A 60797-nucleotide genomic window follows, 5' to 3' on the forward strand; every position below is an offset into this window, starting at 1 on the left:
AAGCATACCTTCATTATAATCATCTCCAGATGGTTCACAGGGTGTCATAACAAAGAAAACGACTAAAATGAATTAAAACAAAATGCACAAACAAGGTGAGAAAGCATCAAAGGGGATCAGAGCATATGTATGGAAATCTTTCTTTCTTTCATTCTTCCAGACATGTTCAGCTGCTGTTCTGTCCTTTGACCTTTGACCTTAACACAGCCTGATCTGTCGTCATGTACCTCCCGGAGGCTCAATGACATTTAACTCAGTATCCCCCAAGATCAGCTTACAGACCCACAACACACATACGTACACACACTGATCAATGTTAATGCGCCTTACACACTCCATAGAAGCCTTTGGCTACTTAACACAGTTCTACACCACACACGTGCAGTGCTCTCCGAGCAGACTTTCCTCAAGGCTATCTTTTCTTACAAACTTCGTTTGTACACTCTTGGTGAAAAAAGTTAAATCTAGAACCTTTAAAGATTTCTTCGGTTTATCCATTAGTCCCTCTGACAGTGTTATCCTATCAGAGATGGTTCCTAGTAGAACCCTAGTCTATATATATTCATACTTACATTTTACACTTTGTTACTTCTTTATGTGTATATATATATTATGCTTCACTATATTACTCTCATGTTCTATATATACTACATGCCATGTTGTTTCTTTCTGTGCACCTATACATTTTCTGCCTCCCACCTATATCTTCAGTCTTGGGGAATGAGCATAGGTCATTGTCCTTGACTAGTGAATCACTCCCGGGCTTGGTGCAGTTGTGTGAATGACAGTGTGTATTAGGAGCAGGTACTTCAGCCTGGGCCCTGCGTCACTATTTATTGAGCAGCAGTTGTGTCTATCAAGTATAAAAAGATCTTGTGTGACACAGGCGGGCAACAGCTCAGCCCAATTGTCTTTTTTTGTGTTTACATTTCAGGGGTGACAAATGTGTTCTGACCCCTACTCCATACAACGTTCTTGAAATTCATACATGAGTGTGCAATATTGCTGGAATTAATTTGCCGTAAATAATTTGTGGAATTAATTTGCCGTAAATAATTTGTGGAATTAATTTGAGGTAAATAATGCTCCTTTTTGTGACAGAGTTTTCCTGTCTAAATAAGCTATCTACGCATTTTATTAATGCAATGCTACCAGGTCCACCTGCTATCACACTTGCAACTTACATAATTTCTACAAATAAATTGATCATTAAATGCATGAATTGTTTTTTACAATAAAACTTCGATTTTTACTATTAATGATCATTTTTCCTGGCACAATATTAAGCTTTTTGGATTGTTTTCTTGTTCTTCACTGTCACCTCTTTATAACCTTTAACCTGTTAACTTTTACACTTTTTCTGAACCTTGAGACCACAGATTGACCTCAAGTGTCCTTGCTCTCACATCGGTGTTATCCACCACTGTGCTTCAAAGAACCAGACCGAGGCTTTTCATGAAGGTCTTCACTCATTATGAGGCGAGTGTTTATGAACACTGGTTATAACCCTTAAACATAAGTCACACTTGAACTCATCTCCCCCACTTGGCCATCCATTTTTCTCAATTAAGTGTCCACCTCACTAATATTTCTCAGGTTATTTGATTTGAAGAATTTAACAATGCAGGAATAGCAACTTGCAAAATAATTTTTAAATCTATTTGTAAACAGCATTCAGGAATGTGTAGCTAAGTATGTGTTTATATATAGCCTTGTGTCTAAAAATATCTTTGGACAAGTTATTGTTAACCACATCTTGTAATCTGTAGTAAGATAATGGATAAACAAAACATTAAAATATAGGTGTTGTTCTAAAGTGCTGCCACCTCACGGCTCCTGGGTTCCTGTTTCAATTCCGTTTAATGTCTGTGTGGAGTTTTGCATGTTCTACCCATCTCCACTTCCTACTGGTTCTTCGGGTTCCTCAGATATGGCAACTCTGAGTGTGTGTGTGAGTGTGTGTGTGTCTGTGGGTCTGTGTGCATGTCTGCCATGGGCTGGTGTCCCATCCGGGGTGTATTCCCATCTCATGCCAAGTGTTCCTGGTATAGGCTCTGGATTGAATGCAATCCTGACTATGACAGTCTGGTTACTGAAAATGAACAAATGAACGAATTCATTCATTCACTCATTCATTTGTTCGATCGTTTGTTTGTTTGTTCATTCATTTATTCATTCATGTCCACTTCCTACCGGTTCTCCGGGTTTCTCCAATCCAACTCCAACTCTGAGTGTGTGAGTGTAGGAGTGTGTGTGTGTGTGTGTGTGAGTGAGTGTGTGTGTGTGTGTGTGTGTGTGTGTGCACACGTGGTTCCCTCCATGGTCTGCCATGGGCTGGCATCCCATCCTGGGTATATTCCCATCTCATGCCAATTGTTCCTATAGGGATAGGCTCTGGATTCAGTGCAATCCTGACCATGACAGCCTGGTTACTGAAAATGAATGAATGAATGAATTTTTTTTAATAGTTTTACACTGTTATGGATGTTTACATAGCAAATTGTGTTATATACTAAGTACTGGCTCAGCAAGCCATGGTCTATATGACTGGTTGATGAAATGTCTATACATTTAAGAGTTAAAAAGCAGGTGTATGCAGGAGTATTTGTACCACTATGAAGGGAGTTTGAGCCCTAGTTGTGCTCCATGTCGTATATGGCTGAGTCCACAAAGTCATGGCTTATCTCTCCTGTTAATGTTAGTGATATACCAGTGAGACTGCCATTGTGCAGTCTGAATAACAGCATGCGAACCTGAGACTCTTTATAATTTTAATATTTTAGTCAAGTCAATTGGAGTGGTTTTTATCATCATTCCTCTATATATCCCTTATACACTGAAACATAATGTCGTTTCTCCGAGACCAAAGTGCAACACATACAATACAGTAGCACAGTATACAGGACTACATAACGAGCAAATACAAGACAGTTTGAGACGAGTGCAAAAATATACAATAAATACACAGGACAATATCTAGACAGGACAATGGAACACTGTTGTATGGGAGAAACCAGTATAAACAAATGTCTGTAAATAGTTGTTGGCCTCAGCTTTCTTTGAAAGTGTGAGTATTTAGCACAGGGTAAAAGTGAGCCCTATTGAGAAGCACCCTGCTGAAAAACGGAAATGAATGAATAGAGAAATTGAGAGAGCAGTGACGCCAAGGCAGAAGAATAACTCAGAGGATGCTGATAATATGAGAGTGGGAATGAGAAAGCTGGTGATGAATAAAGTTAAAAGATGTGATGGGTAAATGAGATTGGGGAAATAGCAAGAGGCTAAGATAGGACATATGAAGCAATGGACACAACATGATGATGAGCTTTTGTCAGATTTGATAATGACTTTGTGGATATGATAGATATGTTCCTGATAAATGTCCACCAAGTTTTTAATGATTTCTCTTCTTACTTCATTTTCCACCTTTTTTCAGTGTTTGTTTCTCATAAGCACATATGCAGACACAGAAACTTAAGCACATACACTTGATACACACACATATGGATGATTGTTATACCATGTTTATGAGCACATCAGAATAATATTCACAATTTACAATATCCAAGCAAAAAATGAGTTAGTTGAAGTTATACCACTACTGAATTCTCGATTCTGATTGGTCAGAAGGTGTTGATTAATTTTGTATAACAGCAGCTCTGAAGGTAGAACTGGCTGTAATTAAATCACAGGTTTATATTAATGTGCTCATTCTAATAGGTTATTGCCTCTATAGTATCAGCTCATTCACAGGGACCTATTTCAGATGCTCCACATAAACACAAAAAATGTATAATTGTTAACTGGTAAGGTTTTCTCTGAGGAGATTTATTTGGCATTTTTGATAGGAGTCTCCTCAGGACAAAGGAGTTTATGCTTTTTTGGTTTCTTGGTAACATGACATTTTTGTCTTAATAACTTCAAGACAGTGGAACAATTGTTTGTAGCAGCTATAATGTAAGTGATAACAGGAAATAACCTGTTTCGTAGACATTCCACATTAAATATAACTGTAAACTGATAACAATATGACATGTCATGCTTTAATAAAAAAAAAAAGGTTAGTGTTAGCTAGCATGTCCTGCTGTGATTTATTCTTTACATAATCAACAAGCAAGTTGTTAATGAAAGAAATGGAAAAAATATAAAAATTATTTATTTTAATAAGGTCCTAAAAATGCTAGGAAAGTGTAAGTGGTACTAGAAAATCAAGACACAACTCTCACTTACGAAGAGTGACCGATATAATCAGGGGTAATTAACTAAACTAAAACAAACAAACAAAAGAAAACAGAACTGAAATAAACCGAAATGAAATTTTTAAAAATGTAACCAAACAAAAACTAAAAAAATGGTGTGTGCAAACATAAATGTCAGCCTGCGAGAAGAAAATGAATACCCATTTCAAAAACAATGTGCAGGGTGTATTTAGTGTGTATTCTTCTCTAAAAATAAGACAACTTTCAATGAGAAATATCTGTGACAATATAAATCTATCTATCTATCTATCTATCTATCTATCTATCTATCTATCTATCTATCCATCTATCTATAAACAAAAGTAATTTAATGACTCCAAACTGTAATAACGCTGGACATAACAGACTCTATTAAATGAACGCTGGCGTGAGAATGTCACTGGACATTACGTTACCATTCAGACACCATTGAGAGTATGGACATTTCATAATTCCACTGCTGTTGAAAGACAGAGGAGGATCAGATGGCACTGTGGAATGCAGGAGGGTTTAGAAGCGTGTGTGAGTGAGCTGATCAGGTGTTTGAGGAGGGAGGGAATGGACTGTTAGGAATAGACTGTAAGAGAGCATTTCTGATGGGACAGTTGCTAACACTAGTTAATTATAGTGAGGGATGTCCTTGGGTATTCTTAAAAGAGGAGAGGGCGGAGGATATCCAAAAGAAAGCACCATCCATCTCTCTCTCTCTCTCTCTCTCTCTCTCTCTCTCTCTCTCTGTCTCTCGCTTTGTGGGTTATTTTTAGTCAGGCTTGCTTTTCGACCCCTTGCTTTGCCAGAGTATCAGGCCTTACAAGGCCCCGTGTCTCTGTTGCCCAGCAACTCAATGTGTTTGCGTTGAAGCAGAAAGGGTTCATTAATCAACTTCGCTCAATGCAATAATTATTGTCTCATCACCATCCTGAGAGCATCATCACCACTCCGTGTCAAAAAAGTCATTCTTTTGGCACTGCACTATTCCAGCTCATTGTTTATCGTTTCTATTAGTCAGTTCATGAGAGTTTGTTTTGTTATTTTGTTTTAATTGCTGTGTACATATGAAAGAGAGAGAGCGTAAAAGGAGGAAGACAATGTGTTACAGAGGTCATAAAGAGGCTCAGTAAGAAGTAACAGCTGCAGGATTGGGGGGGTTGTTTACTGCAATCCCACTGAATATTAGATAACAGGAAACACAACCACATAAACACATCAATCACTGACATGAAAAAAATGCAGAACATCTTATCTCTGATCTGATTAATGCTTATCATCATCAGCAACTGTAGCACTGTGTAGTTGAGTGCTAACCCATGGCTGTTGAATGGAAAAAATTTAATAATGCATCTCTGATTTAGATGACTTTAGAAGGTTAATAATAAGATGTGGGTGTATCTTGCAACAACACTATAAAACATATTCTGATTTTTAACAAATCTATTAGATTAGATAGAAGATACAGGGATGCAAACTTGTCTTATTGCTATAAATACAATTTCTGGTCATGCTTACTTCATTTTGTCTTGAGGGTGTGTAAACCTTTGCACTCAACTATGCTTCAGAGCTCTGGTTTTCATACTGGGGTACAGGAAGCATAGCCGGGGCATCTGTGATTTTTTTTTAATTTATTTAAAGAGATGGAAATCACAAACTACCATTATCAAAGTTAATATATTTATTATTGAGTTTTTTTTAGTTATTAGCTTATTTGACTGCTCATGTGTTCTGTGAGTGGAAAGTTCAAGAATAAACCCCCCTATCTCCAGTTTATCCAGTATATCCAGAATATTACTGTACACATTTTAATAATGAGCTTAATAGGTGAATATGGATTTGGATTATGTCTATAAAATAAATCTGTACTTATGGGGTGTGTGAAATTTATTTCATAGTTATAGTTCCTGTATGCAAAAAGATTTGAGAGCCGCTTCATTAGAGTGCACACATAAATACGGCTTTATGTGATTGTGATATCATTTCATGTTCTTGCAGGTCCTGCTTAAAGTGTTTTGTTCAAATGTGTTGAGTAAAAGCCCAAACTAGGTTATTGTTTATGCTGATGTGCAAAGGATGAATATACACCTGTGCTCCACTTTGCTGTACATTGTTAAGATAACAGTGGATGAGATCCACAGCCCGGAGGGAACATTATGTGTTTGGGTATGCGTATACAATTACACCATGCATATATACATCCTAACTAATTTTCTAATAATAATTAGAGGCCAAAGCTTATGTATGCAAGTGTTTTTAGATATAGAAGGACCACCTGTTCAGAATGGATCATTTGTCCGTGTCATAAAGGCGTGCATGGATGAATACACTTTACTCCAGTCCTCAAGCTGGCAGGAGGTGCTAACAACTTCTATTGTTCTATGCACGAGCCCGAGTTTTGTTTTCACGGGCATGTTTTTTTGGGATTTTATTTCAGGGTTGGCATTCCAGGAGGAGAAGGCCACTCGTGTTAAAAACAACTTTAGACATGGGGAGAAATTTCTTAAGGGGGAAAATGAAGAGAGGACAGAGAGCATATACTTTACATTTCATACCTCACATACTTGCACAGAGCCAAGAGCTTCTTGTCGCAACATCTACATACCACGCAGACACCATAAAATTCCCTGGTGTCCCTTGTACACCTGATTCTTGAAGGGTCACTTACTGTAAATGATCAACAACTGGATTATTGTTAGTGTGCTCTCAAAAAGAAAGCAGATAATAATTCTTCCATATAAGGAGGCATAGTTAGTAGAGAACAGAGTTTTTTTTTTGTCTTGATTTTCAGTTAAAAATTTTAAATAGATTAAAAAAAATTAAATAATCTGTAAATCTTCAAAAATGTTATAGAACTTTCATACTCAAAAAGCCCCAAAATGTGTACTCTTTCATCAACACTAAGCTCTAACTTAGCTAGGAATGATGTGTTTTAGTGCCAAATAAAAAGGCCACTCACGATTAGCTGTCCTACATGGGGGACATTTTGTAAAACCTAATTTGATAAATCATGTCTTAAAATGACTTATCCCTCACTCTCTGACACTTGACCAGTCAGCTTAAAATGTTCATAAAGTAAAAAACAACAAAAAGATTTGTAATAGTCTGATATGACATTCAGTAGCAGTATGTCTTCAGTCCTTTGGCATTTGTATAAAACAGTTATTAATAAATGTCCCTCTCCAAGAAGAAGCCAACTGATTAGTATCAGTGGGCTCACATAATGTTTGGCTAAAGCTTGTGAGGATGATCTCACATCTCCCTTGTTTACAGACATGTGGAGTGTGCTAGCGAAAATCACATGCCAGAAAAGAATGAGGAGACCTTGGCAGCTGTTTAGAGACCCAAGACTCTGTATTCATTATTACACATAGTAGTTTAAAAAAAGAAGAAGACAAAAAAAAGCATTTAAAAAATTTTGCCCAGAACTACTGTCTGGGTTACCGTTTTTCTTACATTGCATGCCTATGTTAATGCAATTCATAGGTTTATATCAATGCGCTCATTATAATACGTTATCATTTGTATAGTACCGGCTCATTCCCAGGACTTGTGTGTTGGAAGCTCGACAAAATCTAAGCCTAATAATAAAAAATTAAACGTGTGTTGCTATATACAAAGAAAAACATAATTTTACATCTTTTTACAGAGTCTTTAAAAGAAGCTGGTGAGGGAATGACTGTTTATAGCTGCTATAACATAAAGTTACAGGATGTTTCACAATACTAAATTTAACAATAAATGGATATAAAAAAGTCTGATGTGTAATTCTTTAATTAATGAAAAATGTAATCATTAGCAAACTGCTGTTCTGTAATAGAAGTAAGAAAACACTCTAGGACATGCTGACAGCAACTTCACACCAACATGTTGATTATTTTCCTGTAACAGCTTGTAAGGAATACAATATGATGGACATGTTAGAGGTTTCAAGGGTTTCAGTAAAATGGTAGAGGTACATTGGTTAATGTTTACCTGCACTGCATTTTAACAAACACACCAACGGAGTCTGGGGAAATGAAAACCTAATCCAGTCTAACTAGACTCCAAAAGTTTTTGGACTTTTTCCCAATTCAGTCAAATCCTGACCTCTGCTGGTGAATGCTGTTCAGTATCTCCATTCTTTCATTATATGGTTTGTCTTCTAATATTCAGTGTATGAGATGTTCAAGGAAAAATATTAATGAAAAAAAAAATAGCTATCAATATATCAACAAATATTTAACTGATGCCATAGTATATCCAGACTAAAGAGAAAAAAATAAGACTTCTCATGTTAGGAAAACCTTTATTAAATCATAAATTGTATACAAAAATGTTCACATCAGTATTTACATTCGTTTAATACTTTTGTGAGCACTGATCTACAGTTACAACAGACTTCTCATGTGCAAAATAACAAAAGGTTCATCATGTTGCCTAAATGCTAAAAATATCATTGAATATTAGCAAACTGTTATCAAACAGCTAAATCTAAAAGTGTATAGAAAGACAAAAAGAATACTTCATCTATGAAGTTAATTTTTCATCCACTTCTTCAATAGTTGGTCCCTGGGTGTTGATTCCAGTGACACATTTGTTTTCAGATTATTTTAAATGTAGAACATATATCTGAGATGTCATGTTGAGGTTCTCTTTGGGAGTGACAAAGTTGGACAGGATTAGGAACAGAGGGACAGCTCATGTTGGACATTTGGGGGACAAAGTTAGGGAGGCCAGATTAAGATGGTTTGGACATGTTCAGAGGAGGGAGAGCGAGTATATTGGTAGGAGAATGTTGGATATGGAGCTGCCAGGCAGGTGGAAAAGAGGACGGCCAAAGAGGAGGTATATGGAGGTAATAAATGAGGATATGAAGCTAGTGGATGCAAGTGTTGAGGATGCAGAAGATAGGGATAGGTGGAGAGTGATGATTCGCTGTGGCGGGAAAAGCCGAAAGAAGAAGAAGAAGAAGCAAGAACATGTATTTGAGACTAGAATTAAGAGAACTGTTTCTATTATTTTTTTGCCTCTCATAAAATAAATGTATTCAGGATTGTGTGAAAAAAAACCTCAATGAATATTTAAAAAAAGACAAGCAAACTTTTCCCATGTAATATAAATTTTTATTAACATAAAATAAAAGTACATAAATAAAAGTGTATATACACACCAATATCTACAGCATAGATCTTTGTAGATCAAGGTTTAATTGGCCCAAAATTGGTACAGTATTAAATCTAATATGAGGTTCATACTAGCTGGGATTATCACCCAAACATTTTCCAGCGAATAGTTTAACTTTTAGTCATAAGTCCATTTATTAAGTCCATATAAGTTTTTTTTAATCCACTTCTTCAATAGTTGGTCCCTGGGTGTTTGCTCCTGAAGTGGATCGTGCCTGAGCTCCACAGCTTCCAGCTGGCATCCCTCCCTGGTACAGCTTAGTGATGATGGGGTTGCAGACTTTCTCCAGTTCCTTCAGCTCATGTTCGAACTCCTCCTTTTCAGCCAGCTGGTTGTTCTCCAGCCAGGTAATGGCCTGGTTACACCTCTCAATCACTTTCTTCTTGTCCTCTTCACTGATTTTGCCTTTCATGCTTTCATCTTCCACACTGTTTTTCATGTTAAAGGCATACGACTCCAGGGAGTTCTTGGCTGCAATCTTCTCTCGCTGATGGTCATCCTCTGCTTTGTACTTATCTGCTTCCTGCACCATCCTCTCAATCTCCTCCTTGCTCAGCCTGCCCTTGTCATTGGTGATGGTGATCTTGTTCTCTTTGCCGGTGCTTTTGTCCACAGCAGACACGTTCAGAATGCCGTTGGCGTCGATGTCAAAGGTCACTTCGATCTGAGGAACTCCACGTGGTGCAGGTGGGATGCCCGTCAGATCAAACTTCCCCAGTAGGTTGTTGTCTTTGGTCATGGCTCTCTCTCCCTCATACACCTGGATCAGAACCCCAGGCTGGTTGTCTGCGTACGTGCTGAAGACTTGCGTCTGCTTGGTGGGGATGGTGGTGTTGCGTTTGATGAGAGTGGTCATGACTCCTCCTGCTGTCTCAATGCCCAGCGACAGTGGAGCCACATCCAGCAGCAACAGGTCCTGGACATTTCCAGAGGTGTCGCCCATAAGGATGGCAGCCTGAACCGCAGCACCGTAAGCTACCGCCTCGTCTGGGTTGATGCTTTTGTTCAGTTCCCGTCCATTAAAGAAGTCCTGCAGAAGTTTTTGGATCTTGGGGATTCTTGTAGAACCTCCAACCAGGACAATTTCATGGATCTGGGACTTGTCCATCTTGGCATCTCTCAAGGCTTTCTCCACCGGCTCTAGTGTTCCTCTGAACAGGTCTGAACACAACTCTTCAAAGCGTGCTCTGGTGATAGAAGTGTAAAAGTCAGTGCCCTCATACAGCGAGTCGATTTCAATGCTGGCTTGAGAGCTGGAGGATAGGGTTCTCTTGGCTCTCTCACAGGCAGTACGCAGCCTCCTCAGGGCTCGCTTGTTCTGGCTGATGTCCTTCTTGTGCTTCCTCTTGAACTCCTCCACGAAGTGGTTGACCAGGCGGTTGTCAAAGTCCTCTCCACCCAAGTGAGTGTCTCCTGCTGTGGCTTTCACTTCAAAGATGCCATCTTCAATGGTCAGGATAGACACATCGAAGGTACCACCTCCAAGATCGAAGATCAGGACATTGCGCTCTCCTTTCTTGCCTTTGTCCAGGCCGTAGGCGATCGCCGCAGCTGTGGGCTCGTTGATGATCCTCAGGACGTTCAATCCAGCAATCACTCCAGCATCTTTAGTGGCTTGTCTCTGAGAGTCATTGAAGTAGGCAGGAACAGTAATAACAGCATTTGTTACCCTCTGTCCAAGATAGGCCTCTGCGATTTCCTTCATTTTCACCAGAACCATGGAGGAGATCTCTTCAGGGTAAAAGGACTTCTCCTCCCCTTTGTACTCGACTTGAACCTTCGGCTTGCCTCCATCGCTGGTCACTTGGAAAGGCCAATGCTTCATGTCGGACTGTACGACTGGGTCGTCAAACTTCCGGCCAATCAGCCTCTTGGCATCAAACACTGTGTTGCTGGGGTTCATGGCCACTTGGTTTTTCGCAGCATCTCCAATGAGCCTCTCTGTGTCTGTGAAGGCCACGTAGCTGGGTGTTGTTCTGTTTCCCTGGTCATTAGCAATGATCTCCACCTTTCCATGCTGAAACACCCCCACACAGGAGTAGGTGGTGCCCAGGTCAATCCCAATAGCAATTCCTTTAGCAGAGGACATCTTGCTTGTTTTGTCAGATGTCTATAAAAAACATACACAAAATAATGAAAAAGTTAGGTCATGTATATTTTAAAATTTGCATCTGCAGGATCAGTTTGAGCCAGTAAGCTATTAATTGAAAACTAATTACAAGAATACAAAAATACAGAAACACACATGCTTATCAAAGTTATTATTCAAGCTCCCCAATTTAATTTCAGTTATTACACATGTAATGATTTATTCTTCTGCTAGTAGTAAACTGCATGAAAGGTCGTTTTGTAAAGTTATTATAAGGTCTCAGATTACATTTCAATGTTATTCTCCTGTCCAGTTCCCTGATAACAATATGTGTCCTTAAAAGACATTATAAATGCTGTATATAACTACAGTCATAATGGAGATAAAAGATCGTACTTACAATTATTAGGCTGCTGAAATATATGAAGATTAAGTGTTATCTCTTATTAAATCTGCCTCGTTGCTGCAGCTCTCACTGCTCGTACACGGCTGTTTGTTACACACGCTTTCATTCTCGCTTTTATACTCAGCAGCGGACTCAGCCATTCTCTTCTCGCTCTTTCTAGGCGCTTCTCCAAAGCTCGTGCGAAACCGACCAATCAGAAGTTATCCAGCTGACTAGGCCCCGCCCACCTCTGATGAATGCACATTGAAATAGATAGATGATACCGAATAAAGTGATGAATAAAATATAAAATACAAAATAAAATAAGAGTTATGATTGTGTTTTGGTGGCTTAAGCTGTTACAGAAACGTGTATTTTGATTAGTGGTATAGTTTACTTACCCTAAAACACACATTACTGTGTCCAAGCAAAAAACAAAAATAAAAAACAAATACCATTCAAATTTACCTTTCAATAATGGTAATTCCACTGACGCATTAATACTCTATACAACATACTTTGTCAAACTAAATTCACTAATTTCACATACTCTCTTCATGTGGTCACGTTACTCACAAATATAAATATAAATGATGATGATGATGATGATGATATGGTATGGTATGCTTTCGGTACAGTCAGTGTTTCTATTTCATTAAAAAAGTGATTATATTTTATAGGAGCAAATGTAATCTGTTTCTGTATATGTTTCCAAATATCCTAATTCACTTTTCAATCTATTTCTTTTTTTTCCAAATTTTACCAATTTTAAAACAGCCTCACTTCACTACATTATGTCTTACAATTACAGCAGTGGATCATGTAGTAGAGGAAGAAAGAGAAATGATCCCGAACACTCTAGAAGTCGCTCCTCTGTTCTGGGCAGAATGGTATGTTCCTGAGTCAGAGGTGGGCGGGGCCTAGTCAGCTGGATAACTTCTCATTGGTCGGTTTCGCACGAGCTTTGGAGAAGCGCCTAGAAAGAGCGAGAAGAGAATGGCTGAGTCCGCTGCTGAGTATAAAAGCGAGAATGAAAGCGTGTGTAACAAACAGCCGTGTACGAGCAGTGAGAGCTGCAGCAACGAGGCAGATTTAATAAGAGATAACACTTAATCTTCATATATTTCAGCAGCCTAATAATTGTAAGTATGATCTTTTATCTCCATTATGACTGTAGTTATATACAGCATTTATAATGTCTTTTAAGGACACATATTGTTATCAGGGAACTGGACAGGAGAATAACATTCAAATGTAATCTGAGACCTTATAATAACTTTACAAAACGACCTTTCATGCAGTTTACTACTAGCAGAAGAATAAATCATTACATGTGTAATAACTGAAATTAAATTGGGGAGCTTGAATAATAACTTTGATAAGCATGTGTGTTTCTGTATTTTTGTATTCTTGTAATTACTTTTCAATTAATAGCTTACTGGCTCAAACTGATCCTGCAGATGCAAATTTTAAAATATACATGACCTAACTTTTTCATTATTTTGTGTATGTTTTTTATAGACATCTGACAAAACAAGCAAGATGTCCTCTGCTAAAGGAATTGCTATTGGGATTGACCTGGGCACCACCTACTCCTGTGTGGGGGTGTTTCAGCATGGAAAGGTGGAGATCATTGCTAATGACCAGGGAAACAGAACAACACCCAGCTACGTGGCCTTCACAGACACAGAGAGGCTCATTGGAGATGCTGCGAAAAACCAAGTGGCCATGAACCCCAGCAACACAGTGTTTGATGCCAAGAGGCTGATTGGCCGGAAGTTTGACGACCCAGTCGTACAGTCCGACATGAAGCATTGGCCTTTCCAAGTGACCAGCGATGGAGGCAAGCCGAAGGTTCAAGTCGAGTACAAAGGGGAGGAGAAGTCCTTTTACCCTGAAGAGATCTCCTCCATGGTTCTGGTGAAAATGAAGGAAATCGCAGAGGCCTATCTTGGACAGAGGGTAACAAATGCTGTTATTACTGTTCCTGCCTACTTCAATGACTCTCAGAGACAAGCCACTAAAGATGCTGGAGTGATTGCTGGACTGAACGTCCTGAGGATCATCAACGAGCCCACAGCTGCGGCGATCGCCTACGGCCTGGACAAAGGCAAGAAAGGAGAGCGCAATGTCCTGATCTTCGATCTGGGAGGTGGTACCTTCGATGTGTCTATCCTGACCATTGAAGATGGCATCTTTGAAGTGAAAGCCACAGCAGGAGACACTCACTTGGGTGGAGAGGACTTTGACAACCGCCTGGTCAACCACTTCGTGGAGGAGTTCAAGAGGAAGCACAAGAAGGACATCAGGCAGAACAAGCGAGCCCTGAGGAGGCTGCGTACTGCCTGCGAGAGAGCCAAGAGAACCCTATCCTCCAGCTCTCAAGCCAGCATTGAAATCGACTCCTTGTATGAGGGCACTGACTTTTACACTTCTATCACCAGAGCACGCTTTGAAGAGTTGTGTTCAGACCTGTTCAGAGGAACACTAGAGCCGGTGGAGAAAGCCTTGAGAGATGCCAAGATGGACAAGTCCCAGATCCATGAAATTGTCCTGGTTGGAGGTTCTACAAGAATCCCCAAGATCCAGAAACTTCTGCAGGACTTCTTTAATGGACGGGAACTGAACAAAAGCATCAACCCAGATGAGGCGGTAGCTTACGGTGCTGCGGTTCAGGCTGCCATCCTTATGGGCGACACCTCTGGAAACGTCCAGGACCTGTTGCTGCTGGATGTGGCTCCACTGTCCCTGGGCATTGAGACAGCAGGAGGAGTCATGACCACTCTCATCAAACGCAACACCACCATCCCCACCAAGCAGACGCAAGTCTTCAGCACGTACGCAGACAACCAGCCTGGGGTTCTGATCCAGGTGTATGAGGGAGAGAGAGCCATGACCAAAGACAACAACCTACTGGGGAAGTTTGATCTGACGGGCATCCCACCTGCGCCACGTGGAGTTCCTCAGATCGAAGTGACCTTTGACATCGACGCCAACGGCATTCTGAACGTGTCTGCTGTGGACAAAAGCACCGGCAAAGAGAACAAGATCACCATCACCAATGACAAGGGCAGGCTGAGCAAGGAGGAGATTGAGAGGATGGTGCAGGAAGCAGATAAGTACAAAGCAGAGGATGACCATCAGAGAGAGAAGATTGCAGCCAAGAACTCCCTGGAGTCGTATGCCTTTAACATGAAAAACAGTGTGGAAGATGAAAGCATGAAAGGCAAAATCAGTGAAGAGGACAAGAAGAAAGTGATTGAGAGGTGTAACCAGGCCATTACCTGGCTGGAGAACAACCAGCTGGCTGAAAAGGAGGAGTTCGAACATGAGCTGAAGGAACTGGAGAAAGTCTGCAACCCCATCATCACTAAGCTGTACCAGGGAGGGATGCCAGCTGGAAGCTGTGGAGCTCAGGCACGATCCGCTTCAGGAGCAAACACCCAGGGACCAACTATTGAAGAAGTGGATTAAAAAAAACTTATATGGACTTAATAAGTGGACTTATGAGATGTTAAGCTATTCACTGGAAAAGGTTTGGGTGATAATCCCAGCTAGTATGAACCTCATAAGTTTTAATACTGTACCAAATTTTGGGCCAATTAAACCTGGAGCTAAAAAGATTTATGCTGTAAATATTGGTGTTTATATATACTTTTATCTATGTATTTCTTGTTAATAAAATTTTATATTACATGGGAAAAGCTTGTCTTTTTTGTCTTGTTCATTACTGAAGATTTTTAAATACTATATTTAATACTGAACACATTTACTCTATGAGAGAGAAATGAAATAATAGAAACAAATGCTGACACTATTGATGTATAAAATTAGATTTAGATAAATGTATTTATCGTTAATAAAGTATATATAAATTTAGAAATGTTGTCTTGAATGCTGAAGATTTTTAATTGTAATCTGATGACAAAATAAGGAGACAATGTGCATCTTCTGAATTTTAGTCTCAGACACATCACTTTAACATTTTCTAGAACCTGGAATGTTTGAATAAGAGTGGATACTATATTTTGACAGCCATTTCTTACATTAGCATTTCCCTTTTTTCATTTTTTACAATAACATGGTATTGTTCAACTGTAACACTCTCCCCTTCACTTCTTTTCTCTAATTAAACCTTGGATAGTAATTAATAAGTACAATTAGTTAAAACTAAATCTAACACTAAACGTCTTGACCAGAATTTTTGAATCATTGTTCAAAATATTCAAGCGGTTGTTCAGTGACAAACTCTTTCAACTAAATGTGACTTTACACAGCAATATATTTGTGGTGCAACTCTCTCTAGAAGTCCAGTATACAAGTTTGGGAAATTGAGTAACAAGGACAATAAGTAATAAGAGTGGTTTTCAGTTTGGACAGCAGAGGTCAGTCTTAGACTATAGTCACTGAGTACATGGTGTAGTTTTTTTTTTTTTTTTTTTTTTCCCGCTTTAAGTCTGTTTGACTCTATTAACTCTATTAACTTAATTTAAATTATAAATGAACTGAACATTAGCTCAGAATTTAACTACCAAAGCTGTGAAATGTTTTGGTCCACAAGAACCTGTTGTGGAATTTTTTGTCCTGGTGTGAAACAATACAAATTAATGATACAGTAGTTATGTTCTGGTTCAACTTCCAGACTTTTTGTAAAACAGCTACAATGAAACAATAAGTTTATATGCAGCAGCAAACAAACAAACAAACAGTAAAACCCTTTTTTCTTAAATTTTGGTAAATATCACCATGATTCTTCTTGCAGCACATATATAAATTCATGCCTGTTTAATTCACTTTATATGAACAACCACTTCTTTATATGAACAACCGCTTTTCAACATAATCTCTAAATGAATCATGTGTACAATTGCAATCGACAGTTTTGGCACATTTCCTTATACTTTAAAAAGCACAAAACACCTGTTTTCTCAAAACATACTGTATAAAAGTCAGTGGTTAAATTCTATAAAAAATATTTGACTATACAATGAATAATCTAAACTACAACCATTACACTCTAAAAATAAAAATCTTAGAATGATAAAGAAATGATAGAAACTTTTTCCAAAGCTGTTCTCCTTTTTAATGTATTGCTCCAGCACACTTTCCTTAAGGTTTTCACCACAGTGTCTATTCACCACATCTGTAGCATTTGTATGATTACCCTCTGAAAAATTAGTCTCATTTGGGAAAGAATGAAGTACACAGATTTACACATCAATATACTAACAAGGTACTATATATATATATATATATATATATCTTTGCATAAATGTTTTTTGCCTCGAAATCTGTCCTCCAATTATAAATGGGTTTCAAGTAAACAGGCTTTCTGTTTCTGTTTAAATTCTGTCAATAAATGTTGAAAATACATGACTATGTGACACAAACTGAAAAGTACAACCATTACACTATACTGCATCCTCACTAAAGGATAATGTGTGAAATTTTTTGTCAGCGGTAATCACACAAATGCTACAGATGCAGCAGATGCAGTAGATTAGGTTGAAAAATACTTAAAGTATTACTTTAAAATTGTTTAGTTTAATTAATAGATATGAAAAGAGAACTATGGGAAAAGGAAATTTTTTCAATATGTATTTCCAGGAAAAATAAAGAAAACATATAATTGCATATATTGTGGATTTTGAACTGAAATCATCTGCAGTATTCATCTATCACAATGTCAGACCTTAAATGTGTGAAAATTCTGTGTGACCATGTGTGTCTGAGAGCATGCAGTCTGAGTGCACCTGTGTGGATATTTAGGCAGTGTGAATGTGAAACACAAAATGTTTGCTTTCAACTTGACCTTGTGATCGTAAGGAATCCTAAAACACCCTCCCAGTGGTTGGACATAAAAGACACAACACCAAGCAGCCGAGAAAAGCATCTCACCTCCCGCAAGAACATTACCAGAATTCCTGCGCTCATCCTCTGCCCAGTGGTACTCTCTCTCTTTTCCTTTCTCCAGCACTGTGGACTGACTTGGGCTTGGTTCTGATGGAGCAGAAAGTAGTTCTCATCACCGGCTGCTCGTCAGGAATCGGACTCAGTCTAGCCATCCATCTCGCATCAGATCCATCTAAAACATACAAAGGTAAATATTACACTGAATGAGTGATGTGCTGTACTTGGGTCTGATGATTTGTTTGCTGTGGGGTTTAATTGAACACAGTATGGATTGCACTTTGGTTTGTGGATGTTGTTCAGTGTATGCCACCATGCGTAATCTGGATAAGAAGCAGCGCTTGCTGGAGAGTGTCAGAGATCTGCACAACGACACCATGGCCATTCTGCAGATGGACATCACAGACCAGCAGTCCATAGGGACAGTCCAGAGAAGCATCACAGAGGGCCGAGTGGACATACTGGGTGAGAAAAAAAAAAAAAATAAGGCTCAGTAAAACCTGAACAAAACATAAGACTTCAATAAAATATACGCTGCATGTCAATTTCATTGGTTTTTAAATGTCCTGAAACACATCCTGAAAAAAGACAAAAATTACAGGAACATGCATTACAATATGTTTATAAACCATTAAGGAATTACAGTATTTTTTCAGACCTTATTATGAGTTTATAAGACTTGCAAAGCATTGTTACCAAATTATAAAGAAATTTCACAGGCTTCACAGACATAACCATATTAAATAACAGTATTTATTAAGTTTTGAAATCTGTCTGTACCTTATATTAGTTGATTTTAAAAATGGCTACACTGAAAACTATTTAAGATACAAATTCTGGTCTATCTGTTTGTTTACTTAATCTTCAAGGTCCCTCTGGGGGGATGCTTAAAAGATCTATACAGAACCTTTGAGTGTTTTTATCAGAGGATTGCAAGTAGAACTTATTAAGCAAGCTATGAAACCTTAACTATCCAAACATAGTTTTTTGAGCTAATAATAACTAATATAGTTATTAATATAGTAATTAGAGCTAATAATAACTGTCCAATGCCCTCTCTCTCTCTCTCTCTCTCTCTCTCTCTCTTGCGCTCACTCTCTCACTCTCTCAGTGTGTAATGCAGGTGTGGGGCTGATGGGCCCCCTGGAAGCACAATCAGAAGACAATATGAGAGGAATCTTAGAGGTGAATCTGCTGGGTACAATACGGACCATCCAGACCTTCCTACCCAACATGAAGAGAAGGAGACAAGGACGAATCCTGGTCACAGGCAGCATGGGAGGGCTACAAGGTGAGAGATTAAAAGAAAGGCTTTTGGGTGTTTTGGAGCGAAATCTCCTTTTATTTTGTGCACACAGTAGAACATCAGGAAATCACTCAAGGATGGAAATCAGCCACAGATACAAATAAATATCTAAAAAAAAACTGTAACTGCTGACAAGTGAGCTGGTGTCAAAACTGAGTTTGAAACATGACAAATAGGTGTGTAGAAAGTATACAAGGTGTACAGAAAGATGCTGACATCAAAAAGAGTACCAAACAGCATTTGTTGAAAATACCTGATGGACAAAAATCAGGGAGTCACCAATATGATAATGAATATCAGTGTCTGTGCCGATAGCACTGGATATGTTCTAGGTTGGATTTCACTTATTTTCCAATCAAATCTACTGTTTAATGCAGTGAATATGTGTAATCTTACATATAGAATAGAATAAAATTCATATAGAATATAGAATAAAACAATTCCAAGCTTGAAACAAGTTAAAAAGAATCTATGCATAGGCTTAATAAATATACGTTTGATTAAAAGTCTAATAAAGAGAAGTATTCGTTGAATTTGCCTATATTCAAGATATTTGTATATGATATGAGTTTTTGCAGTGCTGTCTCTTTTTGATGGCAGTACTATAGCTGTGTGTGTGTGTGTGTGTGTGTGTGTGTGTGTGTGTGTGTATCTCAGGTCTTCCCTTTAATGAGGTGTACTGTGCCAGCAAATTTGCAGTAGAAGGTGTCTGTGAGAGCCTGGCCATCCTGCTACAGCAGTTCAATATCCAGTGAGTCCTCTTCATGTATTTGAGAATATTACTGACAAATACAAACCTCTTTAAACTAGAACACCACAGACATAACACTAAATATTCACTTTAATGAGCAATTTCTAACAATTCATTTATCTCCTAAGCAGCAAGACATCATAGATGGTTCCACACATTCCATGCTCACTCTTATGGAATATTTGTGTAATGATCATACATTGTGGTTACTAATAGAGATGGGGTTAAATTGTGTATTAGGAGGTGCAAAAGCCCTACTTCTTTTATCCACATGTTATTTTATTAAGTTTCCAGTAGAACACATGAAGGATATTTCTATTTAGGGGTTAAGGGCTTAATTTAACTAATGAAACCCTGAGTGGATAGACCCTAAGTTTCTTTCAAGTATTTCTTGTTTCTTTGTTTTATTTGGCAGTAAAATAGAAGTGAAATATCTTTAAAAAAAAAAAAAAAATGACAAGATACATGAGCCAGTAAAGCCTTTAACCTAGGAAAAAACACTTTTTACTTTAATGGTCAGAAGTCCAGCTGGCTTGACTGAAGGAAATATTTTACAATTTTAACATTAAAGCATTTCTCTAATGAGAAAATGGCAAATGTATTGCATTATTATAAATATCATCACCATTATGCCAGGCTATAATCTAAACTTCTATTAAATTATAGTCTGGAACTCCACAATTAAATCATTGATAATAAGCCCCAGGGTTTGGAAAGAACAATGCATAGCTTATGACTGTATTTATTTTTTTTTTCATTAATGTGCCTTATCAAAAATTCATTGTTTAATCTTCTAATCTTTCATGTGCAAAACACTGAGCTGAGACATTGGACTCAGAATGCAAACATGCTATATACTTTAAAAAATGATAAAAATGTTACAAATTCAAATCTACTTTCCCATGATGCAGTGTGAGCCTGATAGAGTGTGGGCCAGTGAACACAGACTTCCTGAGGAACCTGAAGAAGACAGAGGTGAGTGACGAGTCTGTGGAAGTGGACGCACACACACGCCATCTATATGAGATGTACCTGCAGCACTGTGAGAAGATGTTTCAGAACGCAGCACAGGACACTGAGGACATCATTCAGGTGAGCCCAGGAGACACCCTACAGGCAGATATGTAAACACACCATGATGCTGACACCATTTAGAAGCTGTGATTGGATGTGGTTTGAATTTTAGCTCCATATTTTTGTATCAGTTCGATGTAAAGGTGTGTTCCAGATTTTATATAATATATACTTCACCATCATTCCTTCTGGATATAGTAGTAGTTTTATTCTACAGCTGCTCTGATTGTCCCTTAGGTCTTTATGGAGGTGATCCAGGCTCAGTGTCCAGTCTTCAGGTACTACACTAACAGCGCTCTGCTCCCTCTGAGTAGCCTCAAGCTGACAGCGCTCGATGGCTCACAATACATCCGAGCCATGAGTAAGCTTATCTTCTCTTCTGCGGAGAATGCAGACACACAGAAATAACAACATGCCTCAGTACTGAGGTGTAAAATTCCATTTTATTCACTGAAGTTACATAATTAGGACTAGTTTGTTTCAGTTCTAATCTCTTGCATATGATTATTATACTGCATATGCTTATATTTTGGCACATGCTTATTGACTAGCATGGTGAAAGAAAAAATCATGTTCTATATGCATGCAGATGTATAACCAAAATCTTTTCCTACTGAAATAAAAATGTACAAGGATCACAGCTCGTGTTTTTATTGATACTGTAATTCAGGGGCATGTCCAGGTTTTTAGAAATGGGGTGGCAACAGGGGAACAGAAGCACACTGATTATGTGTATGACAATGTTTTTTTTTTCAAAATACCTAATATGTTCATTAGGGCAAAATGAATAGCTACGTTACTGTACTGACTTTATAGTGGGGCTTCAGAATAATTATGATTTAAATCAATGTAAGTTAGATCTGATTCATTAAACCTTCACTTGCCACCAGGCAGAAGAGAGCAACATAAAACCCTCTCTCACGCTCATACACAAACCTGATTGCTCAATGTCTTTAGAAACAAGGCTGTGGTGTTCATGGTATGTTAAACACACTTCCAGCAAGCCAATTTTCTTCCGGAAAGTTTGAGTGATTTGTTGTTCCAAAACAGCACTATAATTAGTACCATAGTTCCAACAAGCCTCTAAAGGCTACAAAATTCAGTACATAAAATCTGTGAAGTGAAGTGAAGTGAAGTGAAGTGAGGGTAGTGGTAGTTATTTCTTTCTTCTTTACCACAGACACTGCAGCCATTTTCTTGACATCTTATTATAACTTGTTTGCATTCAGTTTCCCGGGAAAACCTTCTCACATAAACTTATCTATTAACTTAAGCTATTGATACGACACAAACATATATCACACCAAAAACTATTTTTATATATTAGAATATTAGAGACATTAAAAAGAGTATTAAATAAATGTATGCATTTTTTGCTTAAATGGCTATCCAACATGAGGGAGACACGGTGGCTTAGCATGTTTGCTTGCACCTCCAGGGTTGTGAGTTTGATTCTTGCCTCTGCCCTGTGTGCATGGAGTTTGCATAATCTCCCTGTACCTCAGGGGTTTCCTCTGGGTGCTCTGGTTTCCTCCCCAGTCCAAAAACTGATTGGCATTTACAAATTGTCCATAGTGTGTGTGATTGTGCCCTGCGATGGGTTGGCACCCCGTCCAGGGTGTCCCTGGGACAGGCTCCAGGCTTCCCGAGACCCTGTGTAGGATAAGTGGTGCAGAAAATGGATGGATGGCAATATGAATGAACCTCCTCACGTTATTCCTTTCATAAACTTGTTAACACTATTCATTTTTTTTTTACTGGATTTGTTTTGGGAAACAGTATGTTCTGATTCAAGGTCTGAACAAAATCTCATGTAAAGAATTCTCAGTATCTCATGACCAACTATATTTGGCACTTGTTTTGTCTGTGGAATTCCAGCATGTTTACATTACAGAGAAGGGAATAAGTTTTCTCAGTGCACCAGTACTCTACCTTCATCTGTGAATTTAGAGGCAGCAGGGGGCACTGTTGCTCTGTACAGAGAGGTAAATCATTCATTATTATGGGTGGAACCTTCAATAAATAAGCAATTCACAAATTGCTCCAAATGTAGACAAATATATGCCTTGTTAGGCCATTATTATATTAGTAAATTGAAGCCTGCATAACTATAAAGATCATTAGAGCCTGCAAATCTATTGAATCATGTTTATAGGGAGGATAAAAGGACATAAAAAGGATAAAGGAGGAAATAACTAATTTTTCACTCTGTCTTTATTTCACATACACATGTATAAAATCAAGAACTACTTGTGTTACTCCTGGCTAGTGGTAATGGTATTTATGATGATCTTACCTGTTGTGTGTGTCTAGTTCTGGCATTACTAAGCGCTGTATTAAAGCAGGTGACTCTTGGTGCTCTGTTCAAAATATCTAATCAATTCATAAGACCATGACCACAACTAGCACTGTTCAGCAATGTGGAGAATTCCACTGAATTACAAAATTACACTAGAGATTCATGTCAGTTTTAATGCATATACACTGAATGCTTTTGAAATTAAAATCTGTAAACATGTAGAGTAAAAAACTGCCTTTTGTTTCAAGTCAGACAGCATAAAAGATAATGAACCAGATATTAAAAATTCAAGCACATCATCCTTTTTCACCCTCACTGATATATGACACTTCAGGCAGAAAGGTATCTGCCTAATTACAGGGTAAAGCTGAGTCTGTTCTCTGTTCTTGTTGTGGAGTATTTTGTTACTAACTCTGAAAGGATCCTCACACACAATGTGCACTTTTACTCAGAGCACTGAAGACATTTTGTGTTTTGTCCATTGTTAGAAAAGTGCCTCAGACTTAACATTTCTAGTGCACTTTTAAAGTTTTAGTCTACAAAGTAACTGAGGTTCCTTGAATCATTTAAAAGGTACACTATAATCTACATTTCCAGGTGAAAGTTACATATTAAAGGTACAAAAGATAAGGTCCATCTCTGCGTCAAGGAAAAGTACAGTGTTATTGGTCTATGAATAAGGACACAAAATTCTAACACTGAATTAAAAAGCTTTTATTGTTGTGCTTGTTGTGTTCTTTTCTTGTTGTGTTTCTTTCATTTCTTTTTTTTTATTATTAGGAAACACATACAAGTTGCATCAGGATAAGAACCAGAGCACCATACAGTCCAGAACAATACACATATAAAAGCACAGTAACAAAATTGGCAATATGATAACAGTAAAGTAACATAACACACACACACACACACACACACACACACACACACACACACACACACACACACACACACGAGTCCTCTTTAAAGAGACAGTTTAGTAAATAGTGTATTACATTTATGGTTTTTATAATGTAAAATATACAATGCAATCTTTTGTTTATGTGTAAAAAATACCACATAAAATTAAAAATTAAAAACATATTTTAAGTGCTTATTGGCATCATTATTATAATAGCTGATTATATGTTTGAGATAGAAAGATTCATTAACTTTCACAGGTTTAAAATGTAATCCCTTAAAGTCCAAAATTTAAATATTAAAGCCCGAAAATTTTAATTGAACAAATGATTTTTCATGTGACGTATTTCGGGTATTTTCATATAATAATTTCAGGTTCTTATTATATAAATATATATATATATATATATATATATATATATATATATATATATATATATATATATATATATATATATATATATATATATATATATATATATATATATATATATATATATATATATATATATTTGAGCGCCCTCTAGCGGAGATTAAAACAGGATAATATTCAGGGGCGGGGCTTTCTCTTCTGACTCCTCCCCTTTTTAACGTCAGCTCGTAAAGTGCACCGGCGTGTGAGTGGAGCTCTCATTATTATCCGCTCCAGCCGGCTATAATAAACACAGGACTGATTATTGTCTGCTACACTGAACTAATGGCAACAAAACCTACTCAGCTGTTTCTTCGAGCACTTACTGACATATCCAAGAGAAGGTCCTTCAGTATTTTGAGAAAAAACTCAAACCAAACCGCCATCAGGTATGAGCGCGTTCCCTTTAAGGAATTATGATTTATAAACAATTAAACTGGGCCCTTCTTTTTATACAGGATACACAAGAACTGGTTTAGTGGTTTAATGTTAAGACAGTTATTCATAAATCTGATTATATACTGTAATATTTTAGACGCTTTCCTTAGTGCAGAATGTATTTTAATGTTTCTATACTGTGTATGTGTTTTGCATTTTTCATTAATGAAGTGATCTCTGATTGTCTGCTAATTGTTACTTGTTAATCCAACATATAAAAAGTAATAACTGGATTTTAGTCATAAGGCCTATACAATTCTTTCTGCTTTTTCATCCACCTGAAGTCGTAGTGTGTGTGTTATTTTTGTACATTTTATGTTACACCTTTACATATGCCAGATGTCCTAATTTCTCTCTGATGCTGTAGTCTAAATTGTGTGTAATTCCTGTCATGTTATGGCTGTCTATATTCAGATCACATGCCTCTCGGCCAAAACTGCATTCCACGTATCCATGGTTTCGGATTATTTAAATAATACTAAGGAAATGGGCTCTGATTGGCTGGATGGTGGCGAACGTGAGCTCTGATTGGCTGTGCGCTCTTTGATTACTCCACTTTACCAGCAGTATGACGCGCTGTTTGCTCTTAGTGTTTTTCTCCCTTAAATTCACAACGTGTGTGTGTATCCACAGTTTTCGAGTGCACACACTCTTTTACTGGCTAATGTGATATGTGCAGTTAAGTGCAAAATAAGTAAATAAATAAATAAATAAATAACAACCTTTCTTTTTACTATAAGTTCATATTTATTTGTTAACAATATTGTTACTGATGGATGTAGAGATATAAAGATGTATAGAAAGTATTTATTTAAAGAACATCCCAATGTAAAAAAAAAAAAAAGGTTTTCTTGTGTTTTTTTTTTTTTTAAATGTTTGTTATATAAAATTATATAAGGTTGGAAATAAGTTATTAGAGAATGTTTGAATTGCATTTGAATCACTTTGAACCTGATATCATTTTGACTTTTTCACTATTAATATCTTAACATGCACTGTTCAACTACTTCTTTCTTTCTTTTTTTTTTTTTTAAAAAAAAGGTGACCATAAAGTAAAATCCATGAAATCTAACAGTCTTGTTGATCTATATTAAATCTTTGTCATATACATATTCACCAAAAGGTGAACAAACCTTTGCACTTGACTGTAAGTCTACTGTATTATACTGTGGAAATATAGGCTTATTGGATGTTGCATACTACCTGCTTTATATTATTTATTTGTTTATTTTGTCTGCCAGACATTTGAGCTCATGTTATGTGTTGGAGACACGACATAGCAGCTTAATGCTGTTTCCTGTGACGTTACAGTCCGTCCCCACTCGCAACTTCATTAACCTGGCTGCCCCCATCATAGCACGAAGAATGGAGTACTCTGAGAATAGGACTATCGGGTGAGTGTGTACACGTACACACACACGCGCACACGCACACACTGTTTTGCATATACAAGCAAACCTTAACAAAAAGGACATAATAAAATGTTTCTCTCCAGTTACTCAGTGGAGCAGATGTACAGTATAGTAGCCAATGTGGACCAGTATCACCAGTTTGTGCCTTGGTGCAAGAGGTCGAAGGTCATAAAGCGGAGGAATGGGGATGTGCAGGCCCAGCTGGAAATTGGATTCCCTCCTGTCCTTGAACACTATGTGTCTGAGGTCACGGTCATCCCTAACCACCAAGTCAGGGTAAGGACTAGTGCCTGAGTCTTGAGTCAGACATGCAAATTTGTTGTGAAAAATGGATGTAAGCTATTTTCCATTTAAAATCTCTACATAGAAACACTTCAGAGTTGAGAGTGGTATTTTGCTATGCTTCTCACCTTAAAATTGGCACATCAGTATGATAAATGTGCTGGAGGTGGAATCAGAAGAGGTGGAATAGTGTTAAGTGGCAGGACAGGAGGCTGCTGTAGAAATTTGTTTGGATTAACCAGTACTGGATACTATATATTCTACTCTCACTAAAATATATAGTGCGTCAAAAACATGAAAATTTCCAGTATGTTAAAGATATATACCAGGATGATGTATTACTCAGGCCAAATTTAATAAGTGCTCCAAGTGACCACAGCTGGCGGAAGAAAACTGAGTATCTATAACGTTTCTGTCTTTATATTCGAATATATAGTCAGTAAATTAGATTTCATGGTCAATTATTTTAGATTTTTATGTCAAAATTGTTAGTTTTTTATATAAATAAAACATTCTGTAATGTGTTGAGGAATTCTTTAATAGGTAAGCCATTACTGTACTTGTGTTGCAGTATTACTATTCACTCATTTGAAACCTTTCCCCCACTGTCCCTTTGAATCATTTTTAACTTTATCCACTGAAAATATATTATATGGTCATTATATATTATATAATTATATATGGTCACTATAGTCATTCTGACTACAGCCTTTTTGGTCTAGATTTGAGTTTTGTTATGGCTGAGAGTGTGTGTTTGTGTGTTTGTGTGTGTGTGTGTGTGTGATTACATTTTAGGCTGTGTGTACAGATGGATCACTTTTTAGTCACCTCGAGACGTTGTGGCGTTTCACACCTGCTTCTGGGAACCGAGGAGATTCCTGTAACGTGGAGTTCTATGTATGTTTTGCAATGTGAAACAAGTTGTTCTCTCTGCTGTAGCTTTGTTGATTTAGGTCATTGTGTTCACCAAAATACACACACTCGCACTGCCAGTCAAGTTTTTTTTTAATTTATTTATTTATTTTATTATTATTGTATTTTTGGTTAACCTTCAAGAAATGAATTCCACCTAAATACTCTAGAATGAATTAGAAAATGTAAGTAAGAAATAGGGATGAGAAATGTTTGTGATAATTCTATTGGGGAAAAATGTGAAAAAGGCCAATCTGGATCACTCTAGTTAGGCACATGTAACACATAACTTATATGTGTCTTATAGTTGATGCTAATACTGTCTAATATCTACTGTAAGACGAATCACAGCTTATAGTAATTTACCAGTAGTCTTCACCAAACTAGTGATTTAATAAAGGACTCATTTAGAGTCGTATTAGAATCTGAGAGTGGAAAATAAAGAAAGGTTTAGGGATTTGATAGAACACTTGTTAATTTTTTTTTTTTTTATTTAATTTCCAGCAGTGGGATAACTTTAAAAAAATTTAAAAAATTTAATTAAAAAAAGTTAAAAAAAAATTAACTCTGGTACACTTTTGACTCTTGTCTCTGTTTCATTCTCTCAGACATTGATCTCTTAGCTCGTAGCTGAAGTGGGTGTACAGATTAGAAGAGATTACGTGGTTATTTTTACCAGGTCTTTTTCCACTGCTCCTGAACAAACCAGCAGTGGAAGTGTCTGGCGGAAAAGGTCTCAGTGTTGATGGAGACTCTGTGACCTGATTATACACTATATGGCCAAAAGTTTGTGGACACCTGACCATTGCATCAATCTGTGATTTTTGATCATCTCTTTCCAGATTTAGTCCCCCTTTGTTGTCATAATGACCTCCACTCTTCTGGGAAGCTTTCCACTAGATATTGGAGTGTGGCTGTGGGGATTTGTGCTCATTCAGCTACAAGAGCATTAGTGAGGTCAGACACTGATGTTGGGTGAGGAGGTCTGGGGTGCAGTCAGAGTTCCAGTTCATCCCAAAGGTGTTCAGTGGGGTTGAGGCCAGGGATCTATGCAGGACACTTCTGTTCTTCCACTCCAATTTTGGCAAACCATGTCCACATGGATCTCTGTTTGTGCACAGGGGCATTGTCATGCTGGAATAGGTCTAGGTCCCTTAATTCCAGTGAAGGGAAATTGTAATGCTATACCTTACAAGGACATCCTATACAATTGTGTGCTTCCATCTTTGTGGCAACAGTTTGGGGAGGAACCACATATGGGTGAGACGGTCGGTTGTCCACAAACATTTGGCCATATAGTGTATGTAGGATTACTGTCAGCGACACTGTCGGCAGTCTGGGAACAGAGAACATGCCGCTAGGGACTTATGGGTTTATAGCTTTTATGAGAGAAGATAAAAGCCATGAATGATTCTGTAACTGGAGAAATATGCAATGAAGGTATAATAGCTTTATAAGATTATAAGATTGACCTCCTAACTAAACACAGTAATATTTTAATTACATTTTAAACACGTATTTTGAAATATGTGGTCAACAGATTTGTTAGAATTTAAAAGATGCTGTTTATAACGTTTAAAAAATGTTAAGACCTGTTATAATAAGATTATCTCAAATGTACCTTAGAAATTAAATTATAATTCACAGTTTTACAATGCAAAATATGCCACTAGTTTTTACAGTTTAGAAATGATGAGCTCCGCCTGCATGCCAGAACAACTACTCAGCTTGTCTCTGCTTCTTTCTCTTAAAAAGCAATTTACACATATGCTGAAACTAAGGGATGGGGTCAGTTAGGGGAAAGTGAAGGCAAGTGTCAGGGTTTTGTTGCCAATTGCAATTCACCTTGCAGGCCATAGAGGGCTCTACAAAAACACAAACTTCTCCTTTAATGCTTGTGCTCTCTCTCTTTCCCTCTGTAGGTGTCATTTGAGTTCAAGTCCCTGCTCCACTCTCAGTTAGCTACAGTGTTTTTTGATGAGGTGGTTAAACAGATGGTGAACGCTTTTGAGGTCCGAGCAGCCAAGCTTTACGGCCGCCCTCAGGAGACCAGCAGCAGGATGAGAGCAGCCTGAGAGCACTGCTGCGGTATGTTCTCAGGGAAAGAAAGGACTTTATAGAAGACATATCAAAATCATGATCACAGTGTTTTATCTCCAAAAGAGAATGGCTCTTCTTTGTAATATTGTCCAGAATGTTGGACAATGCTGCTCACTTGTCCATACTTTTATATGTACAGACACACACAACCACAAACATGATGATTATTTATTTTAATTACAATATTTATTTAGTGTAATATATTATTATACATGTTTTTATTTGTGAGAATGAAGTGAAACATGGAGTGAATTTTCAGTGCAAATAAACAATTTGGATGTGAGATTTAAAATTTAAAATGATTTTTAAGAAATGAAGAATTTGAAAGATAGTTGACTTTGACTTTGACTTTGATTTGTTCTTGGCTTCTGATTGAGTTCCACTCACTGTAAATGGGAATTATATTTCCCAAGAATACATTGCATTCCTTTTTATTTTTCATACATTTATTATGTGTTTGATCAGACATGTTATGTACTTCAGTCTGTCACCTCAGGACTGCTGAAGTTTGCCGTCTTGTTTAAAGATAGTAGCACAAGGCTGTATAGCACACTTTTTCAATGTTTCTTACAAAAACTCATGTATCTGTTCAAAGTGTATTTATCTTTATGAGATTATTTTTTATAAAGTTATAAGCACTCAAATGCTTCTGCTTCTTTTGTGAAACCTGGTAATGTTCCAAGAAACTCACATAATGGCAAGCTCAGTTATGTAAGCATTCCAACAATGACCACAGTGGCCCTTGGAAAAGCCACACCCCCTTTTCTTCCATGAGCCAATAACATTCTGCCACCTCTGTCTGCCCACCAGTCAGGGTTTGATGCTGCATTGTCAACCCACCTCTCACAAATAAACAATTATATGGCAGAGAGGAACCACTTGAATTTTGAACCAATGATGAAAGAAACAGAAGACACATGTACTGTTACTGTACAAGTGTGAAGGCTACTGGATTAAGATTTCCATCTTGTGGAGACTTAAGACTGCTAACCATGAGTGAGTGATTTACTTAAGGAAAAAAAAAAAACCTTTTTCAAAGCTTACTGGTATTATAGGTCTCTGCTGATGTGTACTTTTGATATACTTTTGACCTGCAGAACACAAGAAAGCCTTTAAGGTTCGAATGAAATGCACAGCGAGTGCACAGTGCAATTCAGGGACTAATTTTTATTTATTGTATTATGTTCAATTATACACACTTAATTCATAGTTATAGCAGGACATGGGCTTTATATAACTTTACACTTCTTGGAACCATACCTTAATTTAGTTGTAAAAAAATAAATAATTAAATGGAATGGCACCACATATACACAGGTTTTTGTAAAATATCCAAATGGCACAATACCAATATTACATTTTGACAGCAGCACTTGCTAACAACAATGACTTGTAAACTTTATGGACAATGCCCTGGCATGGTGAACTTTTAAAAATACATCAAAAATAGTAACTTATCGATCTCTAAATGTAGTGTTATTGCACTAGTTGGTTGCTAATGACAAATTGGTAATCACATTTCACCCAAAGCTGCAGAAAGACATCAATCTGAAAAGAGAATCTAATGAACACTCTTCATCAACAACCCAGGTGAACTGTAAAAATCTTCATAACTACTGTTATTTTATGTGTAAATTATAGTCGTGTATTATCTTACTATGTGATCATTAACATTTTCACAGCATTATATCAGCACTAGAGGACATTTACTCACATTTGATATCACTGGACTAATCGACTGACTAATAAAGCACAATATGTTCACAGTTAAGCTGTTTAAGACAAAAAGACATGACCATCCCCCAGAGATGCTGAATCAAGTGGTGATGATAGGCTGATGGTGTGGTTTCCACGGTTACATGGACATGTGTTCAGGCAGGACATAGGAGATGTCGTCCCATGGGTGACGGTACAGACCCTGTTTCAGCCGCTTCTGGTCCAGATAGTGGCCTGAGGGCAGTGAGGGGAGAGAAGGAGAGAGACTTAGCAAAACCTGCTTAACTATTCAAACCACTGTGTTTCAACCAGAAGCTTATGAGAGACACAGAATACCAAGGAGTAATAAAAACACACAAAGACATCAACTAATAGTTCAAATCTAATTCACCTGCATTTTAACACACAACCCCAGAATACACATTCTATACATCCACCCTTCATTGCAACAAGCAAAAATATCCATATAAAACAATCAATTATTGATCAGTAATTAAAAATATTTAATTATTGATTGCTTAAAACAATAGTAAAAACTATGTTAACAAAATCTCATACTTTTATTTAAATATTTTTTCTTGAATACATGTCTGGCAAAATTATTGGCATCTCTAAAAACTCTCCAAAAAAAAAAAAAAAAAAAAAAAAAAAATACCTTAATGGTCAGAAAATACTTGTTGTCTATAACCATTTCCTGTTTCCACTGGGATATACCACCACCATGGGGGTGTTTCAATTTCTGTTCAGTGAAAGTGTTTTGCAGAAGAAATGGCACTACTAAAGAAAAAATTTAAATGTTTCAAAAAATATTGTGATAGAATAAATCTATAGAGAGTCCCATAATGTTTAAGCTCAATATATCAACCACTGTACACGGTACTAATTTTTATGTTTCACGAAGGGTGCCAATAATTCTGGAGTTGACTGTATTACTGATAAAGAATTCTAAATATATAACGCTGACCAATAAAGCCCATGCTGCGTCCTAAAACGAAGATCCCATTCAGTGCTCCGATCTCCACAAATTCATCTGCCTCGTCCCTGTAACGAGAGAGAAACAAAGTGTGAAAGAGAGTGTAGCATCAAGCAGGAAGGATCGCTGCTATCTGAGCTCTGAGTAAATGTGTGCAGCTCTTATCCTGACCGTGTAAAGCCTCCACACGTTCTGAGCAGATCCACAAAGGCCACACCAATTAAGCCGTCTACATTCAAAATAAGGTTGGGTTTCTGGGTGAGACAGATGTACAGAGATTTTATCACTTAATAGCATGATTTACAGAATACAGAATCTTAAAAGGATTCTGATGGGTAAATACATTCACAAATCCTGGCATTATACCTTGGAGGTGGTGATTTTCTCCACATCCAGAGCATAGTCAAGTAGCTGGGTAGATGGAAAATGCTGCTTCACATAGTCCTTCAGGATCTGCACCCTCATGTCAGGATTATTGATCTGAAAGACAAAAACAGTACAAGTTATGACCATGCTACTGTAATCATAAAGACTGTCATACTCTTTCCAGGACTTCTATTCATAATACGATCATACCCAAGACTGTGTATCCTTTCAAAAAATTTTAGCACAGTTTGCCTTTCCTCTCTGTGTCTGTATACTGTAAAGATTTATGATCCCTCTATTCGGTGTAGCCCAAAAGAGGATAGGTTCCCTTTTGAGTCTGGTTCCTCTCAAAGTTTCTTCCTCGCTTTCTTTGCCATCGTCTCTTGCTTTTTTATTAGGGATCTAAATATAAATCTACATCTGGATTTCTGTAACGCTGTTTTGACAATGTCTATAATGGCGACGCAAATTAAATATTGAATGGAAATGAATCTACAGAAACCAACATGTGTTCATCATGGGGTTGTAATAAACATGAACAATTATTACACTAAAAAAATGACATCTTAGTGTCTTGAAAATAAGCAAATTTCTGACAATAAAATAAGAGGATTTAAGGCTTAAAATGAGTAAAATCATCAAAACAGGCTGAATAATCTTATATTTAACTTACAATAATCTCATAAGAAATATTAGATAAATTTGTCCATCTTCTTACACAAGATATTTTAACTTGCTAAAATATCATTTTTTCCATTGTATATACTTTGCTACTATTTAAGTAATCATCTACAAAATAATTCCTCTGAAATTCATGCATAATTTGCATGATTGGACTGAAGTCCAATACGAGATGTATTCCTGCTTCCAGTCCAGTGTTCCCAGTATAGGCTCCAGATCCACAGCGACACTGACCAGGATAAAGTGCTTACTGAAGATTAATGAATGAAAGTAAAAATGTGCAAGGAGCTGGGCTCAGAAAGCCACAACAGAGTTCTCAATTAAAAGGAAGATGGTGAAGAAAGCCAGAGACCATGACAGCAGACATCACTTCTACAAAAAGAGATGTAAGTGGATAACTCCCTTCCTAGACTGTGTTTACTCACAGATTTGACTCTGTGCCCAATGCCCATGATCAGTTTGCCATCTTTCTTCATCTTGTTGACAAACTCCATGGGCAGCATGCCACTGTCAAAAGCTTTGCTGAACTGCTTAGCAGCAGCATCCAGAGCCCCACCAAACCGGTCACCCTAAACACAGAAACACATAATACAAATGTAGCAAATGTAGCCGCATAAGAACTGAAGTAACATCATTAAAGTAACTGGTCTTACGATGGTAAGAAGGCCAGATGTGAGGCTGGAGATGAGATCTTTCCCTGCTCGAGCACACACGATCGTATTATGTGCTCCAGAAACAGCAGGACCGTGATCCGCAGTCACCATCAAACACATCTCTATGAACTGACATGCGTATCGGGGTAACCTGTCATACACACATTTCATCACTTTAACTGTGATATAGATATGTAAATAAGGTACATTTACACTCTGTTTACACTAAAACACTAATATAAAGACGTTTAATCTGGCCATTCATACCTTCTCTGGAACCAGAGAAGGCCCAAGGTCCCTCCCAGACCTATCTCTGACTTGAAGACCTCTGTAATGGGCATCCCGGCATAGATCAGCTCCTGCCCCCTTTCATCACAGATACTGGTCATGAAGGATGCTGGCTTACGGATCAGGCCAAGCTCCTGCAGAGAGACAGAGAGAAATAGGTCTAGGACGTGTATGTAGACATGTAAACAAAAACCATAAGGCCTATATCTAGCATACAAGAACAGAAACTAAAAAATTATGTTAACAGCTTCACAGTTCTGAGGTTACATTCTGGGCCCAGCATACTCACTCTTGCCCAAGAATAGTCCATTGGCACAGTGGGAGGGGGAACTTCTTTAGCTGGGACAATCACACCACGGTTCACCAAGTCATCATACACTGATCTAGAAAACAAAAAGACACATCATTCCGTTGCATCTAATTAATCAGAGACCCTCATAAGATCCAGTTTAAATCCAGTAGACTTATGTTCAGTCTTACTTTATGACTTCTCCCAGCTCATCAAAGCTCTTGGGGACAAAGGCTCCGGCCTCTTGGAGGGCCTTGTTCTTGGCCACTGCCGTCTCAGAGGCCTGGTTTGCACATGCCCCGGCATGGCCGAACTGCACCTGTATCCATAAATGGGCCAAAAACAAACTTGTTACAAGTCATGTGTCACATCTCTTTCAGGAGAAATTTCTTCAGCTAATTTAATTCACTAAATGAATCAAAATGATTAGAAAATAAGACAAGTCAGTACTGCCAATCTGCTTGTCATACACACCTCAGAGGAAAACATGGTAGCACAAGTGCCGATGCACCAGCAAACCACGGGCTTAGTGATCCTTCTCTCTTTAATCCCCTGACAGATCTTATATTCCTCTGTACCTCCGATCTACAAAGAGAGAGAGAGAGAAAGAACAGTGTAGAAATAAATCAATAAATGCTGTTATAGTTATAATGCTTTTGGCTAGAAACAGAAAAATGATACAACTAAAGAGCAGAGCTGAGGATCATGTATGTGAAATTCTCTCACCTCTCCAAGCACAACAATCATCTTCACATCGGGTGTGTCCTGATACCTCAGCACATGATCCATGAATACTGAACCTGGGTATCTGCAGCATAAACACCAACAGTGTAACCAAACTGTACACACCCTTAAATATACACACATATAGACATACACAAATTTTATACAGTCATGTTCTTGAACATCCACTACAACATTTTGTTAAAATGCTCTCAACCCAACTGAACACCTATGGGAGATTTTGGATTGATGTGTTCGAGAGTGCTCTACACCAGCATCATCAAAATCCCCAAATGGGGGAATATCTTTTGGAAGTCCGCTGTTCATCCCTTCAGTATATATCCAGGAACTAGACGAAGCTGTGCCAAGGTGTATTGAAGTTTTTCCCTGATGGCTTGTGGTGGCCCAAAACCTTACTAAGACACTATGATGGGTTTTTCCTTACTCTGTCAACCATTGTATAGATGCGCGCACACACACACACACACACCTATCTCCTCCAATGGCAACACCCTCGTACACTCCATCAGTTGTGCGGGAGATGATGTTGTTGAGCTCATTGGACATTCCCCCAGAGCGAGAGACGTAGGCCACACTGCCTGGCCTGTATAGCTTTGATGCCAGGATGTTGTCAAGCATTCCACCTGTGTTACCGATCTTAAAACAGCCAGGCTTTATTCCTCCAACCTAAAACACACACACACACACACACACACACACACACACACTAATAAGAACATCATCTTGAATCTTACTAAAACCCTTAAAGTTTGAATGTATCTGAATGTAACGAATTGATGATTTTACTAGATATATAGTCGAAGAGTATATGATATACATCATTATCAGTGTTGGTGGCGTACCGTTGCCGGCCCAATAATGGTGACACCTTGCTCATCTGCTTTCTTGATGATCTTCCGAGTCAAAGCTTCAGGGATTCCCTCAGCTATAATAGCGATAGTGTGAATCTGAAAGACACATGAAAAGCTGACACTTCGGCATTTGGATTCTTGTTGAAACCAAGCATGATCTAGAGATTTCGTTATACCAGTATCTAGCATTCAGGAAGGCTAGCATAATATTGCACTACTATTAGCAGCGTTAATAAACTTTTATATTGAAGAGTGTACTTCTATTTAGTAGCCTGGTTCGCACACCTGTGGGTATTGTAATGTCTCCATTGTGCTGTCGAAGGCAGAGCGGAGAGAGGCAAAGCTAATCAGGACGTCTACTTCTGGGTGTTTTTTCATGGCGTCCAACATGTTTTTGTAGACTGGCAATAATATTTCCTTATGACCCCAATAAAACTTCTGCTTGTGGTCTCCACTGTATGAAAAAATATATATATATTATATACTGCAATAGCATACAGATCACCAGTGTATAATTTCCATGTGCATGAATTTGTGAATTGATGAATTTGTAAATTTGTGATTGACAGCAGCTAAGAGGGTCTAGCCAATACAGCCATGTTCCCTACAAGAAAATACCCAACATCTGCATGGTGCAGAGAACAGGTCACTTACGTGAAGGGGTAGATCATTGCTGCTACAGAGGGTTGCTCACGAGAGCACACATAGTCAAAGTCCAGCATTCCCTGCACGGCACGGGTCTGCATTCCCCACACGATGGCTTTCGTGTGCTTGCTGAACAGAGTGGTGGCCTTCACTACAGATATTTATAAAAAAAAAAAAAAAAAAAAAAAAAAAACAGACAGAGAAGAATATCACTCATAGGTCAAAAGTGATATGCTGTCAAACATTTTATTTTGTTATTTTAAAATCTGGCATGTTGATTTGTTATTTCTGTTTTATAAAATGTGTTTGACATTATCTAAAACCAGGATTTTTGTAGAGAAGATGTCAGGTGCATAGTGCAAAGTGAACAATATTGTGCAAGGAGAGCAATTTGAGACACAGCCAAGGCTTTTGAACAGTCAGAAATCACAGCATCTCTCATGAATTTATTATTATTTTTTACTATTTAAAAGAGAAAGGGACAGCAACGTTCCCAAAATGGTGTGATATTGGTACATTTTTTTTAATGCATTTTAAAAATAAAGAGGTTCTACAATACTTACAACAATGAAAGTATATAGATTTTTATAGATGTCTATATTTTATAAACACTATAATGTAATAGTGTAAAAATGGCACTCTATTTAGTAATTATGTCTTGAACTGTGTAATGAACTGTGTAACTACGTCCCTGATCATGCCCGTCATCCTGTAAGGTTATTTATGTTTCCTGGCAGATGTCTGGGCTCCAAGGACAGACTAATAGCAAGGACTTCTGGGGAAAGAATGAGCATGGAGGACCAAGCAAACAATGTTTCCACCACTGCTGAGCTGATACTATTTAAATACAGTTAATTAACTGCCAACATAAAAAGACAGTTCTGATATTTGGATGTGGGGTGGGTGATATGACAAAAATACCATATCAAAATATTTGAAGACACATCTCAGAAAAGTGTATTGTGGTATAATTTATCACAAAATTTATATTATATTGTCATATTGGATACTTGGATGTCTGATAATAGTCTAAAAGCAGCCTTTTCTAAGAAGGGTTATAAAAAAAAAAGGTTTATGAATAGACATGAAATGACTGAAATGACTTTAGAAATTTAGTTCTAGTGTTTCTGGAAAAAGCATGTGGAAAACCTAAAGAGACACCTAGTGGTCAGCAGAGGGAGCACAAACCCAGATGTGTGTCTAAGTTTGCTTGCCCATGTGCAAATGTACACTTGTGTGTGTGTGTGTGTGAGTGTGTGTGTGTGTGTGAGTGTGTGTGTGTGTGTGAGAGAGAGAGAGAGAGAGAGAGAGAGAGAGAGACCTGGTGGAGCCCCTGGTTTAGCTTTTTTAGCAGGCAAAGCCTCTGCTTCAGTCTTGACTTCAGAGAAAGATGCAGTTCTACTGGAGGTGGGAGTCTAAAAAACAAACAAACAAAATAAAACAGATATTTGTGATGAATGAAATTTGTGATGAATGACAGAAATATAGTTTCACAATACTTGAAGACATTTCAACACAGGTTATCCATCACAATATTTAGCTCACTAACAAAGTGCAAGCCAATCCAGTAGTGCTGCATTTAAATGAAGAAAAGAGGAAAAAAAAAGAAAAGAAGGAAAAAAAAAAAGAGTTTCAATGATATTTTTCCCGAATACATAAAAAATGACTATTTAACAAAGAAAAGGAAATAGAAAAGGAAATAGTCAAAAACACATTTTAACATCTAATTATCTCCTCGTTATAGTGATGTCACTTACTGTAGGTCACTTACAGCATGTCAGTATGTCACTTAAATACTCTGAGAAATCGATTTATCATGATATTAATATGATATCTTCATAACGCCCATGCATAATATATTAACATAGCAGTTATAGTTATTAGCTGAGTGATTTGTCCTTGGTGTTCTCAGATTGCACACTCAATTCTTTAAAATATATCCATGTGTATAATTGGCTTTTGCAGCAAGAGCACGATTCTGTCAACATGACAGACTGAGACTGCTTATTTCACGGACACGGACTCAACACACATAATTTGCAGTGCAGAGCGGCCTCAGGAACCTGCAAACAAGGAAATGAAAAAAAGAAAAAAAAAAAAACTACGTATGCACTTTAGTAAAAGCCTTGACTCAGCTCACATCTAATAGCATGCTCCAGGCTACTGCAAGACTTACTGCTAATGCACCATTTTAAATAAAAAGGCCCTTCTTCCAGAGGGCAGACTGAAACACTGAAAACATGGTTTAAGAAGACACAGATGTGTCTGATGGAGGGGGCAGACAAGACTTCATGGCTTTGTTGAAAAAAGTATGCCAGCTTTGAATTAATTGTTGTTCTGTCATGTTAAAAAGAAAAAAAAAAAACAAACCAACCAAACTTAGAAAAACAGTAAAAGTAAAGAAATAAATATTCAAACGTAGTGTGTATGCACACACACACACCGAAGAGCTGCCACTGGTGTTAAGCAGGAAGTTGGCAGTGTGGGCAGCAACACGTGGCTGAGAGGCAATCGGCCGCTGGCCCAGTGCCATACCAACGATGGCCGTCATATGGGTCTCAGTGCCGAAGACATGGATGGGGATGCCTGTGGTCTTACCTACAAACACACACATACACAGAAATCAAAACAGCATACTCGGAGACACTGATGTGTGTGTTACAAAGCAGGTTTTCTCAGTTATCTAATTATCTTAAAAGTATTTACTACCCAAAAAGTAGTAGTAAAATATCTCTCTTCTTCCTACTGTCTTGACCTTTGGCATAACAAGCCAAACTCTAAAAGCCTGCTCGATGAAATACATTCCTTATCTCTCTTCCTTTTTACTAATGCATACACACATACCCACTTCTCCCATCACTCTCAGACCCTCCTGATAGTTTGGACCGCCACGTCGTACAAAAATTCTGACTTCATGTTCCTTCAGGGGCTCCTGATAGTCTTTGATTGCTCTGACAATACCCTAAACACACAAAACAAATTTACACACATGAAATGAAATGCTGTGTCCAGGATATTTCAGTACCAAACATGGTTGCTTCTGCCAGGAGGTTAAGGCTTGGCCATAGATGGATCTTTCAGAGAAAATAATGAACCCAGATATGCATAATAAATAAACAGAAAAGGATAAGGGACATAAAATCAGTGTTTGGCTGATTTAAAACCTGTGGTCTAAAATGAAGTTTTAAGTCCACATGAACAAAGCTTAAAATATAAAGAAGGTGGAAATGTTCTGCATTGAGGAGCGGACCAAGATCCTCTACAAGTGAAGAATTCTGAAGCTTCTGGAGCTTTATATCAAAGTGCAAATGGTAATTCTGAGATGAAATTTCCAAACTAAGAAGTGTAATAATGTTCATTATGATCACCTAATGAACAAGTCCTATCCTTTTACCATGTTTCCTCCGTGATAAAAACTACAGCAATTAATGGCTGCTTTGCCTACAAACAATTGTCTACGGGCAATTTCATAATGCAAGGTCATAGGATAATGATTATTTATTTGGCAACATCTAATGTTAGATTAAGGAATGTACAGTGATACAACTGCTCACTCATTTATTTCCAGACAACTAAACATTGCAGGAGATTGTGGCATATGTGAATATAAAGTGGCTTTATACTTGTATCTGAAATTATAATAGCCCGTTTAATCAGCATGCAGGATTACAATCTTCTTCTAATGGAATTCCAGTGTAGGCAGTATGGAGCTGCATGGAGACTCCTACTCCTACTCCAGCTAGTATCAGCTCTCTAAAGAAATCTTGCCAATGCAAGAGGCAGCGAATGTCTGCAAAGTCACAGGCATGTCTAGCAAGAGCGGACTAAAATTTTCATACGAGCACAGAGATGGCCAAAAACAGTACGTTATTTCTGAATGCTTTCTAGTCTGATAATCTTTCCCTTCCTACTGAATTCTCCCACATGACAAGTATGTGCCATTAAACAGTTTTCCAAACCTTAAACGTTGCAGCTACATTAGTGAAGTTCGCGATGCTTCCTCCAATGATCAGCACCTTCCCTACACGAAAGAGCACAGATCATATAATCATTTATAACGAAAATATAACGACTTCTAATAATCTACAGATGTTTGTTTTACTGAATGGGTGAGGCTTCTGAAGTAGTAGTCTGCAGTCTATGAATAAAGGCTAGTATGTAGATCAACAGTTTTCATGGTCATTTGTAATCTTTTTTATTGCATATTACATGCAAGTGAAATTAATAAATAGAGTTTGCTTTTAGGAATTCAGTATTCTGTTGTGTCTCTCAGTGGAGTCAGAGTTAAATGCAGTTTTCTCCCTTTTCACTATTGGAGATAAGCAGACTTTAAAATGCTACAACATAATTTGTGGTTGAAATAAATGCAAACTTTAAGCTCAGGATAGGTTTCAGAACTATACATTAATATATCACCATGTAAAAGGTTTTCCCAGAATGCCACCCATACATATATTGTAGTTTGGAATTCTTACTAACGTATAGATGCAATGAGTTTAATATTACTGAATGTTAAGACGTACCATCAGGATGTTTCTCGCGGGTCATTAAGGACAGGATAGTCTTGGCGTAATCATAGGTCTGCTGCTCGCTTGGAGCTCCTGAATACTCTCCATAATTGGCCAGCTCATTAACTCCACCCAGGTCACAGATTGTATCACTATGAGAAGAGGAAGTAAACAATCATTTTAACATAAGCTCCAAAAGAACAGGAATAACAACATTAATCCACAATAAAAAAAAAAAAAACAACTACACATGGGGTAATTTTTATGACAGTTCACTTTCCACAAGGAGTGAGTCCATTAAGCACAAACATCAAGGCTGGTGTTATTTGTTTACATGTATAGAGAAATGATTCCTCTGTGAGACACACACACACACACACACACACACACACACACACACACACACACACACACACACACACACACACACACACAACACACAAACACACACTAATTAGTGCTCCCACTCTCTTTCATTTTCTCTCCTGACAGATGGAGAGAGACGAGTAAGCTCCATAACTAAGAGCGAACTTTATTCCTCCAGACAGTCTTTTCTCAGACACAGCTGGTTAATGCAGTTCAGCTCTAATGGACACCAGCATTTAGCACATGGCTATCTCTCAGCTACCTCTATATTTCAGAGACACTGCTCACACTCCACTAGTCTGGAAGCTTCCAGCACAACAAATCAACACAATTTTTTAAATAAATCTACCCACTGGCTATAGAGAGTTTTACATTTGGGGGATCCTTGAAGGGATTTATTTGCCTCATTTTCAGCAAAAAAGGCTCTTTTAGAACACTGATTAATTTCAATATTGCTAGGACACTCAGCTGAGAGCTGGGTGTGTCTTCCCAAATAGGATACTACTGTACTAACTCTGTTTAGATTGATAAAATGCCTTTAATAGGCCGTCGATACAATCCGATCAGGATGTGGGTAATGTCAGTGATCATGAATGGTGAATTTTATAGAGAGACCACTGAACTGAAACCACCAAAACACAGAAAAAGACCATTTTTATAATTTGACTCCTTTAAATAAGGTACAATAAAGCAAATTTTGTTCCTAAATTGAATAATTGTGATAAGTAACCATGATTATTATTTCATCCATGACATAGTTCTAATGCTGGTTAATATGCAGACTTATGACGTACTGTACCTATACACAACCGAGGCTCCACCACCTGCCACCATGGTCCAGATCCGTCCACGAGGGTTGAGTAGAGTGAGTTTCAGACTTGCACCACTTTTAGCATCCAAATCCGCTATATATGCTTCCTAATGGAAAAGTAGCACAAATATTAATTTTGGTAATACTGATATTAACCAATGTATATGAATATTCTATTTATCTGTCAGTACGACAGGACGGTTTGAGTTTACCTAATCAACTGATCTAATTATGTTCTGAGTTATTGGAACTTGGTGTAAATTACAGTGTCCAACAGTGGGAATAATATGACACTTCACATGATTAGCTGAGCTCTCTGAGCTATGCCTCAGCTGTTAATCAAAGACTTCTGTGCGCCTACCCTCCCGTCCCATCTGGCTGCACAGAGAATTAAAGGCCTCTGTCTGATACACAAGCAGAACCTCATTTACCATCAGTCAGTGTGTGTGTTTAGCCTATAAACTGACAGCCTTATTAATTGTCAGCTTGTCACTGCTTACTGAATATATTGTTTTATTGGCCTATATTTTCTCTCTCTATCTGTGCGTGTGTGCGCGCATGTATGTGTGTGCGTGTGTGTATATAGACCGCAATAAAGCACTCGCCGATCCTCGAGAAGGCTAAAAGGTGTATACATCACTGTGTTTATTAGCAGACAGAATGACAGCTCAGTCTCCTTCCATCTACAGTAACACAACCACACACAGTATACCCCACATGTTCCTCATGCACAAACATGCACGGGTGACAATGCAAATTATTCAAAAAGCAAGGCTTCTAATTAAATATTAAAATCATATTTCGGTATAAGTGGAATTGAAAATGCTTAACATGCATGATAGAAAGGAATAACCTTTGTGAGAGTCAGAATCTCTGTTCAGGCACCTCAGAAGAGAAGAATAAGGGCTTAGTACTGATACATTACAGGCCTTTTACAAATAAAATATAAATAAATCTTTGTAGCCAAACATCTAGAAATACATAAATAAATTTGCATGCAGGGTAGATGTATATCTATGTGTGAATATCTCGCCCATATCAAAATCTAAACTTGTATTTATACATAGTACAAAGCACCCCTATATGCAAATAGATCAAAATAAACTACCTAGGTGTTCACTGATAGTATGCACTGAAAATACAGGGTCATCACAGTCCGGATGCAGACCCAGCAAATCATTTCAGCGGATTGAACTGAGCAATCGAAAAATACTGTAGCAGAGCCAATCAATGTCTGAAAAACACATTGCAAAGTTCAGCAACTCCATTGCGGCTTCGGTTTCTTTGGCCAATTAAATGGATGTATCTAAATTATTTAGCTGAAGGCAGTTTATCATGAAGCAGGAGAGGTTTCCGAGACTTTCAGAGATTTTTTTTATTTCATTTACCCACTGGATCTGATTGGAGAAGTAATAACATGGCTTAATGACTGGACAGTGAAGTATGCTTTTATTCTCCCATATATGGTTTTATTTTATGCTGTTATAACCACCTCATACTGCTGTGTCTAATTTATAGCCATGAAATAATCATTAAAAGTTAAGTGCCACAATTTAGTCATGTTAATTCCTTATCTGGACGGGTGTGAGCAAGTAACTTTTTGTAGTTGGATCTTTACAATTTTTTACTGAATACCCCTGCACTAAACCATAAGGATAGTATGCAAGCGAGCATTATTAAAACATTTCTAAATTATTAATGTACTATGACTATCAATTACAAAATAGCATCCATTTTGAGAAATTGTGTACATTTAAATCATTATATTGTCCAACCATAATCTTACCTCAGGATACGCCTCTCTGCCAAATGGAGGAGGAAACTCCACATCGCCCCATTTAGCCTTGCACAGGTAATCAGCTGTAGCATCGATCTTAGCAGCCATGTCCAACACATACACTCCATCTTTAGTCACTACTGAAGAGAGAGAAATATTTTAAAACAAGCCTTTAAGTTTTTTTTTTTAGTAATGCAGGAGGTTTTTCCCCTTATGTAGGTCTAAATATTAACCATAATATTCCACAATAAAACATACAGTTTTTAATTTTTTTTTCAAGCAGACAACACAAACATTTTCTATAGAACTGCTATAGAAACTCGTAAGTTTCACAGGTTTACTAGACAGGAAAAGAACAAGGTTTATTTGGTTTGGTTATGTGTGTTTACTTGGTAAGAAACATCAGAAGTATCGAAGGAGATACAGAAGCAGATGCTAAAGGACACAAACCAATGGCTAATTACTATCACACACACACAGCCCATCTCTGTGTAAATTATTCAGGAATTAATCTCTCTTATCCATCTTAACGAAATTTTAAAAATCTGGCACAGGACACGGAAACACTTGCAGTCTTTCTTCATTCACTTTGATCCAGCAGTGATACACGTTTTAATGGGGTCAGATGTTGGATTAAGTAGTATAAGAGATTTGCAATATTATGATGTAGATTTGTTTACCAGTCATTAAAATATGGAGTTGATTACCTCCATGAATTAACTTCAGTAATTTAATTTATTAATTAACCTAAGTGGCCATGCTGCTTTAGCACACCCATCAGCCTCTTGCATGCAAGATGTCCCGATAAAAGTATGTCCAGAAGTGTTTTATTCTTCTTATTCCGCAGGAATTTGCCAATTTTTTTCCATTAATTAAAGAACAAGTCTTACGTTGTATCCATTTGTGGTTATATTTAATGTTGTCGTTACATTACCCCTTACCCCTCTGTAATTGGATCCTGGACTTTTTAACTGAAAGACCTCAGTCAGTCCGTGTCGGCCGCAACACCTCCAGCACTACCACACTGAGCACAGGTGCCCCACAGGGCTGTGTACTCAGCCCGCTGCTCTTCACGCTGCTGACTCACGACTGCACTGCCAAGTTCAGCTCCAACCACATCATCAAGTTTGCTGATGACACAACTGTGGTAGGCCTCATTAGAAACAACGATGAAACTCACTACATAGAGGAAGTGGCACAGCTGGCTGAATGGTGCGGTGTCAACAACCTGTTCCTCAATGTGAGTAAGACAAAGGAGGTTGTGATGGACTTCAGGAGAAACTCTGTTGACCACCCCCCACTGACCATTGACGGCTCGGCCGTGGAGAGAGTCAACAGCACTAAATTCCTGGGAGTGCACATTACAGAGGATCTCAGCAGGACCACCAACATCACGTCACTCAACAAGAAGGCCCAACAGCGCCTCCACTTTCTCCGCCGGCTAAAAAGAGCGAGTCTCCCTCCACCCATCCTCACCACTTTCTACAGGGGCACCATTGAGAGTGTGCTGACCAGCTGCATCACTGTATGGTATGGAAATTGCAGGGCTGCTGACCGCAAGACCCTACAGCGAACAGTGAACACAGCTGCAAAGATCATCGGTGCCCCTCTCCCCTCCATCCTGGGCATCTTCCAGCTCCTGCCATCAGGTAGAAGGTACCAGAGTATCAAAGCTCGCTCTGTCAGATTGCTCAACAGCTTTTTCCCCCAGGCTGTGAGAGCCCTCAACTCCAATCTCCCTGTCCCCCTCTGAAACCTCATCCATAACCATAAACACCTCAAACCCATGAAACCCATGGAAAAAAAAAAATGACAATCTGTTTAAGTGCAACCTGTAGTAACACACTCTTTTCCCTGAATGTACACTGAACACTTTTTATAGACACTCTCTCACACAAAGACTCAGTCTGATAATATATGTTTACTTGTGCATTGCACTACACATCATCTTGCACTATGCGCTGCTTCCCCTAAAATATCTCTTTTGCACAATTTCATGTACAAAATACCTCTTTTGCACAATTCCATTTACAGTATCTATGTAAAGTTTTGTATAGTTTTTGTAAAGTTTCGTAAAGTATGTATAGTCACCTAAATTGTTTCTTATACTTCTATGTTTATATTTATGTTTAACTTGTATGTAGCACCGTGGTCCTTTGAGACACGACATTTCATTCAACTATATGTCCACACATGTAGCAGAATGACAATAAAGCTCAACTTGAACTGTTTCTGTTACACAGACCAGCTACATATATCTCAGCTGTAAATAGTTGTTCCCTCACCAGCTTCTCTTTTTCTTTCTCTTGAAGTTAAGAAGAAACCCACAGCTTGTCGTGTTACCGCGAAGCACAAACTCCTTTGTCCTGAAGGCTCTCCATATCAAAGCACTGACACTAGAGACTCCGTAAATGTTAAATAAGTCTCTCCAAGCTTCACCATATCAACAATTCTATGTTTTTCCTTGTTAAATAACTCCTAATTAATCTAATAATTATTAGTCCGAGATCATATGGAGTCCCTGTAAATTAGTTGTTACTACAGGAATGAGTGCATTAGTATAAAGCTGTGAGTTGCCTTGCACCAGGAACCCATGTGAAAGCTGCTGTTACAGAATATTAATCGACACCTTCTGACCAATCAGAATCAAGAATTCAACAATGTTGCGGTATAATAATAAATCAGTAGACTACTTCCATTAGAGAAATACAGTAATGACTGGCAATTCAAGTGAGCAAACCTGACTGATGATTATCTCTAACACTGTCATGTTATTTAAAAAAAAATGTATTAGAATACAACCACAGACACCTGGATAAGGTTTACAGACCCGTGTGGGTAAAAGTTGATAGAGTGATGGTGAGGACAAGCCAGAACTCTTCTACAGTTGTGACTCACCCAGTGGGTTGATCTCCAGGTAGGTGAAGTACAAGTCTTCGTACAGGTTAAACAAGCCGACCAGGAACGTAGCCAGAACCCTGAACATGCACAAACACACAAAACCAACATTAGATTACACAGACAGGCCTGCATGCAAGAAGACACAAACACACATAGGAAATAGGCTGCCAAGTGCTAAAACACAAGTTGTATAGTGTCATGTGCAACTTGCTCTATTGTAAAGTTAAGCTTATATCAGCATAGCTGTTTACACTGACATATACTGGAAAAATCAGTTTGTGAAACAATTAAGGAATATTAAAGTTAAATACTATAACCTACAGTAATTGCTGTGGCCAGAGAGAGAGAGAGAGAGAGAGAGAGAGAGAGAGAGAGAGACAGAGAGAGAGAGAGATGGCACACTTTAGTTTGAAATACACTTGAAATACACTTTGGAAAGACATATCAGTAAATTTAAAACTTGTATAAAAAATAGATAGATTTTTGAATAGATTTTTTAAAATGTGTTTTAAACATTTTTGGACAATTGTATAAACTGCAAAAATATTGAATATATTTTGAATATAATATATATTTTTCCCCATGACTGTAGTTTTCATCATGTTTTCGTGAGATTTTATTCATATTTAAAGATTTTAAAATATATATTTTATCTTCAGTTTTTGTGTTAGTAAGTTTAATTACTTGCTAAATTTTTGCCAGTCAGTTATGAAGGCAATTTGGAGAAAGAGAAAGAAAAAGAGAGAGGTAGAGATCAAGTGAAAGTGTTTGGAAGCTCTCTAGTGGGAGCTAGTGTTTGTAAGTGTGCCATGTGTATTTATAGGGGAGTAAAGAGTTAATAAAAATAATAGAAAAAGTGCCCAATCCATCACGGAGACAGACTGTCACTCCACGTCTGAAAGAGTGAGTGAGAGAGGAGGAGGACGAGGAGGAGGCAGAAAGACTGTGGTGTGGTGAATAGTTAAAAAAAAAAAATATGACTTATGTGTCTGTATATTTACTAAACTGACCTTGACCACATGCAAAGTGAATAAGAATTTAGAAAATATAATCTCCACTTCTCTACTGTACGACTGTGAGGGCATGTGGTGGAGGAGTACATTTATTCCACACCACCAGTTTCACAGAATAAAGTGTGCATCTGTATGTGTGTATGTGTGCGTATGAGAGAGAGAGAGAGAGAGAGAAACCAGACAACCATGAACAAAGTGGCATTTTGTTTCCAATAGTCCCCCTGAGAGAGCAACAGAGACTGTTTTTTTTTACATGGAAGAAAGGAGACACTACAGAGTGGAGGAGAGAGAGAGAGAGAGAAACACAGAAAAAGCAATAAGTTAAGAGGAATAAGAATGATGGGAGAGCAGAGAGAAAGAGGCGTAAATGTTGGCCTGGACTATCAAACCGTCAATCTCAATGTCAGCCAAGACATTGAGTACATCCAGAAAGAGATGCCCGTGTGTGTGTGTGTGTGTGTGTGTGTGTGTGTGTGTGTGTGTGTGTGTGTGATCTAAATAAAAGACGAGACAAGAAGCAGGTACGTGATTAGAATGATGCTGAGGTAAATGGAGAGAGGGAAAGATAGAGAGAGAGGGGGAAAGAAAAAGAGGGAGGATTCAATTTGTCTAATGGACACACACACATTATATACACACACACACACACACACACACCACTAACTTACAGTCTGTGATAAATGGGTACATTGTCTATCCCTCTCTCTCTCTCTCTCCCCCCTTCTCTACCCTCGTCCTCTTTCTGTTGCAGTGGACAGAGTGACTAAGGCAAAGTTTTAAAATTCTTTTTTTTATACTTATAAAAGTGTTTTATTTTCATTTGTAATCTAGTCACCTCATATTTACATATTTATACATACATTTTTGCATCAAAATTTCAATTTAATGTAAAATATTTTTATTTTTGGTATATGGTATATTAAATCCTCACATACAGTTTAGCTTTAGGAATGCATTTTGACATAGGTACAACGTATATAAACAAAAAAATATATTTGAAATGCATCACATATGTCTTAATGCAGTAAACTGAAGAAGTGTACTTATATTGTGTGTGTGTGTAATTTTACACATATTTTCCCAAATATGTCATTTTTAGTGGTGTCAGTTTCTATTAACTTTTTTTAGATATATTTTTATATATTCATTTTCAGTTTAAGCTTCATGTTATTTCCCTTGGGAAACTTGATAAAAGTCAGATTTTACCATTTAACAATCTCCTCCATCTCTCTTCCTTCGACTTTACCACCTCTCACACTCACTCTTTTTTGTCTTCTGGGGCGTGTGTGAGGAGTTTCCTTCTCACTGAATCCAGATTGAGTTTCTCATCTACGCCCACCAGGAGCTTCTGAGCTTTAGAGTCCACATCACCTACGTCAACTCCTCCCTCATGATGGAAGAGCACATAGTCACCCTCACGTGCTGCATAGATACACACATAAAACTCTTCCTCCTGCAGGGACACACGACACACAGAGAGACACAAACGCGAGACATAAAAGAAAGGTAAGAGTGAGACACATCATGTAATTCTTTCCTCAAATTCAGTGAACAGGTCCACTGCACATTCCACTGTAACATTACATGACATCACATAACATGTTCCAGGAAGCAAATTAAAAAATTATCAACCAGTGACGACAGTAATGACAGCAACGAAGGCAAAATGTAAAATTCAACACGGAAAAAGGCTTGGTTTAACATTGCTCTTCTGTCTGAGTGACTGCCGGTTAACAAAATTACTGACAACATGTCTCAATAACAAAGCCTTAATTCTGTTTCAATAATGACTTAGCACTGTAACTTGGCATGGCATAATGATTTAAAAACATACGCATTAGTTCATTTGGGGTCCACTTGTGCGGTAAAAATGATTGTGTTGTGATGTTTAATAAGAGAAATGATCTCTTTCGTGTAGGTTTGTAAATGAACCAGTACATTATTACTTCTGGTAGCACCAAAGCTACCAAGCTGTTTGTCTGAACATGTGTAATGTGCTTCACATAACCAATCAGCGACAAAACACTGTCACCAGCCCTGCTGCCAAGCACCATAAGTTCCTCTTGGTATCAATTTTGAACAGGTACCAAAAACCATATAACTGCGACCTTTGGTCTTGGGTTGGTGGCCAGTGGGAAAAGCACAGTTCCAATTTTCTAGTGTTAAAAGTTTTGATACTTTATGCAGTGAAAAAAAAAAGACAAAGTGGCAGTAGTTTGATTTTTTGACATCTTCACATATGCTGAAAATAATTAATAATTTACTTTGCAACTGCAGTACTAAATTTGAATCAGACTCTCTGATTTGTTCATCTGTGTTGTAGGTGCTGTGTGTTCAGTCTGCTGAACATAGATAAACACAGATAAATGAACACAGTTAAAAGGAGTTGTTGTGTTATTGGTCACTAACCTGCATAATGTAGTCTGTTACACTCCTGGTCTATATTGTCTAGCTTTAATCAAAAGGGTTTGCCTCATTTAATGTTTCTTTTTGTGAAATAATCTCAGAGCGAATTTCCTAAGAACTTATTTAAAATTCTCTTGTAGATTAAGGCACCACTTTACCTGCTTATGGGCAACAAATGGCTCTATGAGGAAGTTCTTCAGGATGCCTTTTGCCTTCCCCACCTGAGACAGAAAAAATTGGTTTAGCCAAATACAAAAGAACAGGCACGTAGTGACCATGTACTATGCAGTAACAAAGAGACACTCTTCTAAACTGGAAGCTTAATGACTGGACCTCAGGGCTTCACAAAGAAAATGGCAAAGAAAAGCACTCAAACACACACACACACACACATTTGCTGTGCAGCAGAGTGAGAAGGATCCAGATATAAATCAGCAGGGCTGAAGTGGCCAGGAGAAATGACATTTCAGAACAAGCGAGAGAAAAAAAACAAAAGAAAGGGAGGATGACAAGGTGGAAAAAATGAAGAGGAGAGAGAGCTCAGAGTCTTTAGCTGTTTAAAAGCCTCCAGGGACAGGAGATAATTTAGACAGCGAGCCTTGAATCATAGATATTACAGTGAAAAATATAACAAGGAAAGAATGAAAAAAAAGGAAATGTCAAGGATTCACACACTAGAGTGCATATAACGTGCAGGTTCTTTGTATTTCACGCAAGTAAAATTCTGACCTTAATTATTTATAGTGATTTCTTTAAAATGTCACACACTCGCTGGTTTTCTGTTTACTGAATAGACTTTCTGATGAAGTGATTGAACATTCTGTGCGTGCGTGTGAGCTCACCATGGTCTCTTTCATGAGGCGGGGTTTAAGCCATTCTCTGACGCCCTGTAAATCAAGGTTGACGCCTACTAATCCCAGCTTCCCTCGGCGCTTGATCAGCTGATCTGGCTTCACAACCAATCTCTGAAAACAGAAATGGTGAAGTTTGGACATCACATCTTTCATATAATCTAACAGTAATATGAGAAAGAGGAATAAGCAGTATGGGAGTACACAGTGACCACTGAGGAGGGAGCGAGTGATGGAAGAAGGACAGAGGGTGGAGGCCAGAAGAGAATGAGTGTCGAGGGTGGACGTAAATGGGATTTCCTAATCAATTCTGTGCCTGTGCCCTTTTTTGCACTGAGTGGGTGAGAGAAGAGAAAGAGAGAGAGAGAGAGAGAGAGAGAGAGAGAGAGAGAGAGAGAGAGAGAGAACAAGAGATGAGTCATATATAATATGATTATGCTCTGGCCTTTACCATAATGGTGATTAAGAGAGCTTTTGGAGCCAGACTCTGGGGAGATGTCTCAATGATGCATAAGCCGTGTCCCTAATCACAGACTATGACCTAATATACTGAAACATATTAAAAATGTACTAAAAGTGCATTCCTGTGTACACAGAACATACCTTTAAGTGGGTTTGTATATGAACTATGACTATCTAATACACAAACTTTTCTCTAGATGAACAGCACCATAAGGGTCCCTGCCATCATGGCCAGAAATCAATTACCTGCCAACGCCAAAATTTACATGCATCTGGCAGATGATAATTTATTTATACATATAAATCTTTAACTAGACATAAATTCTATTTTATCAATTTGCTTATTTAGCTCCTTTCTCCTCACTTCTGTCTGAGGAATATTGATGCACCAGCAGCAATTATGTGGAGCACAAGCCAAACCTGATAGCTCACTAAAACAGTAGCCTACACAACAGTGTATATTTGCACACTCAACACATTCGGGCGTGCTGCTCTCCTGCTTCAGACTGCTGCTGGCTTAAACAACACTACAAAGAACACACTACAGTTCTCTTATTGGGCCTGAAACACAGGGATAAAGCATATCTATCTATATATATACTAATATATCTATGATTGTTTTAAAAAGATGCCAGCTGTCTCCACTCTTCTGCCCACCTCAGTCAGCAGCCATGGATGCTCCTGAACCAGTTGGTCCCAGTCGGTGGCTGTGGTGACACTGGCATAGCGGAAACGGTTCTGCACGACAGCTGTGGTGCAGATGTGCTTGTACAGGAACTCCTTCCCTGTCTGCTCGGAGATGGCCTTTGCTGACATGCTGCTGAGTCACACGCAACTGGAGGAAAATGGAGAAAGTAAGTAACAATTTTAGGTGCCTGTCATGGTCAGGCCCTGTGTAAGTGGAGTCAAGCACAAGTTGGTGATTTTCCTGTTGTAACACACCTACAAAGTCTGTTAATGAAAGAATTAGGAGTTTAATCAATCGCTCTCATTCCTTCTACCCAGCCTTTCAACTGTTGGTTCTGCTACTTTAAATGCAGGACTGGCAGCGAGTGTTTAATATAAATTATGTCTACTGATAAATCTTTAAAAATAGACAAAAAAAACAGTAAACATGAATGTTAGACAGAAAAGGGCGTGGTAGTGTATTAAGTTGATTAGTGTGCCAGCACGACCTGTTCTTGACATATGATCACAGCTTGAATTTAATGAGACAAACTGTTGCTCAAAATGTCCCATCTTCCTGTAAACATAGTGTACTGTGAGCAGCATGGTGGTGCAGTAGGTAGCACTGCCTCCTCACAGGTCCAGGATCCCCATCTTCCAGAAATAGGCTCCAGTGCCACCATGACTAGGATAAAGCAGTTACTGAAGATGAATGAATAAATGAATGAATGAACAGTGAGAAACTGGTAAGAGAAAGAACAACTAAAGACTTTGTGCATACTGATAACTATTATAAATGTCTTCATACTCCTCCTCAACCTGTGGTTGCTTACCATGTTGCTTCCTCCATCTCCCTTCTCCCTGCTCATCTGTTTCTTACCTTCTCTTAACACAACAAGTCGATGACTAAAAATAGTCTTGATTGTAAGGCTAACATGATTAGTGCCCAAGCCCAGCTCTGCAAGGGAACAGTGTGTGCCGAAAGACTTGATCAATGCAATCACAGGCACAGAGGAGGCAGAATGCAAGACTGATGACTGAGGAACAATCTGGCTTTCTCTCAATCATCTTAGAAATTGTATGGAGTGTCCAAAGTGATGCCCTTTCTAAGTAATGATCTTTGTGCTGTGATGCTTACAACAAACCAACATCCTTTCACTGTATACATGAATCAAAAGGTGCTGAACTGTAAATATGACTAGTTAAAGGTCAAGTCGGTGATTTTGACAAAATTAAGCTGGAGATAGATGTTTTAAAACTTAAAATCCAAAATACAGTCCCTTTCTTCAGTGTTTCCACCAGAACCACACCCCCAAAACATGTGAATGTAGGCTGTCTTAGCTAAAACAACTGAATGCTAGTGCAGGAGGTGGAGCTTTCTGAATCAACATGACTGACACGAGTAGAGATGTCACCTTGTCCTGACTGTTTGGATGCTGGTAGTCTACATCATTTGTTTTTTTCTCTTGTCTGAGGTGCGGCGCGCACCGCTAATACAAAAATTACAACACATTTGAAAATACTTTTCAGGTTTAATCTTAGTTCATTAAACAGATTCTGAGGCAGAACATTCACAAGACAGCTTGACAAATATCTGCAATGTATTGGAACATGATACAACATTAATGAGTTTTAAATGCAAGATGAAGGCTTGCTTATAGTCTGTACAGTCATGTATACCAATGCTATATGAACACTGCCATCTCTTTGACAGATCTCAGAGCTCCTGCGTGACCCTCATTCCACATAATCAGCCCTGTGTGTATTCTTTCTCTTGACATCCCTGAACCCTGTCAGTGCCTCCATCAAAATGAGAACAACAGCCTGTCAGCGAGCTTCATCACTGTGACCCTTCTCATACAAGTGGAGCAATCAGAACTGCCAAAATCTGACAGAAAAACTGCATTGTACAATGCAAACACACGCAGCCTTACTATAAAGGTTTTTACTTCAGAAAGGTCACATACATTCATATGCAGAAAATGGGTGTGTGTTTTGTGTGTGTGTGTATCAATGCATCTAGACCATTTTAATGAGGAAAGGAATACTCATTCATCTGTCAGAGCCAAAAGAGTCCATTTTCACATTCAGCTTTTTCAATTACTCCTCAAAATCAGCGTCAGTGTGTTAAAGGTGCAGTCTGAAATGTTTAAAAGGGTTTCTAGATCTGGGTAGCACAGTGGTGCAGTGGGTAGCTTTGCTGCCTCACAGCTCCAAGATTCCCAGTTTGATCCTGAGCTCAGGTACTGCCTATGCAGAGATCTGCATGGGTTTCCTCCCACCACGCAAAAACATGCCGGTACGAAAACTGGCTTTGCTACATTGCACCTAGGTGTGAATGAGTGTGTGAATGTGTTTTTTGCATTGTGAGCTATAATGGACTGATATCCCATCCAGGGTGTATTCCCACCTTCTACACAGTGATCCCAGAACCCATCATCACCCTAAGCAGGATAAAGCACTTCATTTTCTTCTTCTTCTTCTTCTTCTTCTTTCGACTGTTTCTGTTAGGGGTTGCCACTGTGGATCCTCCATCTTCATTATGGAAATCCGGTTTATGATTTCGTATATTTCATTCGGTTTTTCGCCGGATGCCGTTCCTGACGCAACCATCCCATTTTATCTGGGCTTCGGACCGGCACTGAGAGAGCACTAGCTCGTGCAACCGCAGTGGCCAAACTCCAGCGGGTGGGTTTGGCGCCCAATGTGGGGCTCTAACCCATGACCCTGAGATTAAGACTCTCAAGCAAGCAGGATAAAGCACTTAATGAAGATAGATGAAGAAACATTCATTCATTCATTTATGTTAATAATCTAATTCCAGAGATACCTTAGGTGTATTCATACAAAGAATCTTGTATACAAGGCTGGTTTCTGATTACATTTTTCTGGCCCAGAAATTACCTCCGGCCTCAACTGCGCCTTATTTCCTCAAATGACAACCCACTAGAACAATGTAGTTTCAGTACAGGGGTGGGGTCAAGTGAAGGAAGAATAAATCTTGACAGTGCTTTCCTTGTAAATGCCATTTGCCTCACATGTATCTGTTAAATCGAAAAATAACCGCATCTTTAAACTAAATATCTGCTTTTCAGACAAAATGCAAAAAAATATTACTATATCTGTATTACTCTGCCTCAAATGAAGACAGTACAGAGTTAAAACTGTATTTTTCATACCACCTTCTCTTCCCTCATTCTCTCCACCAGCACTGCACGTCCTCAAAAGCATCTTCATTTTCTGTCTTAAATATAAAATCTATTCAGATGCCCATGAAGAGCTTGAGGATGATACAGAAGTGTTCAATTAAGACAGAAGAGACTCCTTGACCTCACCAGTTTGCTGATTACCAAACCATGGCACACAAACAGGACTCATACACACAGACACACACACACACATCTATAACCTTTGGATAAATCACTAGCCCAGCTGAGTGAGAAGGTTAAACCATGTCACTGTGTCTAAACCTTCAGAAAACACCATTACCCCCACCACAAACTGTCCTCATCTATTGTGGGTTTATCACAGATTTACAGCACTATGACAAGGAAGTGATAGGAATTCACAGAGAAGGAAGAGGACTAGTTGTAGTACTGGTTTAAAGGGAGACCAGGCCATCTGGTATGCACTTAGTTAATTAGTATTGATCAGGTCTATGACTAGGCTCTAGTTTCCTCATATGCATAAATAACATGTTATTATAAGACAGGGCCATAAACTGTGAGATGAGGAGTCTATAAAAAGCACCAGAGGAGTGAGTGATATTCCAGGTAAGTACTTTAGGCGTATGAGAAATGAAAGGTACATGGCTCCTACAAGACGTCAGCGTAAAAGGATGTGACACTTGACACCAGGACCATGCACTGTTGCTTTAGTGAGTGACAGACTGGTGGAACATGTTTGCAAACACACCCACATCCTTGGCACTCACAATGAATGAAGCACTGCACAGAAACAGCGTTAAAATGTTCCTGTAGACTTCTTTCGGCTTTTCTTTAGACTTTAATTTACGACTCTTTTAACAGCGGAACAGTCCATTTCATTAATAATGTAAATTAACTGCAGCATAAAATTCTCTTGTCAAATAAAACAAGTTCTGATTAAATGGTATCATATGAAGTAACCTTAAAAAAAAACAAAAAACAGAGTGAGAGAGAGTTTAGGCAAGCTGACAGAGTTATACTCACCGTTTTATGTATGAACTGAAATGGCAGAGGTTTTTCCGCTCCTGAGAACTGACACTGCTCTCCCTGCTCCTGTCCGCGCGCTCTGTTTCAGCGCCTCTGTTTTCTTCCCCCCTCTCCGTCTGACGATGGGCTGGTCCGATCTATCTTCGCTCTGATTGGTCCGCTCCGTCCAACGTGTTTCAGCTGCGGGCCATTCAGCCGACAGACGCTCATTGCTTAACGGTTGGCTTTGTCAGGCGCTTTTCCAAATGAAAATACAGGTTACTAAAGTACAGAAAAATACAGATCCGGTTATAAACCTAAGGTATAACCGAATCCACACCGCATTCACTACAGAGCACTAAATGAATGTATTTATTGTAGCACGCGCACTGCAGCTGGTTATAATGATGGGGTGATCTGGCTCAGATCATTTGACTCAGCTCAAAAATAAGAGCCGACTCTTTCCAATCGGCTCCCCAAACGACTCATTGCCATTATTTTCCTGTACTAAACAGCAATCTTTTGTCCAGTGGTTGGTATTCTTGGCCTAACGACGGAATCTGCCTAATAATTAACAGAATACCATTACTATTTAAGTAACTGTGAAGTCTGTGAGGTATTAAAAAGTCCACTGACAAATAAAGTAAGCATGATGAATTAAAGTTGTAGTGTCTGCTGTGTCTGTGCTTCATCAAACTGCTAACTGATCAGTTATCATGCTAACTGATCGCTTCCCCTAAACCCCAGCACATTATATTACACTTACACTGCAGCAGTAATGCCATTGCCTTTATCTACAAGAGTAACAACCTAAACGGCTCATATACGGGAGTCGGTTCAAAGAGCCGACTCGCTCGTGAACGACTCTAGTAGCAAACGACGTAGCCCTAAATGCTACTGACTGAGCGCCTGTTGTGCACTCTGCATGTTGTAGGAAGATGCCTACTCTTAAAGGGTTAGTGTTCTTGTTACTATGCAAGTGCACATCAACCTGTGAACTCATCAACCTGTGTCCAAAATCAAGTATAGACTACATGCACAAAGGTAGACCATAACCTTCTGAGTTTTTCTTTTCTTTCTACCATTTTCTTTCTTTCTTTCTTTCTTTCTTTTTCTTTTCTTTTCTTTTGGAAAACAATTACCCTGGGTACACTTGGTTGTTTCATACATCTTCATACCACTAAGACTTCAACATCTTAAAGACCCTGTTCATTTCGTATGTCTTGGATTATCAGGATTATAATCTGTATGTATTATCCACATAAAAATGCAGGTGTAAATGCATCCAAGACTCGCTTAAAACACATGTAAATCCAATCATCTCTTAAACCACTTTAGGATGTTGAGATGAGCATTTTAGATTTTACACAAGAGTAAATGTATCAACTACTCCACAACATTTAACATTCAGCCCCTGCCTCCAATGTTATACAATGGGTCCACAGGCAAAACAGCCACTTTTTACGCAGTAACCTTACATGGCATAAATGAATAGAAATGAAGAAGACCACAGGAAGCTGGTTGTCAAATGTTAGAATCTGATATACATACAGCGATCAGATTTCAATCAATTTAACAGGCAATGCATGACAAAATGTTTATTACTTTACACTTCATTAGTGCAGCAACTATAGGGCAAAAAGTATAATCATTTCAGTGTTTTTGTATTTCTTAATGTGAACACAGTAGACAGTAGTACTATATGTGCATGCAGTTTGAGACACAGTCCCTTGAACACTGAACACTAAAATTGAGAACTTACCTACTTAAATATTTGCACTGGTAGATCATATACTGGTTTACAGTATTCAAGCTAATATAAATTTTTCATTCATGAAAAATGCAGAAAAATGCAAAATGTTTTGACCATTACTCCTTCTAGAGCATTACTATCTGTCTGAGCTGGTATTCAAAAATAGCTACGTCTATGGTGAAACAATATTTTGTCATGCCATTTAGTACTATGGCCACTGCCATCAATGTACCCTAATCTTCCAATCAGACTGTTTTATACTGAGTGCCTCCTTTTCAGTATTTAGAAATGACCATGAAATTTGTGTTGGAATAATACTGAAATGAGTGTGAGTCAGTGAGTCAGTGTTGAAATCAGTGATTTCCAAAATTATCTGCAATCGTCTCAGCTGTGCCAGAATGAGATCATCAAAATCAATAACATTTCTCAATCAAAATGCTGTTACACTGCTTGCATGTGAACGTTCATGATGAGGAAAAAAAAAAAAAAAAACAGTGCAAAATGTTTTAGAAAAAAAAAATCTAAAATTGATGTACTTCAAGTCCTTTAAGTACTTTTAATTAATGGTGATCCAAGCCATTACTATCCTACATATGTATAGACTCACTTTGTTATAAGGAGGTCAAATCAAAGTCATGGCCATTAAAGTGAGCCAGTCTGGCTCTTTACCTCCAGTATGATTACTTAATGCAGTCTGAGATCTCCAGCCAGGAGACATAAGTCAAAGAGACAAGAGCTTTAAAAGAAAATGTTCCTGTTGACCACTAGGGAGTGGCACTGACTCATGAAATACTGAGATTAAACATTTTAATTGTGGCTTTTCATAAGCAGATAAGACAGTGTGGCAAAAGGAGCACACTGAACTGGAGGTTTATCAATCCTGAATTTGCCACCAAGAAAGAAAAGACTCACCAAATTATCCCAGTTACGTCAAAGAGATATACATGTATGTGCATGTAGGTGTGGGAGGCGGAGGAGGAATGGGAGTGCTGGGGCATCTTATACACAGCCATGGGTGGGGCTAAGGGGTGGCCGGGGTGGCCAGTGCCACCTTAGCGTGAAATACATTATTATTATTATTATTCAGTGCTATTACCAATGTCATTTGATGCTAAACTGAACAACTTGGTAAATCTCTCTGTGATAGGCTAGCTTGAAAATAGAACACCTTCTACACTATATTTGGGAAATTAGAAAGTTCACTGGTGTAATATTGAATGTAATGTTGTGCAGGAACTAGCAAGTTTAGCTTGCTAGCACAGAAGCGAAATATTCCCTGGCCCCAGTGACCATAGTGAACAATATTGTCATGAAATGTAGTTAGGTTATAACGTTATGTTAGCTGTGACTTCTTGTAGCTTGTTAGGCAACAAACAAATGTTGCTTAGGCATGAGAAATTGGGGATCCCACACAGGCAATACACAGATGGGGGGAGCAACGTTATGTCTTTTTCTATGAATGTGGATTAGTATTTTGCCCCACCCAATAATGTCATTAAGTCTAAACTGGCTATACCCCTGGAAGCAGCAGTAACATTAAAAGTTAAAAATGTAAAAGTCAGACATACATTAAGTTAAAAACAATGGGCAAAATGGTTAAAACAGTGGTGTAGTGTTTAAAGAGCATTTTTAATTATTTATTGAGTAAATTTGCCAAAGAAACTAAGGTTAAAAATATGCTATTCATTTTGCCAAGTCATCCAATATACAGTACACAGGGCCTACTGGCACTGTATCGCTGAAAAATGTTTAGTCAGCTTTTTCTCTGCCTGTTTGTCTCACTGACAGATCTCTGGGCTCTTTTCTGTGTTAAATCTTAACCACACAAACCTAAAATGTCCCCCACTGAAACATTATTTAGTTCAGGCATTCAACTTCATCCCAGTTTTGATTCAACAGAAATGATTTCCTAAACTTTACCCAGAACTGATTTAAATCACTACAACCCATAGTGCTTAAAGATGTCACCACAAACATGAGGCCATCTGTAATAAATTTTTACACACACACACACACACACACACACACACACACACACACACACACACACACACACACACACACACACACACACACACACACACACACACACACACACACACACAAATTTATATATAAGCAAAAAAAAAATTGTTTCCAAACACAGGAAAAATTCCAAATTAGACCTAATCTGGCAACCCTGAAGTTACCTCTAGTGCACTCTGCTGTTATGGTACACTTTGGTGCCACCTTGTGTACGGATT

At 38.2% G+C, this 60797-nt stretch overlaps 5 protein-coding genes across 6 annotated transcripts; 3 read left to right on the forward strand and 2 right to left on the reverse strand.

Moving 5' to 3' along the window:
• Positions 1-9309: 9309 nt before the first annotated feature.
• hsp70.3 (heat shock cognate 70-kd protein, tandem duplicate 3) lies at positions 9310-12041 on the reverse strand. Its single transcript, XM_026916256.3, has 2 exons — positions 11882-12041; positions 9310-11502 (listed from the first exon to the last, which is right to left on the reverse strand). Exon 2 carries the CDS (start codon positions 11479-11481, stop codon positions 9550-9552), a length of 1932 nt encoding a protein of 643 aa, XP_026772057.3. The 5' UTR covers positions 11482-11502; positions 11882-12041; the 3' UTR covers positions 9310-9549.
• Positions 12042-12851: 810 nt separating this feature from the next.
• On the forward strand, positions 12852-15570 carry LOC117598831 (heat shock 70 kDa protein 1-like). The gene is made up of 2 exons (XM_034309924.2): positions 12852-13008; positions 13388-15570. Exon 2 carries the CDS (start codon positions 13409-13411, stop codon positions 15338-15340), a length of 1932 nt encoding a protein of 643 aa, XP_034165815.2. The 5' UTR covers positions 12852-13008; positions 13388-13408; the 3' UTR covers positions 15341-15570.
• A 2007-nt stretch (positions 15571-17577) lies between these two features.
• hsd17b1 (hydroxysteroid (17-beta) dehydrogenase 1) lies at positions 17578-21541 on the forward strand. Its single transcript, XM_026916971.3, has 6 exons — positions 17578-17966; positions 18080-18241; positions 18888-19067; positions 19740-19833; positions 20745-20925; positions 21145-21541. The coding sequence occupies exons 1-6, from the start codon at positions 17870-17872 to the stop codon at positions 21313-21315; spliced, it is 885 nt and encodes a 294-aa protein (XP_026772772.1). The 5' UTR covers positions 17578-17869; the 3' UTR covers positions 21316-21541.
• Positions 21542-24734: 3193 nt separating this feature from the next.
• On the forward strand, positions 24735-30306 carry si:ch73-141c7.1 (coenzyme Q-binding protein COQ10 homolog, mitochondrial). Its single transcript, XM_026916228.3, has 5 exons — positions 24735-24907; positions 26198-26350; positions 26452-26644; positions 27446-27547; positions 29485-30306. The coding sequence occupies exons 1-5, from the start codon at positions 24804-24806 to the stop codon at positions 29635-29637; spliced, it is 705 nt and encodes a 234-aa protein (XP_026772029.2). The 5' UTR covers positions 24735-24803; the 3' UTR covers positions 29638-30306.
• Positions 30307-30809: 503 nt separating this feature from the next.
• On the reverse strand, positions 30810-57045 carry aclya (ATP citrate lyase a). 2 transcript variants are annotated; one of them, XM_026916749.3, is made up of 28 exons: positions 56820-57045; positions 52621-52798; positions 51493-51615; positions 50809-50871; positions 49507-49697; positions 47229-47308; positions 44340-44467; positions 42542-42660; positions 41392-41528; positions 40828-40889; positions 39713-39830; positions 39312-39466; positions 38190-38283; positions 36878-37019; positions 36509-36677; positions 36215-36319; positions 35842-36038; positions 35355-35436; positions 35103-35213; positions 34820-34947; positions 34629-34722; positions 34319-34473; positions 34052-34202; positions 33824-33967; positions 32718-32831; positions 32523-32605; positions 32343-32419; positions 30810-31612 (listed from the first exon to the last, which is right to left on the reverse strand). In XM_026916749.3, exons 2-28 carry the CDS (start codon positions 52777-52779, stop codon positions 31518-31520), a joined length of 3276 nt encoding a protein of 1091 aa, XP_026772550.1. In that variant the 5' UTR covers positions 52780-52798; positions 56820-57045; the 3' UTR covers positions 30810-31517. The 2 variants fall into 2 exon arrangements, with proteins under 2 accessions (XP_026772550.1, XP_026772549.1); XM_026916748.3 differs by having other exon boundaries at positions 44340-44470; positions 56820-57042.
• Between the last annotated feature and the right edge of the window lie 3752 nt (positions 57046-60797).

The sequence above is a fragment of the Pangasianodon hypophthalmus genome, chromosome 13 (assembly GCF_027358585.1).
Source record: "Pangasianodon hypophthalmus isolate fPanHyp1 chromosome 13, fPanHyp1.pri, whole genome shotgun sequence".
NCBI classification, from domain to species: Eukaryota; Metazoa; Chordata; class Actinopteri; order Siluriformes; family Pangasiidae; genus Pangasianodon; species Pangasianodon hypophthalmus.

Excerpts from the sequence above, each read along its gene's own strand:
- hsp70.3 (XM_026916256.3), bottom strand. The coding sequence starts at position 11,481 with ATGTCCTCTGCTAAAGGAATTGCTATTGGGATTGACCTGGGCACCACC.
- LOC117598831 (XM_034309924.2), top strand. The coding sequence starts at position 13,409 with ATGTCCTCTGCTAAAGGAATTGCTATTGGGATTGACCTGGGCACCACC.
- hsd17b1 (XM_026916971.3), top strand. The coding sequence starts at position 17,870 with ATGGAGCAGAAAGTAGTTCTCATCACCGGCTGCTCGTCAGGAATCGGA. Across the intron at positions 17,967-18,079 it reads TCCATCTAAAACATACAAAG|TGTATGCCACCATGCGTAAT; the intron begins GTAAATATTACA and ends GATGTTGTTCAG. Across the intron at positions 19,834-20,744 it reads CTACAGCAGTTCAATATCCA|TGTGAGCCTGATAGAGTGTG; the intron begins GTGAGTCCTCTT and ends CCCATGATGCAG.
- si:ch73-141c7.1 (XM_026916228.3), top strand. The coding sequence starts at position 24,804 with ATGGCAACAAAACCTACTCAGCTGTTTCTTCGAGCACTTACTGACATA. Across the intron at positions 24,908-26,197 it reads TCAAACCAAACCGCCATCAG|ACATTTGAGCTCATGTTATG; the intron begins GTATGAGCGCGT and ends TTTGTCTGCCAG. Across the intron at positions 26,645-27,445 it reads TCCCTAACCACCAAGTCAGG|GCTGTGTGTACAGATGGATC; the intron begins GTAAGGACTAGT and ends ATTACATTTTAG.
- aclya (XM_026916748.3), bottom strand. The coding sequence starts at position 52,779 with ATGTCAGCAAAGGCCATCTCCGAGCAGACAGGGAAGGAGTTCCTGTAC. Across the intron at positions 39,831-40,827 it reads ATGTAGCTGCAACGTTTAAG|GGTATTGTCAGAGCAATCAA; the intron begins GTTTGGAAAACT and ends TTGTGTGTTTAG. Across the intron at positions 34,723-34,819 it reads GAGCTGGGAGAAGTCATAAA|ATCAGTGTATGATGACTTGG; the intron begins GTAAGACTGAAC and ends TTTGTTTTCTAG.